Consider the following 69940-nt stretch of genomic DNA (forward strand, 5'->3'; position numbering starts at 1 on the left):
AGCCGAGGCACACCAGGAATCGATGGCAACCCCAGAAGAGTAAGGCTCCCTCCTAGAGCCTTTAGAGAAAACATGGCCCGGGCAACACCTTGATTTCAGACGCTAAGCCTCCAGGACCTCGAGAGAATGAATTTCTGTTGTTTTAAGCCACCTTGTTTGTGGAATTTTGTTATGTGTCCCTAGGAAAGTGATGGAGATAAATGCTAAGCAAAATAAAGTAGGGAGTGTTGAGGGTTGGGTTTGTAGTTTAAACAGAGCCGGCTCGAAGTCCTGAGACCTGAGAGTGAGGAGGGACATCTCAGGGAAGAGCATCCCAGGCAGCTGGCACAGCAAGTACGAAGGCCCTGAGGTAGGGGTGTGCCTGCTGTGCTAGTGACTGGAGCAGGCTAGGTTAGGGGATCAGACCATGTAGGGACTTGCAGGTCATACTAAGGTTGAAAGAGAAAGCAAGCCACCAGAGGGTTTTGAGCAGAAGAGTGGCATGATCTGATTAAAAAAAAAAAAAAAAAAGCTACACTTTCCTTTTTTTTTTGAAGGATCACTCAAGTGGCTGTGGGGAGACAATGTCAAAGGTGGAAAGAATGGAATGTGGGGATCAGCTAGAAGGCACTGTTTAAAATAGGCCAAAAATGTTGGTGGCTTGAAGGGGGCGTCAGTGGGGGGTGTGGTTAACAACGGGGTGGCTATAGGGTTTTGGCTGTTTCTGGCAGGTGGAAGCCAAGAGGATGCATTGGTTATGGAGAGAGAGCAACCTGGGATTACTTCTGGAATTTTGGCCTGAGTCACTGGAAGAAAGGAGGTCTGGAGTAATGACTTTTTGACTTGTTTGTGTGTGATTTTCTGTAGTTTATTTAGCTAGACGTGTTCTAATCCTAGATCAGAATTTCCACATGTGCAACATACAGGTACTGAAAAACGCCTAAATTGAAATATTCACTTTTACCAAGTAACACCATTTAGCCAAAAACCTTAGTATGGAATACACTGACTTCATGTCGGTACCATGTTTGATATGCCAAGCACTTAGCAATGTCTCCTCATCTGTGATACAGATGAGGAAGAGACCATTTAAAACACACCCCTTTACGATGTTTAAATGGAAAGGCGCCCAGGCGCTGTGGGAGCAGGTCCCTGGCTCGGCTTCTTGCCTGGCCCGGGGAAGCATTCCAGGGGCTTGGACCAGGACGGGTGGGGCAGCAGTGTCCGGCACGCAGTCTAGGCTCCCATGGCACAGACAGATTTGCTTTGGACTTCACAGAATGTGTGGTTAACATTGCATTCCAAACAGTGCCACTGACAAACCCTGCTCAGAGCATTCTCTGGACACAGGGACCTCAGAGAGCAGACAGCAGAGCAATTCACTAATGAATCCTGCGGACCCTGTGCCAGCTTGAATAATCCAGGCCACGCGGCCCCACAGCCAAGCACACGGGCTGTTTCTCTGATGGGGAGCACTGCCAAGCGTGCCTGGGGAAATCGCACCAGTAAGCTAAGCTGTAAGCTTCAACTTCATTTTCTGCATAGAAAATCACTTTTTAAAGAACACATAAAAGCCTGTGAGGAGACAGGCAGAAAAGGGTTCTGCCAGGCCAACCCCCCCCCCCCAGGGCCCCAACTCCAGGCGGCCTGCTCCCCCAGGACGCCGGCGAGCACGTGGGCAGGCACGGACACCAGTAGCCACAGCGTGACCCGGCTGCTCGCAGGATCCGGACGGACCAGAGGGAGCTTGGGGCATTTTTGTCCTTTCCCTGGAGCAGCGACGGGGCCGCGGCGGGGCTGGCCCGGCACTGACATAGGGCTGGCCGGTCTGCGGACAGAGGGCGCGCCCCCGCCGACTTTCACGGAAACTTCCATCGGCGGCCCCGGCCTCGCGCCCCTGCGCATGCGCAAGCGCGGCGGGTGTACCTCCCCCCAACCCGGCCCCAGCGCGCATGTCTCCACGCCTCTACTGCGCGCCGCGGTGGGAGGTGTGGCTTGTGGACGCAGCCGGACCCAGGGCGGCGCGGCGTCTTGTGGCTTCTCCCTATCCCACCGCAGCCGGGTCTGGTCAAGAAAGTCCCACGCCGCCACCGGTGTCCCGCTCCAGCCCCTCCCAGTCGCGTATCCTTCCGACGCGGTGTCCCCTCCCTCGCCGAGAACCCCAGTACGCAGCCGCGGTAACCAAGGCGGCGGTGTCTAGTGAGGATTTGAAATCGGCCGCGCGTGCGCACTGGCGTCCCGGCCCCGGCACGGGAGGCCGCACTTCCTCCCCACCCGCCCCCGCCCCCGCCCCGCTCCCTCCCCGCCCCTCATTGGAGCGGAGGCGGCGGCGCCCCCTCCTTCCCCCTCGCCCTGTCGCCGCCGAGAGTGTCTTTTCGCCGCCGCCGCCGCCGCCGCAGGAGCACGGAGCGAGCGGCGCGAGCGTGACTGAGGGCCCGGCGCACGGCGGCGGCCCTCCCGCGGGTCCCGGGCCGCGCGGCGCCTGGGCCCGCCCCCTCGGCCCGGCCGCCCGCCCCCTCCGATGGCCTCTCCCGCCGGCCCGTGTGGAACGCCGCCGCCGCCGCGGCCCCCGCGCCCACCCCGCGCCGCGTGAAGGGAGCCCGACAGGCCCGAGCAGCCCGCCGCGGCCTGCCCGGGCCCCGCCAGGCCGCCGCGACCCGGGACCCCGACGGGAGCCGCCGCTGCGAGCCGGCCCGCGCCGCGGCGCAGGCCCGCCCGCCCTTCCGCCAGCGGCCCGTCCGTCCGTCCGTCCGTGCGCGGCGCGGCCGGGGCTCGGGGCGCGGCGGGGGCGGGGCCGCGGCGGGGCGGGCGGGCGCGCGGGCCCGCGGGGCGGCGCGTGGATGGATCCGCGCGTGGCCTGGATCCAGCCCGAGCAGAAGGGGCCGGCCAATGCCCTGTGGATGCAGATCTGGGAGACCTCGCAGGGCGTGGGCCGCGGTGGCTCGGGCTTCGCGTCCTACTTCTGCCTCAACTCGCCCGCGCTGGACACGGCGGCCGCGGCGGGGGCGGCCGGGCTGGGTGGCGGCGGCCTGGCGGGGCCCGCGCTGCCCGCCGCGTCGCCTCCACCGCCCGCGCCCGGCCCTGCCGCGCTGCCCCCCGCGCTGCTGACGGCGCTCGGGCCCGCGGCCGAGGGCGCCCGGCGCCTGCACAAGTCGCCCTCGCTGTCGTCGTCGTCGTCGTCCTCGTCCAACGCCGAGTCGGGCACCGAGAGCCCGGGCTGCTCCTCGTCGTCCTCGAGCAGCGCCTCGCTGGGCCGGGCGGGCGGCGGCCGCGGCGGCGCCTTCTTCCATTTCGCAGACGGCCCTCCGAGCGCCCCCGGCGCGGTCAACGGGCACCCTGGGCCGCGGGGCCCCGCGCCCGCCGGCTCCCCGCCTCAGCACCAGTTCCACCCCGGCCGCCGGAAACGCGAGAACAAGGCCAGCACCTACGGCCTCAACTACCTGCTGTCCGGCAGCCGCGCGGCCGCGCTGAGCGGAGGGGGTGGCCCCGGGCCCCAGGCGCCGCGGCCCGGCACGCCGTGGAAGAGCCGCGCGTACAGCCCGGGCATCCAGGGGTGAGTGCGCGCGGCCCGGCGCGGGGATCTGGGGAGGGGAGGGGGCGGCCAGGGGCCCCAAGCCCCTCGTGCTGCGTGGGGACCTGGGCCCGGCGGGGCGCGCGATTGGCCGCGGGGCTCCCCGGGCAGCGCCGCTGGGCGCTTGGAGTCCCCATCCGGGCTCCCGTTTTTTTTCGAGTTTGGGTGTTGGAGGCCAAAGTCCGACTCTGCCATGAGGCTTTTAATTTACTTCTATTTATTTGAATTTTAAGCTTCTTTTATAAACGAGTAATGTGTCCAGATTCTAGAACTAACAGTTTGAGAAAGGGGCTGCTGAATCCGACTTGTGCAGATGTTTTTCTTATCTTCCCTTGAAACTGGAAAGGAGATCAGATACTTTCTCTCAATCCTCTCTTCCTCGACAGGTTAGGGGCCTTTTGTTAAAGTTGGGTGGAGGATAGGTGTGGAGTTTTATGTTAAGTTGCCGAGGGTTTATAGTATTGCTAGGAACGTGAATCAAGTTGAAGGTAAAATACTGGTTAAATGTAATTTTTTTCCCTCCCAGGTAATCCGTTTAAAAGATGAGTAGGATTTTGGTAGCGATACAATTTAACCGACAGCTAATTTAGAAGTGACTTTTTCAAGAGAGAGCTTGCTTGTGATTTAATTTTGTGCTGAAATCAACATAGAATGATCTTCAGGCTCCCTTTTTTTTTTTTAAACACTCTAATAGCATTCGAAGAAAATAAAAACGTTTGTAGCACATATTCTCTAGGAAGTGTCTAAAGGTATTTCCATATTAGCCTAGAGGGAGTTAGAAAGTCTGTTTAGGGTTAGTGCAATTACTGGCGGCAAGGACTGGTTTAAAAAAAAAAAAAGATTGATATGTGGGGGTTGGAGCAGCCCCAGGTGAGGCTGCTCTGGTGTAAGTGCTATTTACCCAGCCTTTTTGCTTTCCTGTGCTTTTCTGAGCACCTGGAAACAAGGTATAGGTACCTAGGTTTTATGTTAGTATTTTAGAACTTTAAAGTTTTCTTGCACAATTGCATGCTGACTTAAAGGGCATCTAAGGATTTTCCAGGGTGTTAGGGTTGTAAAACGTTAGAGCCTTATAAATCCTACAGTTGCTAGGTGTTGGGATTATTTCTTAAAGTAACTTTTTCTCTGATGGGTCTGTTTATTCTCATTTGAAATATGCTGTAAAACACTTAAATTGATACTGCTTTAAAATGTATATGATACACAGTAATATTGCGTGTTCTGCAACATGTTTCACCTGGTGTGGGCTGGAAGTGTTACTTTCTTAAATTTTCGGAAGCCTGAGTATGCACTTCAGCCCTAAATAGGAACCCAGCTTCCCCTTCCCTCTCTCCCTTCGGTCTTACGTGTAGAACTTTCCGAGGAGAGATGGTGGGGTGGTGTCTTGATGTTTGGCATCATTCCAGTTACATGACAGCCTGTAGGTTTCCAGGCTGTCATGTAACTGGAATCCACTTTGGGTCTCAGCACCAGGAAACTAGGAGGACACGTGGTCCTCATTTGCAGAGCATCCTGGGGCCTGGACCGTCCGGACTCCCACTTCTTCCTTTTAGGCGCTCATGCCAGTGGTAGCATGGTGCTCTGGTGTGAATTGCGCAGGGTCTGGAAACTTTCCTTGCCCGTAAGTTTCTCGTAGATCTCAGTGCACTCTGTATGTATGTGGCTGTGGCTTTTCTTAATAAACGAGCCCACTACAAGCCAGGTGCTGGGCTGGGATCTGGGGGAGGGGTTGGCATGGGAGACGTGCAGCCTTAGGACCCTGAGTGGGAAACCTGTCCCTGGTCAGGGAATGCCCCGGCCCTGCACACAGGAGCACTGACTGTCCAGGTGTGCGGGTCTCACTCCCCTCACCCTCTTCTGGCTTCTGTGTCCAGTTTTTCATCAGATCCTGTTCAGTCTTTCTGGACCTCATCCTCCTCACCCTCACGGGGACTGTCGGCATCTCTAGTGAGGTTGCTCACATAACCCGAAGATGGTCATCTTTCACATACTCTTGTCCCACTTTGGACCTTTCCCAGCCCTGCCAGTGGGGTGATCACCTGTGCCAGCAGGTTTGGTCAGTTCCCACACCCTTGGGACTCTGGGATGGCATCTCATTCATCCCCCTTAGTTTAGAGGCCAAAGCTTGACACTCAGTGTTTCTCCAGGGCGCTGCCACTTGGGCCCCGTCTGGGGGCCTGCTCTCCCTCTCTGTTGGGGTCTCACTACTCCACTCCCTGCCAGCCTGTTAGAAGTCAGCTCCGAGGCCCTGTGATGTAGGGCCAAGAAGCAGGACTCTGAAGCAGCCAGCAGTTCTGTGTTTCAGCCCACCTAAGTAGGGGCCACTGCAGTAACTAACACTCACGTTACTGCTCTTTTTGTCTCTTTGCGGGCTTGCCTCTGTGGGTGGCGTGTACCGCATCCCCAGTACATCCCTGGGGCTGTCCATTTTCTTCTATCTCTGCCTAGAGAAGGAGTCTGCTGGGATTGGCTGCCATGTGCCTGGAAGGGCAGGTGCCCTCCGCTTGGTTCACTGCTCTGAATCCTAGCAGACTGCCAACTTGGAAGGGCAGAGGGGAGAAACTGAACCCGAGCAGTGGTCAAGCCAGTGAGCTTGTCTACGGTTGGAGGAGGGAGGCGAGCCTAATGATAGTTTAGAGGGGGTCCATCCGCTGGGCTTATGGGAACTAACCTTTTGGTATGGAGAATTGGCTCTGCCTGGAGCTTGCTCCTGGGCGCAGGTTACCCAGAGTGATGAGGAAGGCCACCAGGAAGTCCTCCACATGTGGCTTAGGATGAGGGAACCGAGGTGCGAGAGCCCCTAGTGCAACCTGCGGAAACAGATCTTGTTGATGAGCAGTGGCTCAGCCCATGCAGCCTCAGGACAGGCGTTTCTGGAGAGACAGCGTCTCAGCCCTCAAGGAGGGGTAAGCGGTTGCCAGTGTGACAGGAGTTTGAGTGGCATCAGCTGAACGCAGCTGAGCCTTTGCTTGCTAGCCTGGGTGGCACCTGGCTCTTCTTTCTTGGGGAGGTTTCTGCCTTTGGAAACTTTGCCTGGTGGCTGCCTTGAGAGGTGGCCAACCTGTTTTCATCCTTGAGAAGGATGAAGGAAAAACAGGTGAAAGCGGACTGAGACTAGAGCAAGAACCTTCGGAGTGGAGAAGGTCGCATGCTACTTTGGGAGCTGCCATTGGCTCTAGTTCTTAGTCCACTTTTGGGGTGAACTCTCAGACTTTTATTTTGGGAGCGGTGTGGGCAGTGTGAGATGTCCTCTCTGCCCAGGCTTCTGACCTGGAGATGTGGGGAGGGGGCTGGACAGGCTCTGGGGGCCTGTGCCTCCCAGCCTCTGGCTGCTGCCACTTTGACCTACCCTCACCTCCTGGCCCTTGTCGCCCTGCCCTGGTCAGTCTAACACCTTTGGGACTCTTCTCAGTTTAAAGGCGAAGAACAGTCCTGCGTACGTGAGGGTAGGGGCGTGGGCCTCAGATACTGCGCTGCGTCCTTTCTGGTGCTGTAGTAGATCAGGTAGGTCCCTGGAAGAACGTACTCAAATGAGGAAGAACCCAGTGCCTGGTGGACGCCTGCGAACCAGGCTTGTCCAGGCTTCAGTTTGGGCTTTGTCCTCTCAGGCCTGCCCGCCTGTAGAGAGTGACATGCAGTGTCCTCTCTGCAGATCCCTTGACAACATTCCATTTTTTAACATCTGTTTCTCCAAACAAAATTCACTTGGTCTGAAATCTGTGAGAAATGGACAGATGTCATTTGTAGGAATGGTCAGCCACGCCCACAGGGTTCTTTCTGACTCCACATGTGTTCCGCTTCCCTCCTTTCTCCTGAGAGTCAGTGCCTGGAGAAGATTCAGGCTCCTTCCTCTCCCTCTCAACTCCAAACTGACTTAGCACAAATGACCTCCTGGCATGTCCTTGGGGGCCCAGGTGAAGGCCATGGCTGTCATGACTCTAGTAGCCTTTGTCTTGTTCCAGTCTCGCCCTGTGACATCCTGGGATGTCTGGGAGAGGTTATTGTGAGATCTGTCTCGGAAGGCGCTGGTCTCACACGGGCCTGCTTTCCCGAGTGCGCACCCTCAGAGACCCCGGGGGTGTGGGTTCGTAGAGGGAAACACAGCTGATTGCACTGTGCATGGATGTGCTGCTGCGCTGACCGTGACCAGCTCCCACTCCCACTCCTCCCGCTTAATAGCAGCATCGCAGTTCCCGCCTGTCGCACCACGGCCACTCTCTCTGCAAGGTGAAATTGAAAATCTAGTGCAAGATGCTGGCTGTGACAAAGTTGGGATAAGTGATGCCTGGTCACCAGTAAAAGGAGGACGGGAAACGTTAGGACAACACTTGGGGACGAGGCTGCCGTGGAGGAGGAGGGGGAACAGAGGACAAGACAGACTCTGGAAGTGGAGGGTCAGAGTTTTCAGTAGGCTGGCAGATGCTGGGGGCTTTGAAAGAATGGGCCCCTCAAATGATTTTTGCAAAAAATGGCCTCCTTAATGCTTCTGGTGTGGAGGTCAGGGCTGGGTAAAAGCAACTCACCCTCTGCTGCTGTGAGCTCACGACTGGAAAGCAGTGCCAAGGCCGTGCCGTTTGCTGCTGCTTAGGAGTAACATGGGGTTGTGATTTAATACTTTTAAGAGCAATTTTTAACGGAATGTTTTAAAGTAAAATTTTTCATAATTTTAAGATTTGTTTTTCAAGGTAAAATCTCAGGCCTTCTTTTGGTCACTATTTAATGTGAAATTTTGGTTCCATTTTAAATGCACTCACGTAAACGGAAGGGAGATAACGGTTTTGAAACTGAGACTTTGTGCCTTGGTGAGGTCATCACGGTTTAGGATTTGATTTTTTGATTGTGGAGTAAAAGAGGGTTGTAGAGAACAAACAGAAACCTGTGATCTTGACTTTGATGACACAGCCAGAACGTAGGCTAACGGAAGAGGAGTGACTGGGTCATACTACCTAGGTTCGTGGGAGATTGCCACCTGGAAATTGCCACAGTGTCAGGCAGAAGCGGCCCCTGGCCAGTAGCTGTGGAGAGGCCCGTCTGGAAGACTCTGGTCAGCTTGTCAGGGTCCCTCTTGGAAGGCGGCTGAGTGAGTGCGGCCCCTGAGGACAGGCAGACAGCTGGTTTTGTGCTCGGGGCAGATGTCCGCACCGCGAGTGGGCCTCCCAGCGAGGGGGTCGGGGGCGTCTCCCGGACAGCTTGGGATTCGCACTTCGAGTTAAATGTCTCACTGTAAGGCCTCCCGGCTGCACTGGTTTGCCTGTGCTGTGCCACCAGTGTCTACAGACTCAGTGACTTTAGGACAGCACTGATGGATTGTCTCACAGTTTCTGTGGGTCAGAGGTCGGGGATGGGGGCAGGAGTCTCTGCTCAGGCACCCACCAGGCTAAAGTCAGGCGTTGGCCGCTGTGTTTTCTGCTGGAGCTCAGGGTCCTCTTGTGAGGACGCTCTTGTTACTGGCATAATGCAGCTCCTCGTGGTTTTAGGATTGAGGTCCCTGATTTCTTGTTGGCAGCCGGCTGGGGCCTCTCTCAGCTCCTTAAAGCCACCTGCATCCCTTGGCTCGAGAACCTTCCATCCTCAAAGCGGCAACAGCACTTTGAACCTCTCTGTCTCTGCCAGCTGGAGGAAGCCTGCCTTAAGGGCTCGCATAGTTGGGTCAGGCGCACCTGGTTGGCTGCGTTAAGGGCGTGTAGTGATACAGCACGATCCTCAGGAATGGCAATGATTTCATTGTGGCCACAGATTCTGGGGATCAGGGTATGGAATCTTCTGGAGGCTGCTGGCCGCACATGCAGGTGTCCTCCTGTAGGTAGACTTCTCTGCTGTGGGAAGCAGGTACTGAGGAGGTTGTGGGTTTTCTCCCCCAACACTTCTCTCTTTTGACTGGACTCCAGCCCATCACGATGTCTCTTGCAGATAGCTGGTTCTGTCTGTCCCCCGGCTGGGTCATCGCCATTGAACTCAGGGCGACCAGAGTGATCATGGCCGTGAGTGCCTTTCTGTGCCTCTCTCACGTGAGCTGTTCTTAAAACATGTCATGTGAGAAAAGTTCCCATGAAAGGCACGTGAGCAAGTGTATGAAGATTACGGCGGTCTAATAGTCCTGTTCGTGAGGTGTCTTGCCTTGGCCTGCTTAGGGAAGGTGCCGTTTCTGTGCTGTGGGAGGCTGGTTGGTGACTCACCCAGGTTGCTTCTGGAGTCCAAACATGTGGGCACACGACAGTTCATCCTGGCTTTGCAGAAGGCCCCACCCCACTGTCCTCAGCCCAGGTTGATGGGAGTGGCGTCTTGCTCAGAACCCCCGCTTCAGAGCCCCATCCCTGCCTGTGCAGTTAAACTGCTGCTCTTAAGAACGGATCACTGCTCTCTGGTGTCTGTTCGGGGAAGGCGGGGCCACGTCCTAGCCTGTGTTCCCAGTGCCAAGTCAGGACTGGCGGGCGAGAGTAAGTGTCTGAGAGAGAGAGAGAGAGAGAGGATGGATCTGCCAGCTTTGAGGAGCAGGGGAGGTGTGGCGAGTCTACAGCGTTCAAATAAACCAAATGCTAAAAATACCTTTTGCTGTTTGTCTTAGAATTTCTAAAGATTTGATTGCCAACTCTGAAGTTTTTCAAATGTAGAATAAAGTAAAATCTACTGCAGTGTATCTGCCTGCCTTCCTGAAGAGTGTGGTTAAATCGGTTTTGTATAATACAGAATGTAAAAGCAGAAGACGTTCAGAAAAATTCTAGACAGTGTTTGAAAGGCATCTCCATATAGTTTTAACTGGCCTTTTAAAAAAAAAAAATTAATACCTAACGTGAAAAGTTAGAAAACTTGGTACTTGGTGAGTGTCCTGTGAGCTGGTCACGCCTGTCCTGGCCTTTGGAGGCCTGTGTTCCCTTTGCTGGCCACGAGGAGGGGGCAGAGGCTGGACCCCGCCCTGGCCTGGGCGCCTCCGGGAAGAAGTTTTTCCTTCTCCACATCCTCGCAGCTCTGAGGTTCCCTTTGGCAGGGAGTGGCTTTGATTATCAGCAACATGCCTTTTTATTGTGGGTTTGTACTCTTTTTAATTCCCAGATCAACTGTTTTACACATTTAGCATTTAGGCGCTCTCTGTGGTTTAAGATCAGAATTAATTTCCTAAGTGGATAACAACATGGGGATGTAGGTGGTTTATATCTTTCCATGTCTGAAGAGACTTCAGGTGATCCTCACATTTCCAGAATCCTGGAAAAGTGAAGGAATGGCTGGGATGCAGGAGTTAAAGGGAAATAAAGAGTCAAATTATTTGTGTTTTTTTGCTTTTTACTGCTTGAATCCGCTTCCTGGCATCTAGAGGCATGTGCGTGGCCTTGAGCTTGCTTGGTTAGTTCCCGGCTCTGGATTTGGCTGATTTCATTGTGGATTCTGACTTGTGAGCCTCAGTTTCCCGACCTGTGAAGTGGGCCTGTGTCCACCCCCAGGGGGTACAGAGGAGATGTGGACCCTGTATGAGTTGTCATGTGTGGGGTTAGAAAGGCTGCTCCTTTCCTTTTCTCTCCTCTGACGAAATCGAAACCAAAAATTAAATAGTTCTCATTGCCAACTGGACACAGACGACTTTCTCAGGCCAAAACTTTTCTCTTGGAGAGACTGCTGGAGACTAATTCAGAGAAGCGACGGGCACGGCTGGAAACACACCTGATGCTCTGGAAATTCTTTCTCCCTTTGAGCCAAGACATACTTTTCTACTTTTAAGGCTTAAACAATGCCTGAGTCGTGTGTTCTCTAGGTTTTAAGCAACATTTTTGTCTTCACACAGCTCTCAGGGTTCTCCTGCTGTATTTTATCAGGGGTGCGGGCTCTGCCCTGTGTAACTTGCTTCAAGCTCTTTGAAGGGTTCTGGTTTTGCTCTGTGCACAGGTTCGGGGGAGTGGGTGTCATGTTAACTCTCTGCTCTTTGCAGCTTCTAGCACACGTTCTGTATACAGTGCAGAAAATGGAAGGCCAGGGCCTGGGGACGTCAGGCCTAGAGCAGTGCCGTCTGGTGCACGTGCGTGAGGGTGGAGGGATTCTGGCTCTGTGCTGTCCTGCACAGTAGCCGCCAGCCACGCGTGGCTCCTGAGCACTTACCATGAGACTGATGCGACTGAGGACCTTGATTTCAGTTGTGTTTAATTTTAGTTCAGATTCAAATGTTCTTGTGTTTGGTCAGCTCTGAACAGCAGTAACTTTCGAAACATAGTGTTTGATTCAGTAACTGCTGCCCACATTTATCCAAAATCAAACAACAGCAGAAGCTGTGTTACTCAGCAAGTTACCCCTGGAAAGATCTAGAAATTATGTTTTTGAGTTTCCAGTGTAAACTCCTTTTCCAAGGGCTGCTGTTTCAGGAACACATAAAGTGTGAAATGGGTTCCTAGCAGAGAACACCGTGGAACAGTCTTGATGGCTGGGGCATCGGGTCCAGCAGGCAGTCTGCACATGGGGCTGGTGACATAATCCAGTCTTTTCCCGCTGGCAGTCCCCTTGGTTAGCAGCAGCCATTCGGGCCCACAATGTGGGCCTCGGCTCCCTGCCCGAGTTTCCTTCCCCAGTTCTCAGAGCAGGCCCGTGAAATGGGTAATATTACGCCTGGCCTGCAGACAAAACCAAAGCCTGGACAGGCTAATGTGATCTGGCCAAAGATGCTGCACTTGGAAATGTCAGACTAGCTCTGACATTGGGGAGTTGCAGACAGAGGTAAATGAAGAAGACGTCCCCAGGACACAGGCCTGACCTGGTTTGGTGTCTCTTTGAGGGCTTTTTGCTGTTTTGCTTTCTTGAAGACTGGGGGAGGAGGGGCCTAGGTCCTCCCCTGAGGACTTTGACTTGACAGCCTTGTGACCGATGACATACGAGGTGGGGGAGGGAGCACTGGGGAGGATCGGGACCAAGTTCACACTTTCCCCAGACACTCCAGACGGCCTGGGGGGAGGTCGTGGTGGAGGCAGCAGGACTCCTAGCATCTGGATAATTCTTAGAAATCACAGTTTATGAAAAATGGAGCATTTGATGAACTGTTGACTGAGTTTCTGGAAGACAGTTGAAAGACCAGAAAGCAGGACTAGCAAGTCCACTGGCAGTCTCCTTAGTGGCAGGCGGTGCCTTGGGTGCAGATCTGCATTCTCCCGGTGCTTCTTGACAGTAACTCAGTTTCAGGAGAAGTGAATTCAGTCAGTAGATGAAGCATTTTGCCTCCAGTGCAACTGGAAACTAGAAGGAGTGGAGCCTCAACGCCTGCCTACTTGTCAGAAAGCGTATGTGCTTCCCCAGTGCCTCCCTGGGAAGGGAGTTGGTGCACCTGAATTAAGAGCCAGAAACAAGAACTTGGTGAGCTGGCGGAGATGGAGCCTTAGTGCAGCGCAGTCATGAGTATTTTATTACTGGCATCTTTTCTGAATTTAGGCAAAATTGAAGTGTATCTCTGAAATGATGGCTGAACTAGAAAAGAGGATATGTTGAATGGCTCATGAAGTGCAAAGAAATTCTCAAGTATTGTTGTAAGTTATCTCATGGAAAAAAGCGGGTGATGAATCTGTCTGAGGAGTTTGTGTCCCTCTCGAAGATTCACAGGAGATTAACTGCAAGCCAGGAAGAGGGTCTGGCCGCGACCCAGTCATGCCGGAACCCTGATCTTGGACTTCTAGCACCCAGCAGGCCTGCACGGCCGAGCTGCGCCCGTCTCTCGGCTGCGCGTGCTGAGCGGTCAGGTCCTTAAAGGAGCGCTGGCTGGGGCCGGGTCCCCGAAGCCTGCCTTGCGCCGAACTCGCAGGTGTCTGCTGCAGAGCCTCGGTGTGCTCCCCGTCGTCTGCCTTTGGATGTAGTCAGAAATCTGAGGCCACACTGATCCCCCTTCAGTGAATCTGGTTTATTCAGATGCCTCTCGTCCTCACCAGGTCCTTCCTGCCACTGTCTGTGTCAGCCCTGCGTCGGGTCTTCCTGGACCGCAGCCCCCTTTCGGCCCGCAGACCGGGCTCTGCCTTGTCTTTGGGGCTGGTCTTCTGTCGGTTCTTTGAGTTGTCCCTGATTCATCTTCCTGCTGGTGGGAGTCTTCCACCTTCTCCACTTGGATGGCTTGACTCACTCTCTTTTTCCTCTCTGTCCATCTTCTGTAAAGGGCCTGTCTCAGGCTTCCCTGTCCTCGCCTGCTGCTCCCCACCCTCTCCTAGCCCCGTGTTTACTGGCATGTTCCTTCCCAGGGTTTTCTGTGGCACAGGACACTGTAGTGGGTTTTCCTCATCCCAGCCTGTGTCTCTCCTGTACTGGGGTGGTTGTCTTCATTGTGAACTGGGCTCGCCTCTTTTTTCTGCTGTGACTTGTTCCCAGGGTGGCCGTCCCTGCCCGGCAGACCTCCCGGCCGTCTCTGCTGTCGCTATTGGTGCTCTGACTGAGCCACCTCCTGGGAGCTCTCCCTTTCAGCCCAGGCTGCAGGTTGAGAGGGCAGGTTGTGTCTTTGGCTGACCCTTCTGGGACCTACTGGTCCTCCGGGTGGAGAGACTCTTAGGGTGAGTCAGTGGGCCTTTTGAGGGGGCCTGGAGCTAGTTCAGCCTGCTCAAGGCCCAGCTCTTCTGATCCAGTCCTTTAATGCCATTGGGTTTCCTCAAAAGCCTGGTGGTCATTTGCTCTAAAGTCGGCCCAGCAGAGGACAGACGACCCTCGCTGCTGATGTCGCAGACTCGAGCTCCCCCTGTTCTCCAGGCCATGCTGACTTGCTCTCAGTTCCTCCGGTCTCCAGGGTCGTCTCCCGATCTTTGCACACCTGGTTCCTTCTTGCCCCTCTGTCTTGGCTCTAGTACCAGCTCTTGGGAGGCCATTCCCAACCACCCAACACAAAGTCACCATGAAGATGGTCTTGGCCACCATTTGGAATCTCTGCAGAGTGTGCTCTGCATTGGGTTTAGTCTTGTGTTTCACTTTACTGCCTTCTCCATGCCCCCCAGCCCAACTCAGCCAGCAAGAGGGGCTGACTTACTTCGTCTTGCTCAGTCTAGCCCAGGCCAGAGCCTTACCTGCTGCACCGTTGGTTGGCGGTCAGTCACTGCAGAATGATGACTCGAATCTGCTTTCTCCGCTTCAATATAGACTTAAGTCTTTGGGTCCATTAAATTCTATGCGTTGCCCTTCCTCCTTCCCTCCCTGTGTATTTTTGGTACTTTTCCAGCACTGTTGTATTTTCCATTACCTTAGGTTTTTTTTTTTGGTCACCTTGGTGGGGCCCTGGGAGGTTCCTACCTCCTGGAGCCAGAACCCGGAGCCCCTCTCCCTCCTGAGACTGGAGGAGCTGGACGTGTCTGGTTCATGCCGAGCAACATCCATACAACTGAGTTATTTCTTCCTTTAAGCTGGACAGAGACATTCCTGCTGATTGAATGAGAAGTAAACATTTGATAATTAAAAGTTACATTGGTTTTTATTCTTCAGATGTTACAAATCAAACTTTGCTTTGATAGATGTGTGCATATTGGCTACAAGGAAGTTAAGTGCTTTGGTTACAGTAGACTCCCCACCCACATAGGCTGACGCCCTGGCGTGTGAGGTAGACCTGGCTCTCAGGTGGCCACAGCACACTGGTACCTGGTGGGTGATGAGTACCCGCTGTGGTCACGTGCCCACGGAACTGGACACAGGGTCACTGAGTGCTTTTCCCATTTGGTGACGTGGAAGGTGATTGGCACGTCCTCAGTCAGGTGCATTACGTGGGCTTTCCTGCTCTGAGGGTCTCTAGGACAACTTGTCCCACCAGGACAGCATCTCTGGGGAGAAGCTGTGCGTGTCTAATGTTGCTACTGAGTGGCCAGGGCCAGGCAAGGAGCAGCTAAGGCGGTGGAGGTGGCGCTGAGGTCCCAGAGTTCAGCAGTCAGCAAACGGAGAGGGGCAGGGATGGGAAGTCGAGGCTCCCGGGAGTGCTTTGAGTGTGAGCAGACACTGTAGTGGTCCATGCCAGGAAGTTTCATGCCAGACGGGAGGCTCTAGCTGGCTGTGTAACCTCCCAGGCATCTGTGGAACAGGGAGGTGATGGTGGTTACCAGGATCGTACTCAGGGAAGTGCGTCGTGCAGTGGCTGGGCAGGGCCGGCAGTGGTACACGTCAGCTCCTTACTGTCATAATGAGAATGGTGATATGACAGTGTCAGTAATAAATGTTAACAGTTTCTTTTTAAGTCTGAGTATAATCTCAGACTCCTCAACACAGCCCTCTGGCAGCAGTGGCTTTGGTGGGAGCTGGGACAGTGGAGAAGGCCTGTTAGCTGGACCTAGTGTGGTCCGGCTGGAGAGGGTGGGGGTACTTGAACACCCCGTTCCTCGCAGGTCACCCCTAGGTTCAGTCATCCACATCTGTGGAGGTTCTCCTGGAATTGCGTGGTAGCTTTTTTAGGAGCCCTGTCTTTTGGGGGGGATATATGCTAAGCCAGTGACTTGGGGTGGCAGTAGAACCAGAAATTTGGAGCTGGAGGGGCCTTTAAGCCTTGCTCGACCTTGGAACTGAGCAGAGTCACAGGAGTAGTTCCCTGGACCCCAGGATGCCAGGCACGGGCCAAGCCAGAAGGGAAAGCTCACTTGAGTTTGGCCTGAATGTAAAGACCTAAGGTGACAAGAGTCTTAAAACTTAAGCACAGCGATATCTGCCCTTTGACCTTGGGAGTAAAGTCAGTGCCAGTAAAGCTGAAATGAGGCCACTTTTTTGGGACATGATTATAAGAGCAACAATGTACTTACTGAAAAAACTTGGAAAATAACAGAAAAGAAACTACCCATAATCTTCCTGTTGTTAACACTTAAGCATGTTTCTATCTGTTATTTTTTTTTAAGTGACAGGTGTTTATTTTCTCACGGTTCTGGAGGCTGGAAGCCCACGCGCTTGTCTGCAGGGCTGCTTTCTTCCGAGGCCCCTCCTCAGTGCGCAGACGGCCACCCTCGTGCTGCCCTTCACAGGGTCGTCCCTCTGCTGCGTCCCCGCTGTCTGTGTTTTTAATGCAGCTTTAAAGACGTCACATGTGTCATTTTTATTTGCTTAAATCTAACTCCAGATAAGTGATTCTCCCTGCCTTAAAAAACTCTTTTAAACAGTTTTTAAAGATGGTATTGATGTATTTTATTTCCTGAATAACTAGAGAGAGATTCACAGCTTTTCAGTTTTTATAAAGATTTCTGCACACGTGTTGGGTCACTTCCTGGGTGTGACTTCTCAGTTCTGTGACTGAACGTCAACTCTGAGAGCTGCGGCAGCTCTGGATTGAGCCCCGGTGGCGTAACCTGGGGCCATCTACCGCCTGTCTCGTGAGGAGCTGTCTGTCAAGTGGAGGCAGCGGACTTGCTGCAGAGACTAGTCGGGAGACTGACGAACAGGCTGGAATGTGGGTGTCGTGGAGCTTCCCGGGGCTCGTCGTCCAGACTCTCACCATGACTGCTTCCCGGAAGGTTATCCAGCTCACCTTCACATCGAGTGTAGGGGCCTCTGAAGAGGTAGCGAAGATACAGCTGTTTTCATCTCAAAATGATCCAGCTCCTGGGGCTGGAGAGCAGAGCCTGGGGACCCTGCTTTCAGACTTGGCCACACAGGTCCCTCTGAGCACCCTGGTCTGTGCTGTCGCTGCCCCACGAGGCCGGGTGGCCCGAGGCAGTCCACCTGGCTTGGGCTGGGTGCCTCCGGCCACTCCTTGCCCCAGCAGCCCTCCCGACTGTCAGCTTCTCCAGGGTGTGGGGTCCCACATTGTGTTTTGGGTTCCTTAGGACACCAGTGTTAGAAGACTGAGGCCCACTGGCATTTTTGCCCGGTGATGGGTTGAGACCTTGCTAAGGGAGTGGGGCGCCTCCTGCTAGGTTGCCTTAGCTGGTACATGTGGCATGGGGTGGTTCTCAGGACTGTAATGCAAAATGGCATTGGAATAGTTCTGCGTAGTTCTAACCACCTGAATACCTGTTCAGTCAGTTTGTGAAATGCTGGGGTTGGCTTCATCCTAACCTGCGGGAAGCTCCCAGCTGCTTCACCGGAGTTTTCTCTAGAGAAACCATATCAGCATGCCCTGTCTTCAGCAGTGGATTTAGAAGAAATGCATTAAATTAAATATCTTTGCCATGGCTTAATTGTAAGCTTCTGGTATCTGACCACTTGCTTTCTTTCCTGAAAGAGAAGATTGTTGTGGTTCTCAGGCCTCCATGTGGCCCCAGGGCCTTTGCTTAGCTTTGGTAGTGGGCTTGGGTTTGTTCTGCCAGGGTGGAAGAGTGTCATTTCCCCTGACACACAGGGGCACCTCTGCATGCCATCAGTTTAGGCTCTTGGACATCTGCCTGCACTGTGTGACTGATCCAAGGAAGGGTCTAGGACTGGAGGGGAGAGAAAGCTTGCTTTTGCTGGGAGCTGAATTTGCGTGGGTCAGAGTTACCATGTTGAAGATTCTTCAGCTGCAGAGCCCTCTGTCCTGGCTCTTTTGTTGGTCTGAGTTCTTTTAACCCTGGGCTGGTCTTGGCCTGTCCCCGGAGCAGGGGGGTCTGCCCCAGGATGATCCAAGTCATGTGATCACAAGCCCCCCCCAGCTCCCATGCTTCCTGTCACTCAGCTCTCAGGCTCTTCCCTTTGCAGCAGCTTCTCCCAGGGCCTCATGCTTCCATGAACGTTTCAGAGCCCCATGCAGCTTTCTTCAGAGCCGCTCTAGAGAAAGGACAGGTGCACAGGTAGGTCTGCAGGAAGGGACAGAGGCTGAGGTGCAGGGCCTGAAGGGGGGCAGATGGGAGCATCAGCAACAAGAGGGGACACCTTGGAAACCACAGGCTTTCTACTGTGCAGTTTCAATTAGTTTCCTTATGCTTTTGAACTTAGATTGAAAGCAATTAACCTTTGAAGATTTGATTCAGGGTTTTCTAAAGAGTTGATACAGATATTAATTGGCTTGTAATAAAAATAAATAAAAATGACTTATAATTAGCTCATTAACTGTGTCAGTAAACAGCTGTTTTAAAAACACCCCCAAAACAAGCGATTCAATCGTTTCCTCGGCTTTCTGCATGGGTCAGCACTCAGCAGCCCGTTCTTGTGGCGGTGGGGATGCAGATGCCAACTTGGACCCAGTCTGTGTGGCAGAGTGGGGTCTGAATCCACCGTCTCCACCATCTCGCTGTGGGGCATCAAAGCGTGCATGAAAATCAGCTCTAGGACTCTAGGAGTTAACTCCGAATACTTTCACCAAGCCATTGTTTTTGGCAAAAATGCGGACAGTGAACATTGTGGGCTGAGGGCAGGGAGCTCCAGTTTCTGAGAAATCCACTGACTTTTTTTAAGGCTTTTGAAGGTTTTATGAAGAGTTGGAGGGAGGGGGAGAGGGAGAGAGTAAGAATAAATTAATAGTTGAAGACAGTTTCTGGTGTGTTTGCACAAGCATTTGGAGTTGACCAAGGGCATGCAAGTGTGAAAGGTAAAGGTGGCCCCTGGTCAGCAGAAGGGTAGGACCCTGGGGTCAGGGACCGTGGGGACAGTGGTTGGGAAAGTCGGATGTGTTAACACTGCAGAGCACAGCGCTTATTTATGGGTTTGGGTGCTGATGCTTCTTGTAACCGAATCGGAGGAGGTTGTGCTCATTCATCTGGTTTTTCTTTTCCCTTAAGAAAAAGGAATGAAATCTGCCCTCTGACCATGGCTCCCTCCTTAGAAAAAGCTATGGGGATTTTAAATGTAGGGGAACAGGCATCCCTCTGCTTCCCCCTCGGAGACCAGCATCAATAACTGCTCGGCCTGTTCCCTTTGCCCCTTTTCTGTCCACATGGTTTTATTTTAAATACATCTCATTGTCCTCGCTTCTGGTCCCTTGTTTTTTTTGTGTGTCTATTACCTCCTGCAGCGCATCTGCCTGTCTTCCTCGTTTGAGTACAAAGATGTCACCATTGGACAACTTGGAAATTGTGCTGGGCTGGGAATGGGAGAAGGAGCCGGCTTTGCCTGGGGCTGGACACTGAGGCTCCCAGGTCCAGGAGGCAGGGTAATGGAGGCAGGGCTGCTTCCCCGGGGCACCCCCTTCAGAACCAGCCAGCCCTGCCTGGCTTCGGTTCAGATTCTGACAGAGTTGGGAACCATGCCACCCTGCCAGCTCAGCTTCTAAAGACAAAAGCCATCCTCCTGAAATGGGTCATCTGTTTTCATGAATAGCTTTATTAGCTATGAAGTTGCAGAGTTTGGTTCTCTAATTTAATAATCTGTCTTTCGCTCTTTAAAAAAGCTGAGTTGGATTTCTTAAGTATTTACAGCCACCACATACCAGATACCAAGACAGACACTGAGCATGGCTGATCTTGATACTTGGTACTAAAAGCAGACGCTAACTTGGGAAAAGTGCTGACAATTGAGAAGTCGGTCATTACCTTTTAAGTGGGTTTGGACTCTTAAAAGAGAGCGATCGTAAATGAGAAATGTCTCTTCTCATTTTTCGTGAACTTTATTTTTCATACTTAGATTAAAAGTGCACTACTTAATCATGCTTCAGACGTTTGTTCTCCAGAAGTTTCATGATTAAAACTAAAATTCACTGAAAATTCTAGTCTTACCATTTCTCTCTCTCTTAAAATAACCAAAAGTGCGTCAGTGCAGGGCTCTCTCCATTGTGTTGTGTCAGTTTGAGATTCTTCCAAATTAAATATCCGAGTTGCCCATATGGACCAGCAGCCACGGCTAGTGTCTCAGAATTCCACTCCTCGGAGACAGGCCATCAGGTGTACTTTGTCCTACCTCCCGCTGCCTGCAGGGTTCCTTTTGTACACATGGCAGCAAACCAAACTGGCTTTCCCACCACGCCCCAGTGGGTGACACTCCTTAAGAAGAGGCTAAAGCCGCCACCACACAAAGCCATCCACAAGGCCAGAGCTCTGCTCCCTGCAAACATCATCCCTTGAGGCCCCACCCGGCATGGACACAGGGCCTCAGCTTAGGAGGAGGTCTGTGCTGTTCAGAGGTTTCTGGAGTTCATTTTCGGCCTCATGGCTGCAAAGTGACAGTGCAGGCCTCCCACCCCAGTGGGTGCTCCTTGTCACTCTTGCTCTCCTCAAGGTGCCTTGTGGTCAACTTCTAATTCCCATATTTTTTGAATCTGAGGTGCCATTACGTACAAAAACTCAACCCATCTGAAATTGTCTTTGTTGTGGGTCAGAAATACAAACTTCACATAGACAGGGTCCTATAGATCAGTTGAACTAAGGGGACACACTGTTATGCAATGTACCAGGAAGGAAGAAAAATGTTTAATTTTGAATTGGTTTCGTGCTCAGCCATCGATTGAAAGATGCATCCCAATTTTAGACATGTTGAAACATTAAGGGAAACAGTATATTTTAGTGAAGATGGAAGAATAGTCTTTGCTCAGGTTCCACAGTTACATTCACGTTGCTTTGGAAAATGCTCTAATCAGGCACCATTGTTACTAACATCTTGTTAAGCTATCATATCCTAGTTTTGTAAATGTAGCAGTGAGTCTGTGTTTAAATTATAGTAAGAACTGTAATGCTTAGTTTTGATAGACGTGGCTCTTATTTGTCCACATTTAGCCCTAAGGTTCTAAATGTTTATTTTAGAGAACACTGGAGAGCCCCAGGAGCAAGGAGTGTTTTTATCACTTGGTCTCCTGTTGGAAGGTGTGTGATGGAGAAGGTGTGCCCTCTCTCCAGGCCCCCAGGTGAGGAGGCCTCTGACCTCTGGGGAAGCCGCCCCTCATTTCCTAGACTCTGGTGTCTCCAAGGATGGGAGGAGTGAGGATGCAGGAGAGGAGGCTGCCTGCACCCACTCTGTTGAGTTTAACGTTGCACGGCTGTCTGGGGTGGAGGAAAGGAAGCTGCAGCCGGAACTTTGCTGAGACAGCAGCCACCAGCCTCACGTGGCTGTTTAGATTGAATTAAGTAAAACTACCACTCATCCTTGGTTGCATCAGCCACATTTCAGGTGCTCAGTAGCCACTTCTAGAACCTCCCATCGTCACAGGGGTTCTGTCAGCGGGGCTGTGCTGGGAGCATGGGGGTCCCCTCCCTGCTTCCCCACAGCAGCATCTTAACCTGTGTCCCTACCTGGGTGCGACCTTAGGGCCTGGCACCAGGGAAACTGACTGGACTCGGTGACCTCACTGCTTTTTAGCAGCGGAGTAGAATGTGGTATCAGGGCTTTAGAAGCCTGACTGGCTTGATGTTCTTTTTTTTTTTTTAATTAAAGAATCGATAATTCACTGTTAAAACTAGATAATGAACACAAACAAAAAGAATGTAAAGATCACAAATAATCTTGTTGCCTAGAAATACAGTTGACTTTTTTTGTTTAATGTTTTGTTGTTTCCAGATGTTAAATAGAATCAGTGGTGTAATGAACATTGTCAAGTGTACCTCCTTAACTGTACCACCCTTTCCCCTTTTCACTTTTTAACCTGTACACACGATGAGTACGTTCCTGTAAAACTGCGAATTCCGGCAGCACGCCGGGCTGGAGAGCAGGAGGCGGCGCGTCGCCCACCGCCGCCCCGTGCAGGCGGCCTGCGGGCCCTGGCACGTGGCCTTCAGACCCTCTCGTGAGTTTTGTGCACCTGTGGCTACGTTCGTGCAGAAGTGGGGCGAGGCCATCCCTCGTCCACACCCCCACCACCCTCGGTCTCCTCCGTGGACAGACAGCGTCTCCTTCTGACCTGGCCCTGCAGCGAACCCACCTGGTGGTCCCCAGTGTGTGTCAGTGGCTCAGAGCCCGGCCGTCCGGGTGCGGGGTGCGGGCTCAGGGAGGGACACCTTCCTTCAGCCTTGAGATACGCTGGCAGCTCACCCCAGAGTGTGAGGCCGCGAGAGGCCTGGTCTTTCTGAACAAATTCCGTTGTTTCTGCCTGTGCACTTGACATTTTTATTTGTTTACACTCCGTGTGTTTTTTTGATAGAATTTCTTTGTAATTGTTTGACTCTCAGTCTTTGCGTTGTAATGTTTTTGTGTTGGAGTCTGGAAAGGCTCCCATCGAGTCCGGGATGGCTGATGGTGCCCCTTGCTCTTTTTTTCTTCTTCTGTTTGACTTTTTCATTTAAAGTTTTAGCTCTGCGTCTGTATTATGTCTTCAAATGTAGAACAAGGCAGGAATCTAACCTCATGGTTTTTTGGCTACTGTGTCAGCATTGGGTTTGGCCACAAAGAGGGAAAGTACCGGGGTGATGACGCCCCGACCCCAAGGGGTGCAGCCCCGCTCCCGTGCCACACGGCCTCCTGTCTCGTAGGTCAGCGCTGCAGGGCTGCGGGCGGGAGGGCGGAGGGCCGTGAGAATCCCTCTGAGGAGGCCTCCCCGGGGCTTCCGCCAGGGCTCGCTGGTGCCTGGAGCCGCAGGAGAGGGTGCTCGTTGGCTCCGGGCACCCTGAGTGGGCAGCCAGCAGCCTGCTGCGTGAGGCAGCGGCCTCGGGCCCTCAGAAATTGGCGGGCTGCTAGCTTTGAGAGACCACGTCTCTGATCCATCATAGAGGAGATGTGTCCATGGTGGTCACAGCGTAGACGTTCCCTTGGAGATGTGGAGGCTGAATGCTGGTGGGCTGACACGTGCGCCAAGAGGTGCGGTGATTAACTTGCTGCAGACAAGGAGACTTCAGCGTGGCTTTTATGTGGACGTCTGGTCAGCCGTGGAGCACTTTGTGGTTTTGATATGTGAGAAGAGTAAATGTCTTCATTTCATTTTTGAGTAGAAAAGATCAAAACTTTTCATGGACATAGTTCTTCATGAAGGAAACACTGGAGAACTGAGTGTGTGTATGTCCAGTATTGGAAGTGATCGACTCACAGAACCCCTGCCTGTGTCTGGGGTTGGTGGCTGGAAACAGTGGCTGATGGCACTTAATTGTGAGCGTATCATTCTCACTGTTGTATGTGGGTTCTTAAAGTGATGAAAACTCCTTGTAATGCAGTATCGAATAAAGTAATCCCAGCTCTTTTATTTAGCACTGTTTACATTTTAAAAAAGGATAGTTGGTCATTTAAATGACTTCTGCTGACAAATCAAGTTATCCAGTACAAGGGTAAAATATTTCTTGAAATGCCAATTTTTGATGACATTGTGTAGGGAATACAGATCTTAAATGACGAGGTGGTAAGCAAAGATAATGTAATTTATCAAAACCTGATTCATTCCACGCATATTGATCGAATGCTCACAGTGAACGAGCCTGTTCCGGTGCCGGAGGTCAGGCTGTGAGCAGGTGAGCCCCTTTCCTCCTGGAGGTCACCTTCCTGGGGCGGAGACAGGCTCCAGGCCATCACCACACGCCTGAAGGATGAGGGGGTAGGGAGGGAGGGCGCTGGTTCTCCATCCTGTGGGCTCTGTGGATTTGCTCTGATCCACACTTCCACTGCCTGACCTCCGCCCCACCCCATCCCAGCCCTCGGTGTTTCCTCCCTCCTCACAGGGTTCCCCGGACACCCGGGCCAGGGAGGCGCTGCAGGGCCTTTAGAATCTACCCCAACGTCATGATGGTTGTTAGACCCTTCTGAGTCTTTCTGGCCCGACGGTGCTGTCACACTGCAGAGCCGCCAGTCCCTGCATGCCTCGGAGACCAGCAGGGGCTGGGCCGCAGCCGGCCACCAGCAGTATCCCTTCTGTTCCCAGAAAGCAAAGCAAAAATACTCTTCTAGTATTTGTTACAGCAGTTGCTAACTTTCAATACGTATGTCAGATAGGCATGTCGTTAGCGTCTTCTTGGTGGGGCACCACGCTGATGTCAGGAGGCGTGCGTCCTGCTTGGTACTGCTTGGCTTTGGGACTATGGGCACACCTCCTCCTCACCATTAATCTCTTCTGAGACACGGAGGGCGGTGTGCCGAGCCGCCTCCTCCCTGCCAGGCGAGGGCAGCAGGCCTCTGACAAACTGGCAGGGTCTGTGCGCTGCTCTCTCCTTTCCTGGTGCATCCCGGGCCCTGGGGGCAGGGGTCCTGGGAAGCCTTGGAGCCACTTTTCGTATTCTTCCATACGTGACAGTTTATTCCACTCTGCAAGTGCAGACTGGCTGTGACATTTTGGCAAATTGGAATGTCCTGTGTCCTCGATGCTTTAATGTGTTACAATTTGTGGGATGAGGATAGACTCTTAGCACACTGGCTTTGGTATTCTTCCATGGCGCTGGGCCAGTTGCTTATTCTGGGCCCATATCCCTGTTTTTGTGTCTCTCTATGTGTACATGCCTGTTACCGGCACTGTTCTGAGTTGGAGGAGAGCGTGTGCTCTTAGTGCTTCCGGTGGACTATGTTCTCCCCCAAGCTGGGGCTGGCCCCACGCACGAGCTCTTCTCCTGAGGAGCCCAGTGCCGCCTTCCTGACAGTTCTGCGCAGTGACAGTGACTGACACAGGAGACCTGCCAGATGCCCTTGTAACTGGGGAAGGGTCCCCTGGCTCTTCCCCAGTGCGGGCGTTCACCTGCTGGCAGCATTGCCGAGTGGTGGGAATTGTAGGGGACACCTCTGTCCTGACGCGCCTGCAGAGCTGCTGGAAGAGGTGTGTCAGATGCTTAGGATGTAGTTGGTGCTCGGTGGTTGTTGAGATGATAGAAGCTTTAGCCCCTAAATTGATAGATATTTTGGAAAAATGACTGCATTTTAATGTTGCATGACTTCTTACGTTTTTAGATTTACTAAAAACTGGACTCATGGCTGAATCAGCAGCATATTTGGGGTGAAGATTTGTTTGATTTTTTAAAAAAAACTTAAACAGGGATAAGTCAGGTTCCCACTCGGTGGTGGCGCAACTGGTACTGTGGCTGCACCTTGAACAAGGGTGTTGAGTATTTATTTCCTGCTGGAGTCCCCTGTGTGCTTTCAGTGACTTCGAGTAGCTGTTAGCGTTAGGAGTGGTCGCTGCAAATGAATTGTGGGGTTGGGGGAGGCGATCCCGCAGGTGAGAGTTGAGACTGGCCTTAAGCCAGAGTCGGTGAAGATAAGATACTAGATGTTGGGGCCTTACCTTGTAGCTTGACACTAATGGGTCCTGTTGAGAAGCATTGCCTGCTGTCAGGTGGACTGTTTTGCTTGCTATTGAGCTGACATGATATCATTATTGAACTAATTTTATTTTATCTTCTCTTCCTTACTGATAATCAAACTTAGATTGGAGGCAGGTGGATTTGACTTGATGTAATTCCTAGGGTTGGATTATTTGCTTCCCCATCTTTAATCCCTAAAAGTAACTGAGGATGACCTGTCTTTCCTTCCTGTAAAAGGAGTCTGTGGCCCAGATCCTTGGCTGAAACTTGACTCCTTATTGCCATGGCCAGGGGGCTGGCTTGTCATCCACGGGGCTGACAGAGGAGTGGCTTTTGAGCAGGGGTGTGAGGTGGCTTTCAGAGCTCCTTCTTCTCCCCTGAAAACACTGCTTTTCAGCTCTTTGTAGTAAAGGGGGGGGGGCCATACTTAGTCCCACCCCCGTGCGCTGGTGGTGCCCTCCCGTCGGAGTCTGGAGGGGGGCACACTTGAGTGCTGGATGGAATGTCTCTCTGATGCGTCACGAGGCGCTCGGTGCTGGATTCAAGGCCTGTCAGCGAGTGGGTTGGGCAGACCCTGGTGCTGAGACTCAGGGCTGCCAGCCGGGATCCAGGACACGTGTCTTCCTGCTTCACCTGTCTCAGACCCACCTGCACCCTTTAGCGAGAGGCGCCAAAAGGTGCCCTTGGGGCCCGAGCACAGTGGCACGGGGTGACTGGTTTTCCCGCGCTGTGGCGGCTGGAATCACCCTTCATTTTTCATGGGCGGAGCTCTCAGTTTCTCTTCTGTAAAGTCACTGAAATGTTTCTTTTGAAATGCCAGTGGAAAGTTTTGATATTTATATCAACAAAATTCACTCGTGTTAATCTGTGATGCTAAACCATACTGTGTAATTAGTTTTCATTTCATTACATACTTTCAGAGGAAAAAAGAAACTGTATTTTAAATGGTCAGAAATATATTTCAGTGTCATGTTGATCTAATAACAGAATGAGAAAGTGTGGTCAGGTTTAATTGTAACTCCAATGTGTTTCTCTTTTGTCCGCTAGACTTCATGAGGAAATAATTGACTTTTATAACTTCATGTCCCCTTGTCCTGAAGAAGCAGCCATGAGAAGAGAAGTGGTGAAAAGGATCGAAACCGTGGTTAAAGATCTCTGGCCGACGGCTGATGTGGGTACCATTTTCTTGCTTTTGTGTCCTTGTGAGTCAGTCTTTGGGAGCCCCGACCCGCTGTCCTTGGCCCGAGGCAGTGGTCTGCCGCTGTGGTCCTGGGATGGGCAGCGCCCTCCCCCGGGAGCCTGTTAGAGATGCCCCACCCCGTCCCTGCTGGACCCCAGGCCCTGGGTGGGGGCGGGACCACGACGGGGAGGCTCTGACGCCTTCAAGTGTGAGGATGTTGGCCTAAAGGAATTTTTTTCCTGGAATAATGTGATTATTTTTCTTGTTTTAAGTTTACCTTAAGATGAGAAGTTTTACCTCTTCCCTGAATCACACATGATAGCATGCGTTCAGGGCTGTAAACCTGAAAGTATTTTGTCACTTTCCAGGGGGTGAACGCGTGTTTGTTGAGAGGCTGCCCAGGGCACTTGGAGTGCGTGTGAGGGCCACAGGAGACGGTCCTCTGGCGCAGGCTGGTGATGGGCAGTGGGTGAGGCGGCAGCGCAGCTCCCCTCCTCCTTTAAAATGACACACGACAGTTTTGCTTTGCACTTCGGTGCCCTGGGACAGAGCCCTGCCCTCCACCTCCTGTGGGCTTGAAACCGTTCTAACCATCCCCGGCTTTGAGCAGTTGTGGTGAGACCAGTAACTGTTATGTCTCTTAATTTTGAGTTTTTAAAAATTCCTTTTGGGGCAGGTCTTTAACTTAAAAGATTGAGAGGATTTTGTGTGATTGGCTTTGGGCCCCCTCCCCCGAGAATCGGGTGAGAAGTGGTGGAGGGAAGGCTGAAGACGGATCTGAAGATGCTCACTCTTTCTTTCAGGTGCAGATATTTGGCAGCTTTAGTACAGGCCTCTATCTTCCAACCAGGTGAGCACCAGATGGCCCTGCACAGGTGTGTGTGTGTGTTACTTAGCTGGGGTGGTGGGGTCTGTACATGTGTTAAAGGCTGAGAGTAGGTTACTTGTATTCAAATCTAAGGCTAAAAATGTGAGCTAGAGGAAAGCGCATGGAGCGCAGAGGGAGAATCACAGGAAATAAAAGTTTAACTTACTGTTGTGATAATTGATTGCTTTGCATTTTTCCTCTTGCACTTAATTTGACGGGGTGCAAGGATGCTGGCTACCAGGAGCGCAGAGAAGATGAGTGAGCAGGCCGTGGGAGGCAGATGCAATAGAAAACATTCTGAGGTTCTTGGATATATTTTTGAAAAATTGATTTTATGTTTTAATGAAGATTCAAGAAAATTCTGTTTAGTATTTTGTGAGGATTTTTACTGGATAGGAAACCATCAAACTAGTGTGCATACGAAAGCCGTTCTCCAGGGTTTCTCCATCAAGAACTCTCTAATCTCTAGTTAATTTTACATGCACTGTTTATTAAAAGCTTATTTTTCTCTACCCCACTGTTAACACTTGGAGACTACCGAGACCATAATCTCAGGATTTGGGTTGGCATTGGCTGGGCAAGTGGCAAATTGAGCAGATTCTACATGTCTGGGATCTGGGGTCAACAAGAGTGACCAAGTGGTTACAGCACAGACATGAGGACCAGGCGACCTCAGAGGGCAGGTGCCTTCACCCCAGTCCCCCATTACTGTGTGATATGGGAGACTCAGCTGTTCCCTTTCCATCTTTGTTGCAATAGTGCAGGACCCACGTGTTCTCTTGCTGAGAGGAGATGCTGGATGGGATAAGATACGCCATCGGAGGAGCTGCAGGCCTGTGCGTGATGCTGGTCACCCCAGACATGCGTGTTTCCATGTGGGGAGGCGAGCAGGGGGTCACACTCGCTTTTTTGCCTTTCAGCGACATCGACTTGGTGGTCTTTGGAAAGTGGGAGCGCCCGCCTCTGCAGCTGTTGGAGCAGGCCCTGCGGAAGCACAATGTGGCTGAGCCGTGCTCCATCAAGGTCCTGGACAAGGCCACGGTACGTGCGTGCGGGCCCCGCCCGGCCGCGCGGCCCTCTCCTCACCCGCGGTGGCCCGTGGCCCTGTGGGGTTGGCTGGTAGTTTTTAACGGAAGTTACTGGTCATGTTTCTGAAGACTTCCCTACTTCTAGTGTAAGTGTGCTTGTATTTTTTATAGTAGGATCACCACCTGAGGATGTGTTAAGAGTGTGCAGTACGAGTTGTGAGAGCACTGACCTATGTGATCGGGTCACCTTCTGTGAGGGTGTGTCGGGAGGGGATGTTAATATTAGAAACGAGGCACGTTCAGACGCTGCCCTTTCAGCACGTGGCTGAATGATGTGAGCTGTGGCACTTACTATACAGATGGAGATTACCGTTTGCTACTTCAGAAAGAAAAACCTGTTCCCTTTCACTGTTAAAAAATGTACACGTGTGAAAACCGTACTTCTCTTGGGGAGAAATTGGAGGATGAAGCCGCTTTTGATGTGTGTGTCGAGTGTATCCAAGTCTGGGTGACAGACAGCTCAGACTGTGCCCCTGGCCTGCTGTGTGATGGTGATCAGACCTCAGCCGTGCCGTCTGTGGCTCTGCCGTTCGCTCCAGCGTGTTGGCCTCTCGGGGACAGTACAGTGGGTGGTGGTCTCTGACCAGGTACCCTTGTAGAGGAGCTGAGGAGGCCCAGCTGGATCGCCCAGGGGCCCAGAGCTTTCTGGAGGCCGGACTGTGCAGAGTGGGTGTTACAGGAGCTGCGTGGTCACGTGGCTTCACTGCTGGCACACCCCTGCTGCTGCCGTAGGTCCCGTGTGGTTGGGGAGCAGTGTCCACCACTGCTCCTGCCCATGGCGCAAGCTGTCGCCGGGCAGCCCTCCGCTGGTCATGGGTCATGGGCTCTGAACCCAGCATGAGGGCTGTGTTTGAGGAGAAAGCTTGTCTATTTTGAACCACCACCAAAAAATCAGTGTTGTAGTATTACTTCTGATCTCCAGAATGTGGGAGTTCAGCCTGTGAGTGTGTGTGTGTGTGTTTTGGGGGGAAAGCCCACCACTACAGAGAAGGCGGGGTGTCGTGGCTGGGATGGTGGCAGTGGGGTTCCTCCGTGCGGAACCGGCCACATCCTGGAGGGTGGGCGCTTGAGCTGTGTTCTGTGGGAAAGAAACTTGGTTTCTCTGCCCAAGTCTTGGTCCACGCTGGCCATAGCGCCCCCTGCCTGCTGGTCTGGGCGTGTCCTTGGCAGCACGCCCCTGGTGTAAGTTTAGAGCCCAGATGGGGTGTGCACTGAAGAGCGTGTTCCCGCGTTGACTTCACATTTTAAACCTTTCATTAGACCTGATTGTTTGGTGAAGGGAATGTCCCTTTTTATTCCTTGGAGGCAGCTTTTCTTCTGAAAGAACACATCTCTGTGTGGGGGAGTGGTCTGAATGGGCAGCTTTTATGAGGCTGGTTTTGAGTGCCTTTTGGTGATAATTCTTGTCAATGAGAGTATTTCCAAAATAGCCTTTCATTCTGATTTTCAGGGAAAATTTTTTTAAGTTAAATTGTCTTTAAGAGTGAAAACCCAAAGTAGAGTTGTTCTCAGAGAAACATCAGTACAAAAAATTTTTAAAAATGGCTTTGAAGTTACTTTGAATGGCTTTCAGAAATCCTAGCAAAGGTGGTTGCTAGACAAGCTCTTCCCATCACTGGGCACTCGCGGTGGGACGGGGCCTTAGCCAGCTTCCTCTCGTGGCGGGCAGGCTGTGAGCCCAGGGCTTGTGCAGAGCGGGTGTTTGATGCTTGGTCCCCAGTGAGGCGCTGGTCGGGCCAGCAGGGCTGGGCAGAGGTGAGCACGAGCTGTTGTCAGGACTGGGAGGGGGCCTTGGGGACTCATGGGGTTAATGCTGGCCAAGTCCCTTGTCTCCTCATCCTTACCGTCTGGAGTTCATGATCTCTAAGCTTCTTGGGGGAATAAGGGGAAGAACCCTCTGTACAACCTGGGAACATTCTGATGCCTGACCATGGAAAATATTACCTATTAAAGCATGATTTTCTAAATTAAATCTTTGCAGGTACCAATAATAAAACTTACAGACCAGGAGACGGAAGTTAAAGTCGACATCAGCTTTAACATGGAGACTGGGGTCCGGGCAGCAGAGTTCATCAAGAATTATATGAAGGTGCTGTCATCTGCAAGTTAACACAGTAAACATAAGGGGCTTGTTATGTGGGTATCATTTTTCTTTTAGATGTTAAAAAATTTAAAGTACTGATAGTCTTTAGTGAGAGCGACTGTAACAGTTGAATTTATTATAGGATGTTAGTTCTAGTGATGCTTTGAAATTACATAGCTGTCTTGCAGATTTGCTTTCCTTGGCTAATCGTTTCATACACTTGAGCGTTATTTTAGAGAGCTTTGTTGAAATAGTCTTTTTAGTTGTTACGCAGTGGCCATCCCTGTAGCTCAGTGTGCCGATTTACAAGTTTAGTTCACTGCAAGTTGAATGCATCATAGCGGCGTTAGATTTGCTTAACTGTGGATGGTCTCGGTGTCTGAGGACAGGATAATGGACTTGTTTGTTGATGGATTTCGGACTCTGACCAGGTGCGTCCAGTTAAACAGAGAGTCCTTCCCTCCTGTTACGATGGAAGTGATGGGACAACCCTGCACCGTCACTGTATCCGGCCCCTTCCCACAGTTTCAGGGCCTTGCTCTCCAGTTTTCTCCTTTCCTCTGCACCATCAGGCTTGTCTGAAGGATCATCTCTGCCCCAGCAGAACAGGAGAAACACTTGAAGCTTCCACGCCCCACCACCCCCTTCTCCGGCCCCTTGGCGTTTCCTTGTTCCCACCCCGCCGCCTCCACCTTGTCCTGCATTTGGTGATGCCATGTTCTGCTGCCTTCCCGTCTCACGGGCTGTCCCCCCTCCACCTGTCTGCTCCTCTCCCGGGTGCCTCTGAGCAGTAGCTGTTTGCACACTGGTTCTAGGACCTTCCCTTGCCCACTGCGCCCCCGCCCACAAAGCTTACGCGTGGCTGTAGCGAGCAGGGAGCTCCCTGAGGAGGGCCCTCGTTCAGGCCCAGCCCCTGTTGGCCTGGGGTCTCCATGTGGCTTCCCCTCCTCATCCCTGCTGAACTGTAACCTGGAGAGGGGCTCCCCAACCAGACCTTAATGAGCCCCTCAAGTAATTCATTCTCAGGCTCCTACAGTTTGAGGATGATTGGCCTAGAAGCCTTGGGAGGGGCGCAAAGTCCGTTTCCTGTCTGCACGTGCAGTCTGCTGTGTCAGAAGTCTTCAGAGCTGCGTCAACTAACCGGATGATGTTTTTCTTTTGCAATTTACAGAAATACTCGTTGCTGCCTTACTTGATTTTAGTGTTGAAACAGTTCCTCCTGCAGAGGGACCTGAATGAAGTTTTTACAGGTGGAATTAGCTCGTACAGCCTCATTTTAATGGCCATTAGCTTCCTGCAGGTGAGTGTGCTTCCTCTTGAGAACCATTGATAATGAGACTCGTGCAGGAGTATTTCTTCCTGAGGTTCTGATCAGTCTCTTCATGAATTCAGTTCCTTGCTGTCTCTACACGGTTCTGTTTTGGTGTAGTAGAAATTGACTTTTAATTTTCATGGTAAAACTCTGTTTTGAGCAATATTTTTTTCCTTTTGCTCATTTATAGCTTTTTTTTGTATCTGATTTAACTGGTTCTATCATTTAATAGAATATTGATCTAATCTTAAAGAAACTCTTTACGTGTAGAAAAATTTCATGTCTTGATAGACACTGAAAAACTTTTTATTGGTTCTTGACTGTGATTTATATTGAAAAATTTGTCTCAGAAAAAAAATTGGGTGCCATATATGGTAAAAAAAAAAAAAAAAGTACTGAAGAGACCCTTTTTTCTCAGTGATTAAAAAAACCAGTATTTTGTCTATAATTATATTGCCCTTACTTTGTTGAGTGCCACGGAAAAACTGTCAGTAGAAAACCTACCTGAGTATTAAATGCTGTATTAAGCTATACTTACACTATTTTCACTTATAAAATAATCTCTAAGTTAATTGCAACGTTAATTATCCCGTTTATATTTACCTGTATGAAGGAGTCTCTGTTCTTTACAGAATCTGGCCTGTGTTTTAGCTGCACAGCTCTGTTCCTCAGTGTTTATCATTAGTTTTGTCTTTGTGGTTGTGCTTAGGGTTTTATGTCCAGAATTGGGTCGTTTTTCTCAGCATCACCAATACCTCTGACGGCCAGTGGAACTCTGGCCAACCCCTCCCTGCCTGATTCCCCGGCACATCCTTGCACAGCGGCTCTGAGCACGGGCAGCAGAGCTCCTCGTCTGCTTCCTCACAGCCTCAGTCCCGCTGCCTCGTCCTCTCTTCTCACCTCCAAGACGCTGCCCTCCTGGTCTTCCCCAGTGTTTGGACGTTATTTTGAACTAAACACAACCTTATGTTTTTTAAATTTATTTCCTCCCATTGTCCTGATTTGAACTATCCCAGTAGCCTTGTAATCGTGCCTCCTTTCACGTGCACTTTGCTGAGCTCTGGGCCAAGCGACCTGCGGAGGCCACACCAGGCTGGGTGGGTCACCACTGGCACCTCATGTCCCTTGGTGCCTCGTCCTCTGCCTCACAGCTGTGACCATGTGGCGTCTGCGTTCCTTTCATGGCTGATTAGGGTCAGAAGGCCCACGCTTGTGCTGGGTGGGCTCTCAGGCAGTTGATTTTGACTAGAAGGCAGGGAAGGGGTCAGGAAAAAGTAGGAATGCTACCCTGAGCCTTGGGAACGTCTTCTGAACCCTGAAAATACCTGCAGGCTTCAGAGGCCATACCTCCTCACGGAGCTCTGCGTTAGGAGTGCTTCCAGACACGGTCCTTCTGCTGGGCTTGCTGTTCGCATGGACCTGACCGCCTTGCCCAGGGCGGCGCCGTGCAGTGTACCTTCCTGTGCGGCTGCCAGGGCTCCCGGTCCACTCCGTCCAGCAGGACCGCCGCAAGCCACGTGCACCTGCTGAGCGCTGGCCACGTGGCTGCCAAGGCCAGCGAAGTGAACGTTTAATGTGCTTTCATTCATTTAAGTGTAAATAGCCACACATGGCTCGTGGCCATCACAGTGGGCAGTGCAGGTCTGCGCTGCTCAAAGTCGTGGGCCTCTCGGATCCATGACACTTGGAGAGGTCAGTAGATGGGGGCTTCAGAAAAGCGCAGTGTGGAACCGAGGTCAATGCTAATCTGCATGCAAGGCAGGGATGTAAGTTTTGCTGTAAATATTATGACACAGCGCTGATTACCTTGCATGGTTAAAATTAATCCTTTCATGTTGTGGTTTTATTCACAGTGTGATACTGGTCAGTCTCATACTGCCCCCTGTTGGTTGTATGTCAGAGTAATGGAATTAAGATCTGAATTTTTAAAATTACCTCCACCATCTAGGTGACTAAATTGGGCAGAATATCATCCACTTATTTATGGTATTTGGGAATTTATGATGAACCAGATGTCTGTGTTTGTAGACAGTTGCTCTGTGGATTAAGAACGTCAAGGAATTGAAGTATAATTTATAAATCCAGAAAGGTTCGTTCCTTTTGAATGCTCTTGATTGACACAGGATATGTCAATCAAGAGCTCTGTTAGCGCCTGTTAGCACCTGGCTCTGTTAGCACCTCCTGGCAGCGCCAGAGCTACTGAGCACCAGAGGGCCACCCTGGCCGCCCTTGCAGAGGCCACGAGGTAGTGGGCTCCGCCGCACGCGGGCATCTGCAGGAAGTGACTGGGATCCATACAAACTGCAGGTGTGTTGTTTTCACAGTTGCATCCAAGAATTGATGCCCGGAGAGCTGATGAAAACCTTGGAATGCTTCTTGTAGAATTTTTTGAACTCTACGGAAGAAATTTTAATTACTTGAAAACTGGTATTAGAATAAAAGAAGGAGGTGCCTATATTGCCAAAGAGGAGATCATGAAAGCCATGACCAGCGGGTACAGACCGTCGATGCTGTGCATCGAGGACCCCCTGCTGCCTGGTAAGGACGCCCCGCCACCCCGGCCCCAGCCCTGGGCACCGCGCGCACCTGCCGGCCCGAGAGCCCAGGGCGTCATTTGGTCTGTTCTGATGCAGGTTCCCGTACTAACAGGTACTAACAGGCTTAATGGCTGTGCATTCAGAATTCCCTGTTGATGCTTCTTATTAACTTACTGTGGAAGTAAATGTAGAAAGTGAGAATTAAGAAAAAAAGAATTTTTTCTGACTAGAAAAGTATTCCATACCCATCATAAGCCATCTGCTTCCCAGCGGTTTGTCACGTGGAAAAGCCAAGCATGCCTTACTTAGTCCCTTCTGATGTGGTTTTCTCCAGTGTTTCCTCCATGGGTAGTTGACAGTTCTCACTGCCTCCTCATTATCTAGGTAGCGTCACGTAATACAGGCAGATTTGCAGCTTGTGATTTTACCGGACAGTATCCCTGAACCCAGTGTCCTGCATGTCCGGGGCACGTTCCGTTGCAGGGGCTGCCGCCTTGAGCCCGGGGCCGTGTTCCTGGTTTTATTCCTTTCAGCATATTTACCCCCACAAGTTTGGTGACAGCCTTTTAAATCTTTGCCTGTCTGATGAGACCACGCAGTGTACATTTTCATTCAGTTTACATTTCTTTACTGACAAGTGAGGTTGAACGCAGGGCTCCTTATCAGTCCCACAAATGGTTGCTGAGTGTCACTGAGGTGACACTATTCGTCCTGTTGGTGGTAAAGTCAGTGACACTGTGACAGGGACAGAAAGCTGGTGGGGAATGTTGGCTGCAGGTGCACTGCTGGCTGTGTTTCCTTCTGTGTGAGTTCATGTGCTTTGTCCGTCCGTCTGTGCAGCTCTCACTGACCTCAGGAGGCCCCTGTGTGTCCGGGAAGCCTTTCTTTGTCATCATGCTGCACTTTTGTCTTGCATCTGTATTTGTTTTTTTTCCCTATTGTTTAGCTCATACATATATATATTTTCAATATCCTCAAATTTAATGATTTTTTTGTTTTATGGCTTCTGGGGTATGAAATTTATTTCTTAAAAATATTTTGAAAGAAAACATACTGACTGTTGTCTTCTGTTTGTAAACGACATGGTCCAAGCAGTGCTTTCTCAGCAGTGCTTTCCCGGCGGCCCAGCAGGACAGCTTCTCATCGCCGACTTGTCTGTGTTGGATCAGTTAAACGGCCGTCAAGTCCTTCAGTGTTTGCTGAAACACACTTGAAAATGAAAACCCACATAGTCACTGGGTTTATAGCATTAAATCTGGAAAAGAGAGAAGTTCTTAGAATGTCTCCTTAAAAAAGCCCTCACCTACCTGAACTGTGAGGCACGAGTTATGTGTAAATTACAATTGGAAACTGCTGTTCTTAACAGAAGTCAGCTCCTGGACTGTGGCCCGCTTGGTGACTTCAGTGACAGCTTCGTTTTATTTGCTGTCCACCTGGTCCTCAGCACCCTGAAGTTCAGCCTGGCACGTTCTGTCCTAGAGGCGTTGCCCTCCCGGGTCTGCCCAGTGCTGAGCGAAGTCAGGGGCCCCAGGCTAACTGGCCCCTTAGGCAGGCTGTGACTGTCTGATTTAGATTGTACTTTGGCTTCACTGAGATTTTTGCCACCTGGAGGAGGGGTGACCTGACTGTTTCGTGAACCGTCACTTTGTCTCTGTGAATGACATCTCTGTTAGTGGAGGGGGACACTGACTGGTCTGATGACGGTGAGATAGGCTCTCAGCCCGGAAACGCCGTGGGCTGCCCACGGGCTGTGGGCAGCGTGTTTGCTGGTGCTGATCTGGCCGGCTGTGCTGCTGGGGTGAGGGCTTCCCTGTGGCCCAGGAGAGAGGCTTGCCCACATCTGGGAATGGCTCAGGCTCAGATGTGAGGCGTTTTACAGCTGCCTTTCTGTTCCAGGAAACGACGTTGGCCGCAGCTCCTACGGGGCCATGCAGGTGAAGCAGGTGTTTGACTACGCCTACATCGTCCTCAGCCACGCCGTGTCACCCCTCGCTAGGTCCTACCCCAACAGGGACTCCGAGAGGTAACCGCGCCCCGGCCCCGCGGCACTGGCTCCCTTACCTCTGCCCTTTGCTTCTGTGAGGCTTGGTGAGGGACGTGTTGTCATGTTTTAGTAGAACTTGAAGTTACTGGTAAAGGAAGACCTTTCTGGAGTTCAGGATGGTCATCCACGGTCAGGAGCTGAAAATTTCTTATTTGGGGAGTTGACTTTTCTTTAGGGTGTTTGCTTCGGGGAGGTTGAAGCAGGGGGGTAGTGGCGCTTCTGGTAGGCCGTGCAGGCAGTGGGTTCTGAGCCTGGCACCCGTGAGGGACACGGGGCTCCCAGGGCCTCCAGCCACGCACCGTGTTTCCAGCAGAGCTTGGGGCCCGGGGTGGGTGCTTGGTGTCTCCGCTTTTGCCCATGCAGTGAGAAGTGGGCACAGGGGACCTCTGGGATCACTGAAGACTTAAACAGTGTTCTGTAGACGTAGGTTCATGGGCTTCTGCGTCAGGGCCCAACTTTGTGCTGTGATCTCAAGGTGTATTTGCACTCAGACGTCAGCAGTCGTACGGCTTTTGTAAAGTTGTCTTAGCTTCTTCGCCATCGTTCACTAGCACAGTGCTGTGCTGTGTGAAGTGGCCCCTGGTGACCCCCCGTGTCCTCTTGCAGCACGCTGGGGAGAATCATCAAGGTGACCCAGGAGGTGATCGACTACCGGAGGTGGATCAAGGAGAAGTGGGGCGGCAGGGTCCACGCCGCGCCGGGCCTGGGTGAGAGGCGTCTGCGCGGGAGGTGCCCTTGCCCTGTCCCTCAGTGGGAAACCAGTCACACTAAGAAAACAGCCCGTTTTCTGTCAGTTTACTTGAAAACTGTAAGGTGTAGGCTAGTGCTGTCCAGTAGGAATACACGTATGCTGCACATGGAATTTCAAAGTTTCTCGTAGCGGCATTGCAAGGGTGAAAAGAAACAGGTGAAATTAATTTTAATAATACATGTTACTCAACTTAATTCAAAATACTAACATTTGAACAAGTAATTGGTATAAAAAGTTACTGAGATTTTTTGGTACTGCACCTTTGAAATCCAGTGTGTATTTATCATGATCAGGGTCCTAATTTTTAACAGAAACACTTGATCTGTATTTAGATTTCATAAAATTTACAGTTGAAAACTATATCTGTGCTGTTCCAAGCATGTTTAAGTGTTTTCCAGTAACTGGAATGTAATTTTAAAAGTTAACGGAAAAGAAAAGTGAAGTGAGAAGTTCAGTTTGTCGGCCTCAAGGGCAGGTTTAGGGCTCGGCGGGGCCTGCAGGGGTGACTGAGGCTGCGCTCCCTCCGCAGACGACAGGATGAAGACAAAAGAGCGCGAGGGCGACGCAGAGCAGCCCCAGCGCCGGGACCCCGCGTCGCCCTACGGCCCGCGCCTGACCCTGTCTCTGCCCAGCCCCCAGCTTCTGTCCTCGGGCTCGTCCGCCTCCTCCGTGTCTTCGCTTTCTGGAAGTGACATCGTGAGTGTGTCCGCTGGGGGTGGTGGGTGTGGAAACCTCCCGTAGCAGTGAGTTTAAGCGGCTCCCCTCCGTTCTCACTTTCCTGTGTGCCTACGGCCACCCCCAGGCTGTACCCAGCCGTCCCCACTCTGCCGTGAGCCTCCGGTGACAGTGGGCGCCAGTCTCACGGGCGTGGGCCCCTCGAGCAGCGGCGCCATGCACGGGGGCTGCCGTGGACTTCCCTGAATCGTTTTTTTTGAAAACTTCTTTGGAGATGAAAGCTGTGGTCTGGGTGTCTCTTCTGCGTTTCCTCTATGATGTTCTTCAGTCTTGATGTGACGCGAAGGAGACTTGTGTGGGTTGGGGCTGCCTGTATCCTTGTAACCTGCAGGTCACTGGCTGTGTGCACCGCTGCCTATGGCTCTGTGGGGCCCTGGCCTCAGTGCAGCCCTCCTCCTGCCCCTCAGCAGGATTCAGACACGCCACCCTGCACGACGCCCAGCGTGTACCAGTTCAGCCTCCAGGCGCCGACCCCTCTGCTGGCCAGCCTGCCCGCCGCCTTGCCTGTGCCGGGCAGCAAACCTCAGCCCGCTACATCCAGAACGCTGGTCGTGACAACTAACACTCAGGTACGCAGCTGGCCTGTGCCCTCCCAGGTGACGGCCCCGGGACCCCGTCCAAGCTCCTGCATGTACTGTAGGACGGGCTGATCCTTTTGAGTTAGAAAAAGAACTTCAAAACTCTTTGGAGGGTGCGTTTCTTTCTGTGGGAAGGGCTCTTGTGTGGTGGTTTATTGGAATGTGATACCTCTCGTTCTATGAAAATCCGTGTTGTGGAGGTTCATCATGTTGGTTCCTGGGCACCGAAATGGCTTTTGACAAGGTCCAAATTGTCTTTCTGGAAATTACATGTTGCCCAGCGTGAGACCTCTTTCCTGGGATTGTGTGGGAGAGAGGGGCTCCGATGCTGTCCCTGGGCAGAAACGGACACCTGTCCTTGCTTCCCGCTGAGAATCTGTTTGCACTCTTCCTCAGTTTTGATACAAACTTTGACTTTTCCATGTTATTCGTTAGGCGGTATTTATAGGGCTCTTTCTATTAGAATATGTCCTCTTTTTAAAAATATAGACAAAATTTGAGTCTAAAATGTAATTCTAAACATTTAAAATTTTGTATCTACGTCCCAAATGTGTATCACTTGCAAATACATAAAGCCATCGTATTAATTTGCTTTTAAGGTGGAGCCAGTCTCTGCAGCGTGAGTTATAACGTGGGCTTAGTAATGAAAATCCGTGTGCAACATCAGCCCTCTGTCCTGGGAGGCCAGTCTCGGGACACACCCCAGGTTGTGGCGGGCCCGAGTGTAGCTGCCGGGGACACGTAGTGGCGGCTAGCACAGCCCCACCAGACACTGCATGAGCGTGGAAGGTGGAGGCGGCTGCCCGTGCTGTGAGCTGAGTTTTGCCGCAGGGAGGCCCTGGCTCTGGGCTTCCTCAGGCTCAACTTGTTGGAGCACCGCGTGCGGCTGCTCCCGCGCGGGTGTCGGGCACAGTCCGGGGCCACGTGCTGGGCTGTGGTCCCATCAGTCAGCTGCGCTAACAGCCAGTGAGGCGAAAGCTAAGATCATCCAAGCTCTAAAACAAGGCTCAAAGCCCACTTTCTCATTCTATTTCCAAACTTCAAACATTACTTCTAGTCAAGTGAGTGTGTGAAATCCCACCCGAAAACCGTAGGGGCGCAGTGCCCCATGGGGCTCGCGAAGCAGTGAGGTCACCTGCTCAGGATGAAAGAGGGGGCTTAGAGCTGGGGGGCACGAAGCTGTCAGAGAGCCCGGGAGTGGCTGGGGGGTCCTGGGGCCCCGGGGATGTGGGGAAGGGTGAGGACAGGGTGCCAAGTGTGCCCCGAGGCCCAGCTCCTGCTGCGCCCGTGGCCCTGGGAGGCACAGCCGCTCTGCAGAGGTTTTTGGGGTAAAGGCATATGTCTGAGACGTGAGCAGTGAGGTTCTCGAAGGTCTGAGGAGAGGGCTCGCGCCCGCACCTCCGCGCGTGACGGAGCTGCGATGCAGGAGGGGAGTTGGGAGCTGGAGGCAGTCATCCTGGCCGCAGGCCTGGGCTCGGGGCTCTGGCCCTGCGTGGGCGGTGGTGGCTCTTCCTGGAGATCTGAGGCCCAGTGGTTACTCTGGCGACTGTCATTTTTTTTAATTGTTTGGTCTTCAGAGACTGTTAAGCCTTATGACCTGGGTGACTGGACACCCTTGGCACTGTCCCTGCTGTTGTGAGTATAGCATGTTTCTAAGTCAGAACACAGGTTGTGAGGTGAGAGTGGGCCCACGCTAACGAGCCTGTTTGCTCGTGGCGAGGACGGGGTGGTGTGCTGTGTCGGGTGGTGCCTCATGGATGCCACGGTCCTTCTGCTCCCAGACCAGGTTCACTATACCTCCACCAACGCTTGGGGTGGCCGCCGTCCCCTGTAGACAAGCTGGCATCGAAGGGACTCCGGCGCTGAAAGCCGTCCACCACGTGTCTTCCCCGGCCATCCCGTCTGCATCTCCCAACCCGCTCTCCAGCCCCCACCTGTATCATAAGGTACGTCTGGTCCACCCAGGCCCTGCGCTCCGACCAGGCGGGCTCGTGGTAGGCCGGTGCTTAACGCTTCTCCACCAGAGAGGGAATTCCACAGAGAGATTTTTCAAAGGGAATTTGTTTTCTGGTCATTCAACTTCCTGTTTGCTTTCCCTTGTAAGAAACAAAACTTTACAAGTGTTAGGAAATTATTTTAAAATTTAGTGTTGTTCAATTCATTTCTGTAAACATCTCTCTTAATTCTTCTGTTGCACTCATTAGCATAGAAGTTAAATTGGAAGTGAAGAATATTTTCACTTCCCACTTAACTGTTAATTTACACGCTAAAAACTTTGGTTTTCAAGAAGCAACCAGTGAAACCAGAATGGTGGCCGTGTGGAGTGCTGTCCCCCCAGCGCCACTCCCTCCTGTCCCCCTGGCATCACTCCCTCCTGTCCCCCCGAGTCACTCCCTCTTGTCCCCACAGCGTCACTCCCTCCATACGGCCGGGGGGGCCCCCAGGCAGATTTGAGGCCCAGAGGTCTCTGTGAACACGTTTATCCATCACCCTGTGGCTTCTCTAAGTCCAGATCCCACATGTTAGAAACTTGTGTATCAGGTAAATGGGTCATTATCAAGGCACTGGGCTCTCCAAGCGCCAGGGTATTTGGAAGAACTGTGAGTGGCGTCCTGGCGTGTGGGAGTCCAGGTGTGCTGTCTGAAGGCCCAGTGCCTTCCCCGGGCTCTGATGGCGCTAGGCCACCTTGTGACTCCGGCTGGTGCCCCCGTTGCTTGTCTGATTATACGTTGCCAGTAAGTTTTCGGTCCCTGAGGGTTGGCTCCTTGGACTTAGGACATTAAGTCCTGATAACTTTCTTACTTGGGGTTTCATAATAGAACGTTCCTTCTTGGCTTTGTCCATCCCGTCACAGCCTAAGTGTGAGGCTGACCTTTCGAAGTGCTCAGGATGAGAGTAAGACTTCGCAGAGAGCGAAAGCGCTCTCCCTGACGGTGCTCTGGTTTTGCTCTGAAGCCTTCCCCAAACCAGCTGCGTCTTCCCATCTGCTCTGCGTGGGGCTTGGCAGGATGTGGAGAACGGGGTCCCGCTGACATGGGACCCCTCTTGTGTTTCTAGAATGTCACAGTCAAAGTCGGGAGAAGATTAGGAGAGGGGCCCTTTTATTTCTGTGGACAAGGAGAACCAGGCGGAAGTGAGGTTCTAGGTGCATTTGGACGTGAATGCGTGGAGTTTGAAAGGGGCCCACAGTCCTCACGTTGACGGAGTCACTGAGATGTCAGAGGTCGGCTTTCTGTCGGCGTCTCCGTGTTGCCTGGCGTGTGCGCATGTGTAACACGGTGCTGACGAGACCGCGTGGCCCGTGTGCTGCGCTGAACGCACTCCCCCCGAGGTTTCCACCTCCTGCACCATGGACGCGGCACCTGCTCTGAGCCCGGCAGGAGCCGGTGGGGCGGGTTTCCACCAGGGTTGGGGGGTGTCTGTCCAGTCCGGCCACCAACCCTGCTGTCCGTCTGTGTCTTTGCAGCAGCACAGTGGCATGAAGCTGTCCATGAAGGGCTCCCACAACCACAGCCAAGGTGGCAGCTACAGCTCTGTGGGCAGTGGAGGTGTGCGGCCTCCCGTGGGCAACCGGGGACACCACCAGTATAACCGCACTGGCTGGAGGAGGAAAAAACACACACACACGAGGGACAGCCTGCCCTGTCAGTCTCAGCAGATAATAGCTCCGGGCACCGCCGCCTGGCCCCACCCTCCGCAGACCGCAGCCGGGTGGCCTCGCGCCCGGCTGGGACCTGAGACCAGCATCCAGCCCGCCAGCCCGGGCCCTCACGCCCGCTGCTGATCACTCTGCATGTTCCTTGTGTGGTGGTCACGTCCATCTTAAAAGAACAGCTCCTTGTGCTCATCTGTGAAGCCTTATTAGACGTGGACGCTGTTTTCTGCCTTCCCAGGATTCTCCCTTCAGTGCCGGAGCGGGGCTGGGCCAGGAACTGCGGGGACGGGCTGTGGGCCTTGGCACTTCTCGGTACTGTGTCTTGTCCTTTGCATCGGGTACTTTGATTTCACATCAGAGCAACGGAGATCAGACCCCATCCCCCTTGGGAGGTCCTCATTGTTTTACTGCCCGCACATTTTGTTTCAGATTTCAGGACTGTTTTTCTATGTAAATATTGAAAACTTATGATTTGTGCAATAACTCAGATATTTTTTATTTAATTTCATATTTTCACATAAGTTATATTTAAGGGAGGAGGGAATTTTTTTAAACATGCTGAGATCCTTTCCCGAGTTGCATTTTCTAAGTTGGGTTCATCATGTCGGCTGGTTGTCTGATGAGCATCGTTGCTAACACCACGAGTGAGGGGCTTGGGGCTTATTTTCTGTTCCTTCTTTTGGTCAGACGTGAGGCCTCTCAGCTTGTGGTGAAGGAGCCGTGTCTCCCCGCGGGTGTCCAGAGGGTTGCGGCTCCAGCGCCTCTGACCAGCTGCCCGCCGGCTCTGCCGTCCGGCCTGTGTCTCGCTGTGACCACGGGGTTTTAACGTTTTGGATTTTGTTTCTTTTAAACTAGACAACAGATCCAGCATTTAAAGTGCCAGAGTATAACTTTCTAAGGAGAGGAAAGATTGTCACATTATAAAATCTTAAAAAAAAAAATGTGAACTTTGTCAGTTTTAGTAACAGAGCCTGTAATGTTGGGTCTGGTGAGTATCAGTATGGACAGTGGTACCCAGTTTTAGGAATGTGGAGAAAGGAATTATGTTGATTCCATTGTGGAATCTGTAGCAGTAGCATTCGTTCTGTTAAGAGCAAATACATGAGAAGAGCTTGAGCTGCTCAGTGCGCTGTGGGGGTTAACGTGTCGCAGGAGAGCCCAGCCCGGGTCGGGCCGGAGCGGCCGCGCCCGACGTGAGCCGCACACGGGTGTGCTGTGCAAGTGTATTCTGCCACGACAGCCACTGTCTGTTCCCACTTCTGAACATACATCTGTCCATCCCGCCTCACCCTGAGTTTTCTGAGCACTACAGTTGTCCTGGGAGTTAGGTGACCTGCCTCCTAGGCTTGACACCGGGGTTCTGGCCCTGCTGAGCACTGCAGGTGGGCTGGTCTTTGAAGTCCACCAGTGGAGGCGGCTGGGATGGGAAGCTTGCTACACGAGCCCTGATTGACGAGCGGAGTGGGGAGTGCTGGGGGTCCAAGCGCGACGGACACCCAGCGAGGACCAGCGCTTGCCCTGCCGGCGGGCTGCCCGAGGGAAGCAGGCCCGGCCCACACGCTCTGAGAGATGCCGCCGCGCCTGCCGGTTCTAGGAGGCGCCCGGAGCAGAGTGGCACACTCCGTCTGCGGTTCTTGATGATCGAAGGTTATCAAAAATATTTAAAGATATTTAAATTGTGAACCTATTGATAAATATTTATAAAAACTGATACGTAGGCCTGTACTAATCTCTACACATTAGCAATATTGACTGTAGCCCTCCATTAAGGAAACGCTGCGGGGACGGAGGCGAGTGCCTGTGGGGGCCCTCCGCGATTCCCGGTCTCAGATGCGGGCGCCAAGCTCCAGTCCCGCCTCGGTGAACGGATGAATTGGCCCGGCCGCCCTGTGGCCACACGCTGCAGGCTGAACAAGATACCATGTTTCGATTTTTTTTGTGTGTGGACAACAATGTGGAAGCTAAAATTGACATATTTTTATGTAAAGTTTTTCTATTCTTTGATTTTTAATAAACTTTGGAAACCAGGTGGTGCTTGTGCTTGAGTGGGTCGTTTCTTTCAAGGGGAAGGGAGGTTCCTGCGGTTTTCATTCTTGACTTCTCTAAGTTAGGGCAGCTCTACCTTTGGTTCAGTGAATTCAGAACCTGGTTGAGGCTGCAGGCTGGGTACGGGGGAGTCAGAGCCGAAGCAGGGTGCGTGCTGTCGCAGCTTTGCTGGCGGGGCATCAGTCACTTCACTGACACTCCTTCCTTGCAGCTTCTGACACACCCATGTGACCTCCCAACACAGCGTTCATTTCTTCTGCATCTCTTAGGGCAGCATTATTATGTCACTTCAAAATAACACATTTTAAACCACCAAACAGCCATGATGTGGCTTAAAATGTGACTCTTGATCAGAATTTGTAAGAAGCTTGTAAACAGCCTGACACCAGTGAGGGGGCTACTTGTCTGGAGGCTGAGCTCTGCCTTCAGTGACGCCACGTGGCCGAGGTGCGGGGTGACCAAGCTCTCCCCAATGCTGCATTCCTTCCAGAACCTCAGAACCCGAGTGCTGGAGGCACTGACGGTCCTGAAGTTCCCAGAATGGTATGTCGTGGCCACTTTTGGTGAGACGTCTGTGACTCGAGGCAGGCGCTGGTTCTTGAGCCCGTGTTGGCGGAGTCCTGAGCGCATGTCCATGGTGAAGGGGTGTCGGCAGCGGGGGCCCAGTCCACATCTGCTCAGAGAGCAGCTGGAGCAGTGTGGTTCAGACGGGGACACTCAAGGCCAGGGATGGTGGTCACGGCCCAGCTCGGTGACACGATCATGTGCACTGGCCACGGGCTGCTTTGCACACAGCCCAGAGCCCCGCTAGGTCTCCGACATCCCCAGAGAAAACGCTGAGCTCAGGCTGAACCTGAGTGTTGAGGGTGCACCCGGGGCCACCCTGGTAGATGTGTTTAAACAGTTACAATAAAAACAGCTGAACTTGTTTTTTGTGGCCAATGTTTGTATCATAAGATGCTGGCCTTCATAAAGACAGACCCTGGAAAAGTGTGTGGTGACGGCTTAAGCAGTCGCTCTGGTCCCAGCTTCTGGTCTTTTTAGCTCTCTCCACTTACCCTGCTGAACAGTGGGGCCTCTCCTGTCCCGTCTTCTTCCTCTGCCCCGTGCCTCCTTGCCCATCCAGCTACGTGGCCCTTGTCCAGTCCCTCTCCACTGTCTCTCAATTGCGTTCTTGCAAGACCCCCACCCGGGATTCATGCCCCTGCTGACCCCCTGACACGTGCAGGGTCAGGGATATTGTGGGGTCAGCCAATACCAGGCAGGGCCCCGTACAGGTGAGGCTGACGTTCTGAGCACTTAGTGGCCTGGGTTATTCCTGTGAACTCAGGGGCCTGGCGGGCCACCAGCGCTGTGGTCCCATCCCCAAGTGAGTAAGCGGAGGCACCGAGGTTAAGAAGCTCAGCCAAGGTCATTCAGCAGGGTGGCACACAGCTCCCCGTGCCCTCTGCGCTCAGGTGCTCCTTCCCCCTTTCCAGCCACTCAAACCCCCTCTAGTTTAAGTTCACAGCCTCGCCTCCCTGCTCCCTCACTTCCCTCTCAGATATGGCCTTGCCTCCCAGTGTCAGAAAGAAAGCCCCACCCCAGGGCACTGCCCGACACTGTGAATAAACACCTAGGGAGCGCTGCCCAACCTGGCCAGAGACCGCCTTGCAGGGGCCCGCTTATCCTTGTCCTCCGAGCCCTCCGTCCGGTCCCCCCAGCCTCCAAACCTTCCAGGTCTCCTCGTCTCCCTCTGGCAGCCTACTTGCCTCCTCTTCATTGAACCAGCTGCCGCAGGGGCTGTCTCCACCCTCCCACCTCCTACTGAGCCACATCCAAGTGGTCTTTCTGTGTGCCCCTCGAGGCCAGGCCCCTCAAGGCAGGACCCCCACGATGCCATGAAACCTCGGGGTCAACCTCAGCCCTGCTTCTCTTGGGTAGGGCACAGGACACCCGCCGTCCACAGCCTCCACACAATTTTCTCTGCATTTCCCAGCTCTACCTGTGCCCACTGGATTTCCCACAAGCATCTGCCAGGCCCCGGAGTGCACTGGCCCCTCCCCTCCACCTGGGTCCTCACCTGCTCCTGGGGCAGCCCTGTCAGCCTTCCTCCACCATCCTGCCTTGGCCAATGGACCTCCATCGGCCCCTAAATCTGCTACATGCACCTCCTCAGGAAGTAGACCCATCTGTTCCCCCTCACCCTGGCCACCTGGGCTCGCTGTCAGCCTGGTCCTCACCCCTCCCTCCACGGAGCTGCTTCACTGGTTTTCAAAAACACAACCTGGGTGGTGATGGGGGAGGCTACAGCTCAGTGGCAGCCTGCTCAGCCTGCATAAGGCCCTGGGCTCAGTCCCCAGCACAGTCAATCAGTCAATCTAATTACCTCCCCTAAGAAAAAAGAGAAAAAATAGAATTAAAAAAAAAAACACCCTCAACCCCATCTCTGCTCCCAAAATCCCAGGGTGTCTCTCTGGGGGCCTCAGAGTGGCCTTCCCCAACGTCAGGCACTGTATTATTATCCCCGACCCCGAGTTTTCTCTCCTTACTGCCTGAATTATTACCTACCTCGATTTATTTTACCCAGCTGTTGTTTAGGAAGGAAAAGATAACCCTTCTTCAGTGGCCTGGGGCTGACCCCTCCGCAGAGCGTACAAATGCTGCCGAGCTGACCGAAGCACCGGGTCCTGGGCCGGCCTCGGGAGCGGCCCTGGGGGGCCCTGCCCCCGGTGCAGAGAGAAGCTGTCCTTCCTCCCGGTTAGGGGACGCTGGCCAGCCTGGGCGCAGACCCTGTGGGGTTAGCTTGGTGCCGGCCCGAGCCTTGGGGCCCTGGCCAGGTGCAGCTGCGTGGCGGGACTGGCCCCGCTCCCCTGCAGGCGGGCGGGCCATTCCTTCCTAAGAGGGCGGACGTGCCGATGCTCCCTGGTGGCGAACCTCGCCGACGGTCTGTGCTGAGGGACTTGTGCGTGTTCGTTTGTTAATTTCCCATTGGTCATGTACCAGTCGTCATGTAAAATACAATAAAGGTGAATTACGAGGAAAATGAAAGGGAAAAAGCAAAAACCCTGGGAATAAACCCACAAATTAAAAGCTCAGGTGGTTAGTTATTGGATCTGACAGACAGAAGCTATGCTGTTGGGTGTTCAGGGGTCTCTAAATGCTCCCGTCAGTATTTGCACCCCCCCACCAGGTGGCTGCGGCTGGGGTTTGAGGACCCCATCTGGTCCCTCACTGAGGGCCAGAGCTGCCCTGGACAAGGAGGGTGACAAGCCGGCCAGAGTGCAGCTCCTTCCTGGGGTCCCCGAGCCAGGCCAGCATCCTTGGTGCTGCTTTCAAAGAAACTGGCTGGGTGGGGCCCGAGGGGCTGGGCTCTTTGAGAAGCATCTCACTGGCCGGAGGTGACACTGCGGGGTCACAGCCTGAATGCTGCTGAATTCTGCTCTGGGTGCGGAACAGAGGGAGCTGGGAGGTTTCTGGGCCTACCTCCCTCCTCGTGTCCCGAATTCCCAGCTCGCTGCCAAGCTGTAGAAGCCCTGGTGCTGGGAGGGGTCCTGCCTGGGTCCCGAGACCTGGGGCCTCCACCTGTGCATCTGGAGTACCTCTCAGGGCACAGGGGGAGCGTTGGCTGTTGCTGGGGGCGACCCGGTCCTCCTTTACTCCGTCTGCCCATTCCGGGGCCGGCTTCTTCACCCGCGTCCAGTGGGTCCCTCCTCCTCTCGGAGCCTCCTGGAGGGTCAGAAGGCTTGTGTGAGTCCTGGAATCATCATCGGTCAGCCACCTTTTTGACACCCAACTTTATCATGGTAAGAAAATGGTATTTCCTTTGTGTTATTTAACTTTTTTTCAAATTTATTTTATTTATTCAGTAGATTGTGAGCTTTCTAAGGTATATGGGGTGTGTGTGTGTATGTGTGTGTGTTGTGTTCATGCACCCCTCTTCCTACAGGCTCAACGCCACACAGGACACCCTGAAACTGCTTGCTGAAATCTCACCAGTTTCTGGGTAGGTGCACCTGCTTCCTGCTTCTGTCATCACCCACCGAAGAAAGTGCAGGAAATAGTAAGACTCCAGGTTCGTGTTATAGGAAAACTGGAATCTAGAGAGACACTTGAATTTAAAAGAATGTCAAGTTCTTCTTTCAGCTGTAATGCATCTCACTGCAGTGTTGTCCGTCCTGGAGGGTCTTGTTTGGTTCTTTTTTGTTTCTAGCTCACAGCACAGGAGGAGGAGAGGCTGGAGCCACAGTGAAGCCAGATAACTGCCAAGCTTTTGTTTTGTTGCTTTGCTTCATTTTTGTTTTATCCCTTCCCACCCCGATCCCAGCCCATCTCCAAGTTCCTGGGTGCTGTGTCTCCTGGGAATCTGTCTCCCCAGCAGGTGCTCCAGGCCTTCCTGCCATCCCGCTGCCGCTTGCCCAGTGAGGGGACCTTGGCACAATGACCCGGGGCCTGGGATGGGCATCGCAGTCCATCCCACCTGGATTCTCTCCTCTGAGGGCCCCTCCCCGCTGCCCGCTGGCCCTTCTTTGCCCGCCCTTTGCAAGTGCGGGCTGCGGGCGCCTCGCCCCCCGGAGACGAGAGGGGGCGCTGTTGCCTCACAGCAGACGTCCCAGCCCTGCACTCCGGCTGGTCCCTCCCTCCCACCTGCACTGCGCGCCCCCGCCCAGCAGGAGGGTCCGTTTATCGGGGAGGGTGGCCCCATGAGGTGGGCTGTGAATTCAATGTTTGAAAAGAAACCATGTGCCCAGATTTTGAAAAAGGACAAGGAAATAAGGCTGCAGTGTTTTTCTTCTACTGAAAAAAAAAGAAAGATCTGTAACATCCTGGCCGTGACAGTGAGGGTGAAGCTAGGGGTCTGCATGGCGGGTCTGGGGCCACTCCTGCCGCCCCAGGGGGTGCCCATCAGACCTGACAGGGAGGCCCTCCTGAACTGTTGAAACCAGACTTCCATCCTCTGTGCAGACCTGTGGTCCTGTCTGATCTGGGCAGGGGGTTGGTGGCCCTACTGTCATTAGGTACCCCAGTGTGCTGGGGGGGATGGGGGGCGGGGGTGGGAGCTGCAGAACAGCAGCTGGGGGTGGTGTGGGCCTCAGGGAAGGGTCTGTCGTGGAAACAAGACTCAACCCACAGGAGTCGGGGAGCTAGCATCTCCTTGAGGGAGAAACGTCTTCCCCGGGGGACAGGGCGGGGGTGGGAGTCGGGGGACAGGGGACAGGACTTGAGCCCGTGCGGGGTGGTAAGTCCCCAGGGAGCTGGCAGGCAGAGCAGGTGCATGAGGTCACCACCTCCATTGGAGGGGCTGGTTGTGGCCCCCACGCTGCCAGACAAGGATGCTGGGGGCTGGTGAGTGGGTTGGTTTTTACGTTCTGACCCCCCCTTTACCACCACAGCTGAGAACAGCAACTTTGGTGAGAACACCCTACAAACAGAGTCTCAGAGCCTGAGCTGGTGGAAGAAATATTTTATTCTCTTTTCCTTCCAGGAGCGTGGCCTTCCTCTGCCTGTTGAGGTCCTGAGAGCCCTCTTCCCACAGGCTTGGCACCTCCACTGGGTTGAAGCCTCGCAGCTGCCCTCCTCTCAGTGATGAGGACGGGCGTCCCCTCCCTGGCAGACACGGCCCCCCCAAGTCCACCAGAGGGATTCTGGAAAGCCCTGCTTTTATCCTCAGAAGCCCAGCTCATCCCAGAATCCAGCTTTTTGTGTATCTGACAGTTTGAACCAAGCAACCATACAAGCTCTTCCACATCCCAGACGTCCAGCTTCTCCTTGCTCATGGTGACGTTATCAAAGCCACACATCAGGGGGACACCCTGTACCCCGACACCGTGCCGGCCTCATTCCTCCCTCCCCACTGCAGGACCAGGTTGGGGGCAGCGCCCAAGCCCCCGCGGGCACATGGTAGTTGGGAGGCTGAGCTGGGAGGGTGACCCAGGTGGAAGCAGGGAGGGGACAAGCAGGAGGGCCCAGGTCGGCACAAGGAGGTTCTGTTTGGACAGAGGAGTGGGCTTTCCTGAATACTGGGTTTCAGAGAAACTCGAAATTCTAAGTCATTGAGCCCAGAAGTCAGGGGAGTGAGTGTGGTCTGACCCCTCGCCTGTGAGTTTGATGGGCCCCTCGGGGCATTCTGGGCTGCACAGAATGTTCTCTGCTGAGGAGCCCGGCCAAGGGGCACCTGCAGGGGCTGTGTCTGCCTGGAGGAAGCGGCACAGACTCCTAATTCTCACAGAGGCCCGGTGCGGACTCGCAGGGCTGCGGTGGGGGGAGCCGGGCACGGCCAGGGCGGTGTGTGTAAACGGTGGCCTGGTTCCTGGGCTGGTGCAGTCACAGCACTGGGGGTGCAAAGGGGAGGGGCTCACGGAGCTCTCCCTCAGCCCTGCCAGCCCCAGGGAGGCGGGCCTCTGGCTCCGATGCTGCCGACCGTGGTGACGGGAGGGACTCCCAGAGGTGAGAGATCGAGCCTGGGCTGCTGGCCGCGGCCCTGCGAACTGAGGATGAGACTGACTGGCGCACGCGCTGGCCCGGGCTGGGCTGCGGGAGAGCTCCTGTGGGCCCCGCCGCCAGGCCCACAGTCTTCCTCTGGGACTGGAGATTTTCTTGTCTGTCTGCAAAGCGCTGCTGAATCTCCAAGACCCACCCGACATCACCTCCTCCGTGAAGGGACCCGGCCCCAGCGTGACTCTCGCAGGCGGAATGAATGACTTAGAGAAGACACGCCCACCCCTTTCCCCTTCTTGGGGCAGCGTGCGCTGTGGTGACTCCACCTGGGAGAGGCACGACTGATGGAATTCATGGAGGCGTGTGTGTGTGTGTACGTGTGTATGTTTGTACGTGTATACGTGTGTATGTGTGGGTGCCTGTGTGCACGCCCGTGTGTGTTCACCTGCACACAGCCAGGAAAAGACATGCTTAGACATAATGCAGAAGCTGCCCATCCCCCCGGGGGCCTGTGCTGGGCTCTGCTGGTTTCATCTTATAATTACATCCCCGCCCCCCGGAAACAATTTCCAGTTACGTTTCTGTTTGACAAGGTAGCAAGTGAAACGCACCTGACCTAGAAAATGACAGGAGCAGTTTTAATCTCTCCAACTTAACCTTTTCATCCTGACTTGACCTTTCCCTTCTTGACATTAATGTAGAAATTAGGGCTCTCGACCTAATAGATTTAAGGCGACCCCAGAGGCACCACCGGGGAGCAGGAGCAGGATGTGACACTCCCCTCGGAAGCCGAGAGAAGGTGCTCTGCATCTGGGGTCTCAGCCTTCCAAAAAGAGGCAGTTCAGCCAAAAGCACAGCCCTGCTCTCGGCCCGTGAAGCAGGTGGACCAGTCTCTTCTGGGGCCCCTCCGCCTCCGGGTACCGCTCCACGCACTGGGGACTGTTGATCTATCGAACGCTCAGCCCGATCCTAGGAGATGGCACTGGTGTCGCCAGCAGTTTGTTGGGGACGAGAGGAGACAGGACGTGTGCATGAGCCCCCCACGGCCCCCGCTGGCAGTGGGCCGGCCTGGGCTCCGGCTCTGTGGCCCCTGCAGCCCAGCAGCTCCAGGGTGACGGATGCTGCGGCCAGCCTGGTGCTCTGTCAGGTGGGAGGCGTGTGAACGGCTCGGGGAGACAGGGCTGTCAGGGGCCAGTAACCCACCAGGGGCCGTGCTGCGGTCCGAGGGCTGCCCTGGCAGAGCACCACCAGCTGGGAAGCTAAGACACAGAAATGAATTCGTCACATTCTGGACTCCAGAAGCCGGACCTCAAGCTGTGGGTCTGCCCTCGCTCTCCCTCCAGGTTCCGGCCTCTTCCGGCTCCTCATGGTGGCTGGCAATTCCCTGGCTTGTGGAAGCGTCACGTCGGCTCCACATGGCCATCTTCCCTCTGAATCTGTGTCCAAGTTTCTCTCCTCTCATGAGGACACCCGTTTTGGAGTAGTTCAATTTACCTAATTACATCTGCAAAGACCCTATTTCCAATGAACGGCCTATTCTGGGGTTTCTGGCGGACAGTGGACTTTTGGAGGACACTGTTGAGCCCAGTGCGCCAGCCAGTTCCTCCCTCACTCCTGCCCTCGTCAGCCTGGCTGCCCTCACAGAACACGTCAGCTTCCTCTCCGGGGCTTGCACAGCACACGTTTATTCCTCACAGTCCTGGAGGCCAGACGCCCAAGTTCAGGATGCCAGCAGATGTGGTTCCTGGTGAGGCCTCTGCTCCTGCCCTGTCACCGTGTCCTCATGTGGCCTTTTCTTGGTGCCTGCACATTGAGAGAGATAGATCTTGGTCTTCCTCTTCTTGTCAGAGCACCGACCCCATCACGAGGGCTCCACTATCCTCCAGCCCTAACCGTGTCCCAGAGGCCCTGCCTCCCAACGCCATTGCTCTAGGGGTTGGGGCTTCCACATCTGAACTGCGGGGTCCCAGACACGCAGCTCATAATGCTCACTCCCTCATCAGTCCTTCAGAGGAGGTCAGCGAGGTTCGTTAGCAGGTGTGGCCGTGGTGCCAGCTTCTGCAGACATTGCCTTCTCCCGATGGGGAAGGAGGGATGGGTCAGTGATGGGGGCTGATGGAGGGGAGGACAGGAGGCCTGCCGTGTAGCCAGGGGTAGGAGGGGCCACCGCCTCAGTTCCCCTGAGCATCTGTGATCTGTGATGCCAGGTGTGTGGTGTGTGGCCAGCCTCATCGGGCACTGGGCCATGGGTCTAAGTCTTTGGGGCATGAATCAAGCTCAGGGACTGACCCCGCTCCCGTGGGCTTCCAGCCTTCCCGTCCTCTGAGAGAGAGCTCACGGCGGGTGTAGGATGCAGCCCCCGCGGTGGCCTCCGTGGAGACTGGGGGGCGAGCGCAGACATTCGGGGCTAGTGTGAGTGGGTCCCCTTCACCCTCCCCTGGGGCATGTGGACGGGGGTGTGTTTGGGGAAGGCTGGAGTTCTGGACCTGGCCAGCCTGGTAGGGGTCACCCCATCATCTCCTCGAGGTGGGGTCCTGGCCTGGGGCCTTACCTTTTGCATCTGTACAACGGGGGTAAATGGTCTCCACCTCACAGAGTTGTGGGAGGACGAAGGGGCAATTCCCGTTCAGAGGAAGTTGTCAGTGCAGCTGTTTTGGTTGGTGTTACTTCCCCGTTATTCTCGCACGCTCTCCACCTGCTAATGTGCTGGTCGTGGGGTGCAGTCTCGTGGCCCGTCACCTCTGCACTGGCTGACCTCACCGGGCACACGGGGTCAGTGCCGCAAGCCTTCATGGCCAAACAACACTGGGCTGTACACACATTTCATTTATCCCTTCATCGGCTGATGGATTTGGGGTTTGTTTCTACTTTTTAGTCATTTTGAATAATGGTGCTGTGAATATTCATGTGTAAGTGTTCATGTTGACATGTTTCCATCTCTCTTGAGTCTACACCTAGGAGTGGAATCTCTGGGTCGGGTGGTAATTCCATGTACAACTTTTTGAGAAACTGCCAAGCTGTTTTCCCAAGTGGCCTCACCATTTCACACCCCCGCCGGCCACGTGAGTGGTCTGATTTCCCCGCATCCTCACAACACTGGTTATTATTGGACTTTTTGATACTAGCCATCGTAGAGGGTGTGAAGTGGTAACTTATGGTTTTGATTTGCGCTTTTCTAACAGGCAAATCCATGGGGATGTAAAGCAGATTAGCGGTGGGGAGGGGAGAGGGGAAGAGGGGATCGTTCTGGAATTAGCGGTGGTGGTGGAACATCGCAAGGATACTGAAAACCACTGAATTGTGCACTTTAAGACAGAAAAGTTCATCTCTGCGAAAAAGCATCCTGTTTCTCCTTTGGGACCCAGCTCCCATACCACATCATCGCAGAGCCCTGGAAGCTCTCTCTGCACCTTTTGTTTACTCATTCCTGCGGCCTCCCCTCACCAGGTCGTGATGTGGACGGCGGGTCCTTCTCACCTGCAGATGTAACCCCCGTGACAGCGACGGGGAGGTTTCTTGAAGTGAGACTCTCTTGCATATTTTGGGCTCAGGAGGGCAGGAGGAATTGGCTGGTGTAAGAGGCTGGCCCCTGCCCACATCGCCTCCACCCAGCGGGTCCTTTCTGCAAGTCCCACAAAAGGATCAAGACCTGGAAGCCACGGGAATTGGGTTTCTTTGCGAGAAAGAGCTGCTGACAGAAAGCCAGTAGCAGTGCTAGACCTAGGAAAGTGGTGGTGGTTGGCCAGGAATGAGGACTTTTGGGAAAAGGAGGCTGACATGTCACTTTGACAGGCGGCTTCGATCAGGCCCCTGTACTGGGTCTGTAAAGGCAACGTGCTTTGCGAAACGGTTTCAGGAGAGCTCCTTTATGACTTGAGAGGTAAAGCTTTTCACAGACTAGAGTGGTGAGTGGAGGACACGCATAGGAAACACTGGCTCTTGGTGGGGTGGGACCAGGGACCAGGGGAAGGCTGGCACAAACACCTCCCTGAAGCTGTCGGCGACAGAGACCCCAGGGCAGGGTGCAGCGTGAGCTGGCCTCGACTTGGGTTGGGACCGGAAGCCTTTCTCTGTATGTGATCTCGCAGGCGGACTGTGCTCAGGAGGCCCAGTGCCTCCATTGAAAACATAAATAAATAAACCTAATTACCCCCTCCAATCTGCCCACAAATAAAGGGGCAAAAAGAAATTCTCAGGCGTCCAGAAGGGGCAGCTGCAAAGGCACTGTGACCTCTAGACCCGTGGCCCTCAGTTGGGTCAGTTTCAGGGGTTAGTTGGCAGTGACAGGAGAGAGTTTTTTTGCTTGTCAAGAACAGGGCAACCCCACTGCTGCCATCTCAACTGGAGGATGGAGACCAGGGATGCAGCCAATGTCTTGCAGTGCACAGGACAGCCCCCCAACACAGAACCCTCGGCCCCAAACCACAGTAGTGCGGCCGCTGAGAAGCGTGGCTTGCTCTTGAGTTCTTTCCTGCTGGAAGCCAGGGGCCCTCACGTGGTGGATCCCAGGGATTCGACCGAGACCTGGGGCACAGCCGTCCTCTCGCCCCACGTTCCTGTAACACGGGGGCCTGTGGATCATGTTAACAATGTCAGCCAGGCTTGTCTAGAGACACTCGGTGGCTGTTCTCACCTTGGCTACATGCCAGTTGCTTCCGGTCTTAAAAAAATCAAAGAGAGTTACAAAAACATTCCATGTGCAGCATAAATTATGGATGATTATTCAAATTTCTGCTTCTGAATGGAAAATAGCGCCTATAAAACTCTGAAAAGGAGAGGCTGAGTAATGAGACAGATGCTTTGGAACAATCTGGAAAGTAAGTAATCGTGGCAGCCGCCGGCTGCCCTGGAGTGATAAGTAGTGGCGAGGGCGAAGGTCCCCTCTGGGTCAAACAGTCCTGCCTCCCTCCGCCCCCCACAGCCCCGGGTGCGTCCCATCCCGTGTGCTCACCTGGGCTGGAGACGGGACACCTGCTGCTGAAGGTGTCTCTTCCTTCTGCCCGGGGCCCCACCTGCTACAATCTCCTGCTGCAATCAGACCCCCGACCCAACACCCCAACCCTTACTCAACCGAAGATGCAGGGCTTAGTTTTCAAAAGGGCTGTGACTGAGTGGCTGTGTTGGTGGTCTGAGGGTGATGGGGACCAGGCATCCTGGGTGGAGATTTTGACAGTTGCCGCCACTGAGTGGGCGGTACCCCACAGCCTCCACGTCCCAAGAGCATCACCTCAGAGGAACATCCCTTTGGAGACGTCTCGGAGGATGGGAGGTCCTTACAATGTATTTTCTCAGAGTGTTTGGGGTAAGGCTGAGTTTAAACATGTAACTTTTCAGTAACCATTATTTGCTACAATAGATTATGATTATGATTAAAATGTGATTAACTTAGTTTCCCAGTAGAAACCATTTTTGAAAGCCTTTTTATTTTGAAATAATTATAAGGTCACAGGAAGTTGCAGAAATAATACAGAAGAGTCCCCTACACTTTTACTCTGTTTCCCCAATGGTCACGTTTTCTTTTTTGCTTTTTTTTTTGTAACGGAGGTACCAGGGATTGAACCCAGGACCTCGTGTTTGCTAAGCATGCCCTCCCCACCCACCAAGGTCACATTTTACATAGTCGTAGTTCAGTGTCAAAATCAGGAAACTGACATTGGTAAAAAATACATAAAACTTTATATATACAGAACTTCATACTGTTTCATGACTTGTAAATTTGTACACATTTTTATGTGACTAGGGGTCTGCTGAGTATGGCCTGAGGGTTAGACCCAGACAGCTTCTGATTTTTGTAAATAAGGTCTAACTAGAGCACAACCACGTTTTTTTGTTTGTGTGTTGTCCTTGGATGCTTTTGCGTATGATGGCAGAATTGAGCAGTTGTGACAGAGGCCACAGGGCTTGCAAAGCCTCAAATGTTTATTATCTGACTCTTTATAGAAAAAGTTTGCTAACTCCTGATTTAGAGAGTCACTGGATTTTTTGAAAATCTAAAAACAAACATGGAGCTCCTATTTTCCAGCCCTTCCTTTTATAGAGAAGGAAACTAAGGCTCCTGATGAAATACCTGCCTGGGGGCACACCTCTGGCCGCCCTGCTCTCCTGTCCCCAGTGGGCCCATCAGCGGGCTCTGGACCAGCACCCTGGATTTTACTGGTTGGGCTACTTAAGAGTAAGACAGTTGGGTAAAGTAATTTTACATTCTCATCACAAATTCTTTTTTTCCCCTAAATTTCTTTTGCTACTTGAATTTCATTGGACAAAGTTTACTTATTTCCTTTTTTTAAAAAAATTTTTGATTTATAATGCTGTATTAGTTTCTGGTGCACAGCATAGTGATTCAGTTATATATTATATCTATACATAGATATATATTGTTTTTCCTATTCTTTTTCATTATAGGTTACTACAAGTCATTGAATATATTTCCCTGTGTATGCAGTAAACTTGTTGTTTATTTATTCTGTACATAGTAGTTTGTATCAGCCAATCCCAAAGTTCCAGTTTAGCCCTCCCTCTCCTGACCCCCGTAGCCATAAGCGTGTTTTCTATGTCTCTGAGGCTCTTTCTGTTTTGTGAATAAGTTGAGTTGCATCATTCTTTTAGATTCCACATGTAAGTGACATCATATGATATTTGTCTTTCTCTGACTTACTTCACTTGGTGTGATCGTCTCCAGGTCCACCCATGTTGCTGCAAATGGCATTATTTTGTTCCTTTTTAGAGCTGAGTAGTGTTCCTTTATATATATACACTTATTTCTTCATTTTACTGAAAGAAATGGTGTCACAATGTAAAAAATCGTGAAATGAATCCCCAGACAAGAGCGCAGACTCAATGCCCTCAGGCTGCTAATGCACATAGGGAAGCAGGCACCTTGCTGGGAGGCTACAGGGAAGAGTAGGGACTGTGACCAAGGGGGAGTGGGATGCATGCTGGGGTCCAGGGGCAGCGGCCACCCATCTCTACCTCATGGTTGAATGCAAGGCAAGAATGACCAGACTTTCCATTTTTTAAGGACAGCCTGAAATCTGGAACTTAATGTGACATTTTCTGATGTTTACATACTAGCAACTAGAGGCATACTTCGATTCACTTTATGTGTAGAAACTTTATGGATTTTTTTATGAACTGAAGGTTTGTGGCAACCCTGCATTGAGCAAGCCTATTGGTGCCATTTTTCCAATGGCACTTTTTAAAAGTTTTTTTCAGCTTCACTGAGGTATAATTGACAAATAAAAATTGTATGTATTTAAGATTTACAACTTGATCTTTGGATATGTGCACACATGGCGAAATGATCACCACAATCAAGCTAATTAACACATCTATCACCTCGGTTATCATGTTAATAGCATTATTTTCAGGTAAGGTATGTACTTTTTTAAAGACGTAGTACTATTGCACAATTAGTAGACTACAGTATGGTATAACCGTAACTTATATATTCACTGGGAAACAAAAAAAATCCTGCGACTCACCTTATTGCCAAATTCACTTTATCTCAGGGGTCTGGAATGGAGCATGCAATGTCTCTGAGGTCTGCCTGTAATTAAAACATTTGTGGCCCCTTGGCCAGCCAAACAAAGCAGGTTAGCAGATGAGAGTTGGCCCCAGGCTTACAACTGACCATGTTTGTTCTGGGGTTATCATGAGGAATCTTAGAAAAGCCGGTGACTCAGTGGGTTGCAGGTGAGAAAATGAGATGGTTAAGATAGTCCATCACCAGCCCTGGCGATGTGAGTTCAGTCCCTGGTGGACGGATGGCAAGTCCGTGCATCACCCTCACAGGTGAATCTTGAACCACCGTCACAACGTGACACGCAGCCATTTACCAGCGGAGGCTCTCCCAAGGAAGCCCATGAGTCAGGCTCTCCCGGCCTCTCCCGGAGGGACCCCTGCTGGTGGTGGAACAGGCATTGCCTAAAGAAAGGTGATTGCCTGAATACGAGCCAGCCCTCACTAGACACGAGCGCTTTCGTCTCCTCCCAGTGGGTCTGATCAACACGCACCAGTCGCTTTCACCGGGGATGACTTTCCCTCCCAGGGACGTTTGGCGATGTCTGGAGATGTTTTTGGTTGTCACCACAGGGGGGCTGCTCCCGGCATCTCGTGGGTGGAAGCCGGCGATGCTGTGCACACCCCACAGTGTGCGGGACAGACCTTCACACAGAGAGTCCCAGCGGTGCCCAGGATGAGGAGCCCTGATCCAGGGCGATGACCGAGACACCCTCAGTCACAGAGCCGGGCGTGGAAGTGACACGTTGGTCAGCATTCAATTCGGAAAGCGCAGGGACACTGAGAGTGGTTGACGGGCTCCAGAGCGTCAGCCCAACTCACTAGTTCTCAGCCTCCTTTGAGACACAGTGTTGGCCCTGATGTGTTCCCAGTCTATCAGGCAAGTTGGGACAGCTGATCACCCTGGTGCCCAGGGGCTCGCACCCCTGGGCGGTGGGAGGCGGCCACACAGAGGAGGGAGAACCACACTGCTGGGGTCGCGGGCATTGGCTTCGTGAGCAGTTTTGGAATTTTAATTCATTAATTTAATTTAGTAAAGATGTCCACTATTTTAAACGATTTGCTTAAGCTTTATATAGTGAAAACAATTACCTGGCAGGGAGCAATGGCTTCAGAGAAGAGACTTGTGTGGAAGCAGGGCCACCTGCCAGGAGCTGCTGGAGGGGATGCTCTTAGGACCCCAGGAGCAGGGAGGCTCTGCAGGGTTCCCACGAGATCTCCAGACCAGCCCAGAGACCAGACTCCGCAGGGGTCTCACGGCAGAGTCCCTGACACCATCCCGGGTGAGGACCCTGAGCCAGGAGAGACGACCTGGTCCAGCCCCCTGGCCCTTCCCAGGGAAGCCGCCCCGGCCGGGAACCGCTGCAGGCGGAGGAAACCCCGAGATGGTGCGCAGTGACGCCACCAGCCGGTCCCTCCCAGGAGCGGTGGAAGTGGCCCAGAGGCTGCCTGACTGCTGGATTTTGGCTGAAGCGGGATATTTGGGTGGGAGTCTCCTGCACGGGAATTCTGCGTGCTGAGATGCACAGCCCAGAGGAGACGGAGCCGTGTCTCTGCGGTGACAGCTGCAATCATGACTAAATTTACCCTGAATTTCCTGCAGTGCCAGATCCATTTCGACTCTGAACTTTAAGAAAACAGCTCCTTGGGTTACGCAACCAGCATCACACTGGATGTGAGACGGGAGGAAGTGACACGCTCCCGCACACGGAACAGAGGCTCTCCTCCTGCTCGGGGGCAGCCGGCGAGGCGCGGCAGGCGCAGGAGGCAGGGGCCCAGCTGGGGCTCTTCCTCCCCACAGCGCTGACCCCACAGCGCTGACGCGTGCCCCTCCCGGGCCCAGGGCCTGGGGCTCTGCGAGGGGCCGGCGGATGGATCTGGAAGGAGCCCAGGTTCAGGCGTGAGCCCGGGAAGAAGCCATGCATTACTTTCCAACCCAGGCTGCTCATTATACTCACCTGGGGAGCTTGTGACAATCCCGCTGGGCGGCCTCATTCCCAGAGATCAGGACTGCACTCTGCTGGGGTTGAGCCTGGATGTCAATGTTTCAAAGCACCTTTGCCGTGCAGCCAGGGCTGAGGCCACGCGCCGAAGGTGTTCCCGTCAACCAGATACCCTTTGTCCACCCGCAGACGCCTCGGAGCCTCAGCCTCCGAACCTGCAAACCGAGGAGCGTGGCTCATGTGACCTCCCGGATCTGCTCGTCCCAATGGTTTAGGATCCTGGTGTTCGGATGCTGTGGGAATCCTAACAAAATCGTCCCTATGTGGCATTATCATTTTGCCTGTTTCACCTGCATCCAACCAGTATGCCTACGGGGGTTTCCCGGTGAGCTCACTTATGTGTTGTTCCTTATTTCCATCAGTCCCCCACAAACGACGTCTGTCCCGACTGTGGTCACGCAGGCCGGCTCTGCCTGCTCTTGACCTTGACTTAGGCCGCACTGCAGTAACATCTCTTTTCTGTTGGGCTTCGTTCACTTAACATGTCTTCAAAATTCATCCACGCTGCTGCATCGATCAGTCGTCATTCTCTTTCATCACTGTGTGCTACCGGCTGATTGAGTACCCTCCCCCCCCCGCCCCCCAGTACGAGGCCCCAAACTCACACTGAAGCCTAAATTCCCAGCGTGAGGTATGAGGAGGTGGTGGCCTCTGGGAGGTAGTTAGGTCATAAGGGTGGTGCCCTCATGAATGGGGTTAGTGCTCTCATAAGGAGATGAAGAGACCAGAGCTCACTTAGGACACAGTGAGAAGTCCAGTCACCTGCAAAACGGGGGGGGGGGGGGGGGGGGCCCAGACACTGGACCTGCTGGCATCTTGATCTTGGACTTGCAGCCTCCGGAAAGGGGAGAAACAAATGTTTGTTTTTTAAGCCCATCGTTTTGTGGTGTCCTGTTATCAGCCTGAATGACAAAGATATTATGTCATACTTTGTGGTCTGAATATCCCAGACTAGATTTAGCCTTTCTCTTGATTTGGGTAGTTTCCATATTGGGGCTATTTTAAACTGCTGGGAACATTCTTGTATTTGTCTCTAATTTTTAGCAAATAGCATTAACTTGGATTTGTTTTCTCAGGCCTTGAAAAGCTGGTCTGGACATTTTGAGGGGAGACTGCACAGGAAATGAGCCCACAAGAAATCTGTTTGTTTTTGATGCAAAGTGCAGAATGAAGCACAGTCATTGCACTCGGATTTAACTGAGCTGCTTGGTTTTAAAGACACACTTGGCCACTGTTGTATTACCTACAAAGTGGACACCTGGAGTTTGCAGTGAGCAGGGAGTAACTGTGGTGTTGCCATGGCTCGTTTGCAGTCCTCCTGTCCTGGGAGATGAATGAGATGGAGCCGGAAGTGACATGTAAGATGGGGCGGAAGCGGGAGGTAGATTTCAGTGCTGCAGCTCATGTGGATTAGGGATGCGTGTCCCCCAGTGCTCAAGGGCAACCCCACACACTCTGACTGTATTTCCCACCCACGAAATCTTGCCTTTTGAAAAAATAACATGAGTGTTTACAGATGATTTTTTGAGAGCCATAGAGTTAAAGCTAATGACTGTATTTTCTAGAATTTTCCTGAGCTTATGGCTGCACTGGGAAAAGTGGAGAGACCTTGAATCCTCAGCCACTTACTCAACACAGGAGTGTGTGGAAACCTCATTAGATGCAGAGCGGACACACATTCCTCTCATAGGGATGCAGTAATCAACCATCCTTCCCTTTCATTGAGATTTAGATCTTCAGATTGTGTTGATTTAAGTTCTGTTGGACTCCCTCAGGTCGAGTTCCCTGAGAGCCCCAGGGAGCAGCCCCCAGTGGCCCCACGTGGCCTCCCAGGGAGCGTGGTTCTGCTGACCCTGAGCTGCCGTATTTATAATGAGATTCCTCTGTGTTTAGTTTTCTCTTTCAGAACCTGCTTTATCAGGTTTCATGTCATGTTGGTCTCATAAAATGAATTGAGGAGTTTTCCACAGATTTTTTTCTGTGTTCTGGGGCAGTTTGGTAACATTGGAGTCCTTTGATGTCTTTAGAGAACATTGAAATCCCTCCTCAGTTGTGCACAGCGCTCCCTCTCTTTCTTCACCTAGTGAGTGGATGGGTCTAATGTGCAGACGGTCCCTGGGAAGCTGGTGTGAACAGCATTTCCTCCAGATATTTTTATTTATTTACTGTAATGGAGGTGCTGGGGTTTGAACTCAGGACCTTGTGCCTGCTGGGCACGTGCTCTGCCACTGAGCTATGCCCTCTCTTCCCTGCATTTTCTAACTCTTCGCCATTTCTGTCTTCCTCCTGGAATTGGTGTCACAGGCGGCTGTGACATTCCTCAGCTGCATATTTATCGTGTCTATTATTTATCTGTTATTATCTGTTTATGATATCTATTATTTATCCTATTCATTCCGTTGTCTATTTCCACTATCATATTTTTCACACCAAACATTTCTGTTTGTTTTCTATAATTTTCTCTTCTTATATCACACGGCTAATACATCTTTTCAAATATTTGTTAGTCTAATAATTTGAGCAGACAATAGGAGATGTTTTACAATATTCTACATCTTTGAATGCTTGTTTTTAACAAAAACTAAATGGCATGTTGGCTATGGTTATTCTCAAGGTGATTTATATGGAATAGAGTGAAATAGGTCTTCATTTCAGATAAAGTTAATGGGAAAATGTCTCTCACTAGAACTTAAACAGTTAAGCTTATGGAACTTTGAAATGAAATTAGATAACTTGGGTGTGACTTTAGTTCCTGGTTGCCATTAGTTAAAGCTTAATTTTGGTCTCAAGCAAATACTTTTGAATCTATGAAAGAACTACCCAAACGTGAACTTTTCAGGGCAGGAAGCAAGATTGCATTTCTGGTTCTAAACTTAAGCCTGGAGATGATTAATTCAAGGAGATGAAGAAGAATACATATGACTTCAGAGACTTTATTTATTTATTTATTTATTTATTTTTACTTTCTTTAAAAAAAATTTACATTTTTTTATTGAGTAATAGTCATTCTACAATGTAGTGTCGAATTCTAGTGTAGAGCACAATTTTTCAATCATACATGAAGATATATATATTCATTGTCACATCTTTTTTTTCTGTGAGCTACCACAAGATCTTGTATATATTTCTCTGTGCTGTACAGTATAACCTTGTTTATCTATTCTGCATTTTAAATCCCAGTCTGTCCCTTCCCACCCACCCCCGCCCCCTTGGCAACCACAAGTTTGTATTCTATGTCTATGAGTCTGTTTCTGTTTTGTATTTATGTTTTGTTTGTTTTGTTTTAGATTCCTCATATAAGCGATCTCATATGGTATTTTTCTTTCTCTTTTCGGCTTACTTCACTTAGAATGACATTCTCTAGGAACATCCATGTTGCTGCAAATGGCGTTATGTTGTCAGTTTTTGTGGCTGAATAATATTCCATCGTATAAATATACCGTATCTTCTTTATTCAGTCGTCTGTTGATGGACATCTAGGCTGCTTCCATGTCTTGGCTATTGTAAATAGTGCTGCTATGAACACTGGGGTGCAGGTGTCATCCTGAAGTAGGGTTCCTGCTGGATATATGCCCAGGAGCGGGATTCCTGGATCATATGGTAAGTCTATTCCTGGTCTTTTGAGGAATCTCCATACTGTTTTCCACAGTGGCTTTCCTTGCTTCCCTCTCCCACTCTTAATTATTTAGATGTCTTCTTTTACAATTTCGTGTTTATTCTTTTTGTAATTCATGGTAGTTATCTCCTTTCCAGTTATGAGTTTCTCATTTTTGTAGCATCCTGCTTCTTTTCTATTCAGAGTAGATCTGTCAATATTTCTTTTAGCATGGGTTTGGTGTTGCTAAACTCCTTTAGTTTTTGCTTGTCTGTGAAGTTCTTTATCTCTCCTTCTATTCTAAAGGATAGCCTTGCTGGATAGAGTATCTTAGGCTGCATCTTTTTTTTCATTCAGGACTTTGAATATATCTTGCCACTCCCTTCTGGCCTATAGTGTTTATGCAGAGAAATCAGCTGAGAGCCTTATGGGGGTTCCCTTGTAACTCACTCTTTGTTTTTCTCTTGCTGCCTTTAGGATCATTTCTGTATCCTTGACTCTGGCCATCTTGATTATGATATGTCTTGGTGTGGGTCTGTTTGGGTTCTTCCTGTTTGGGACCCTCTGAGCCTCCTGTACTTGGATATCTGATTCCTTTAGGTTTGGGAAGTTTTCAGTCATGATTTCTTCCAATACCTTTTCAATCCCCTTTGTTCTTTCTTCCCCTTCTGGAACCCCTATTATGCGTAGATTGGCACGCTTTTATTATCCCATAGGTTCCTTATATTGCTTTCATTGTTTTTTATTTGTTTTTCTCTCAGCTGTTCTGACTGGGTGCTTTCTGTTGTCCTGTCTTCTAGGTCACTCATTCGTTCCTCTGTATTATCTAGCCTGTTTTGTACAGCCTTTAGGTCAGCTCTCATCTCAGCAAATGAGTTTACTAATTCTATTTGGTTCTTCTTTATAGCTTCTATTTCATTTTTGACGTATTTTATATCTCTAAACACTATTTCTTTTAGTTCGTTCAGTAATTTGATCACTCCTTTTTTGAAATCTTAATCTAGCAGGCCATCAATGTCTATTTCCTTGATCGTGCTTTCAGGGGATTTCTCTTGATCTTTTAATTGGGAGTGGTTCCTCTGCTTCTTCATATTGCCCATATCTCTCTGGCACTGTGGCTTAAGGAGTATCAGTTACCTAGTTCTCCTGGAGACAGTGTGCTCTTAATGATTTTATGGAGATGTCTTTGTGTCTTCGTCCCGTTTCATGAACTCAGCTTACTGTTTCCAGAGGCCCTCTGTTGGTGCCCTCGACTGTGCTGCTCCCAGTGGCTGTCAGTTAGCAGATCGCGCCCCCTCTCAACACTGGGTCAGGAGCTGAGCTCTTACCCGGTGGGTGGGCAGGTCACTCCCCATCCCGATGCCGCAGCATCAGCCCAGCACTGTGGTCAGGTGCTGCGTTCCTGCCAGGAAGGGGGCGGGCTGCCTGCCCTTTCCCGGTGCTGGTCGCTCTGCTGCTCTGTGCAGCTGCCCACTCTGCCTCGGGTCGGCGCTCCTCTCCGTAGGCGGGCTCGGGGAGGACCACAGAACGGCCCTGCCCCTGCTCCGTGCCAAATCTCAGCTCCTTGTTTGTCTTGACGGCGTGAGTTCTCTGACGTGCCAGAAAGATCCTATCTGCCTCGGGCTGTGAACAAGTCTCAGTCCTGCCCAAGAGGTTGTGGAGCCCCCGGGTGCGGGTTCAGGGCTCAGCCCCGCCCCCGCCCGGGCCCTCACACAGGAGGAGATGGCGGCTGTGTCTGTGCCCCGCCTCTCTTCTCGCTAGAAGTGCCAGTAATGGCGGCGCAGGTCTGAGGAGACAAAGGCTATGGAGCCCCTCCCCCCAGGGCACACCAGCCTTGTTGCTTTGCTTTTTTCGCAATTTATGTGGGACCGAGGTTGTTCTGCTCTATATCCCCTCCCAGCCACGGTGCGCAGCCCCCTGCAGTCCCCCGCGGCTGCCTCAGTGCAGCCGCCCCCGTCCTTCGCCCGGCTTGGTCGGCCTGGCCCGGCCCCAGCTGTTGCCCCGCGTCTCCGGCTGGGTGTCGCAGGGACCCTTTGTGCCCATGTAACTCAGTTCTGTTGGTCAAGGGGTGTTCGGGGCAGATCTGAGCCTCAGAAACTCCCCCTCTGTCCCGCTGGCCTCTCCATTGGAGAGGGGAGACCCAGCGAACGAGCACCAGTCCTCCTTTGCTGCTCCCTCCCCACGGGATCGGTCCCGCACTGTTTTGCTTTTTCTTCTTGCTTTTTTCCTTTTCTCCCACCAGATTTTTGGCATCTTTGTGTTTCGAAGAGAGCGATGTTCTGTCGGAGTTCAGCAGGTGCTCTGGTTGGCTGAGTAAGTCTGTAGATGTGAGTTTTGGTGTATTTGTGGGAGAGGGTGCACTACAAGCATCCTTCTACTCCACCATCTTGCTTCCTCTCCGTATGACTTCAGAGACTTTGGTGAGATGGCCGTTCAAAACATTTGTCACTTACTTAAGATCATAATTTTTACCTTTGAAGATTTAAAAACAGAAATTATGATGACACAGACATCCATGATTTAACAGTTGTCCACACCGGGGCACTTTTATATTATATATAAAATATGCATACTAATGCATTAAAAAATGGTCACATAGAAAATTTCACAGGTAACCATGATCATGATTTGGTGGATAGTCTTCAGCCCTGCAAAGACAGACAAGTAATAGGAGGATGAGGAGGCAAAGATCTGGGGGTCTGTCCCTTTGTGGATGGATGTGTAGAGACTGGACTTTGCATAATCACCTAAGAACATGTGAATGAAAGGTATTGCCAGCCGTATCAGTAAACAAAGGATGCTGTGGCCCTCAAGTCATCAGCCACTACTGCTACCCCCGACAGTGAGCAGAGGGGACTCGGGATGGAGACCAGCAGGCAGCCAGGCCTCTGCTGCACCCCCAACTGTGCCCCCTGAGGGGACTCAGGATGGAAAAGCACAGGACACTGGCCCTAGACAGCTGGGTGCTCATCAAAGGAGTGATTCCTATAAGACCAGGCCTTTACACCTTCCCATACATAGAAAAGCTCTGCTTTTTTTTTAACTTTGAGATATCTGGCTTTCTTTAATTAACAGTAATATTTTAATGTTCTGACTACCTGGTCTTTGTTGCAAAAACTCCTATATATCCTGGCTCCTCCCTTGCCTGGGCAAAACGGTTTTTTAGAATGATCTGGGAGGCTGCCTCCTGGGTTTGAATTCTTAGAAAGTCCATCGAATAAAACATAACTCTCAACTTTTAGGTTGTGCATGTATTTTTCTTTCACTTGACAAATACAGATCAGGTACCTTCGGAAGACCTTGACATGAAGTGGTGTAATCGTAGTGTCTGAAGGGCTTTTGGGTCACTTAGTCTCACACTGTGGTTTCCCAGTGAGGAAACTGAGCCTCGGAAATAAAATGATGCTGTGAAGGGTGTATTATTCCAGGAACACAAATCTGTTCCCTGAAAGCCACCTACTGAATAAATTGAAATTTACAAACTTGGGTCAGGAAAATGTTCTGAGGCATGAGCACGCCTTGGGAATGTGCTCTGAATGGGACATCTGAAATAATTGATTTTCTAAATAACGATGTTGAAAGTGCTCCATTGCTGCTTCACAAATGTACAGGCCTGAGTCTAAAATCAGCTTTGGCTGGAGCCAGTCAGCATTCTTTCCAGGGAACTCTTGGGAACTTAGGGACCTGACTATCAGCAGGTGACAACATCACCTCCTGCAAGAAGGGGGCGGTAGTCAATTTTTGTGCGTGTTTGGTTGTAAAAGTTAATTTAAAAAAGCTGTGGGACTTGCAGATTCCTTAGACTGCCAGTGTGCAGTGATCCCCAAACTCACTGAATCTGAGTTCCTTTTCTTGGAGTACATCACAGGGTGGTCCCTCATGGAATCTAGGCTAAGAAATGTCCTGAGGGGAAGAAGGTGTCAGGAGGGGGACAGTTCAGGCTTTAGATGAAACTTACCAAGCAGAATATAACATGCTTCATATGTTACAGAGCGCTGAGTGTTCACAACAACTTTGTAAGGTCGACACAAGGTCACAAGTGAAGAAATGGAGGCACGGAGGTCCCCTGGGACGTGTCAGTGGCAGCTGCCCCAACAGGCTATTGGGCTCAGCTCCAGGGCCCAAGCGGCTGAGCCCAGGCTCTGGGGGCCTCCTGGGCTCCCCAGCCTACCTCCAGTGAATCATCCAGCCTCCACCTCAGGGCCTTTGAACTTGCTGTTCCCTCTTCTCTTTGTTCCTGGTTCACACTACATACCCTTGAGGTTTCAGCTCAATGTCACTTTCTTTGGATGCCTCTTCTGACCCATCAGACTAAGTTTGTTCCTCTGTTGCCCACCACCACGTCACTTATCACAGGTCTGGTAAAGATGTGAATAGGGTCGTTGATCGATGCCCTTTCCTCCACTGCAGGCAGGGAGCAGAGCTGGCTTGCCACCTAGGTATGTGCATGGTGCCAAACAGGGTCTCAGTTAATACGGCAAAGATGAGTCTCCCTTCCTGCAGGGTAGCCTCTCCAGTTTACATTAGTGCAAAAGACGAGAAAATTCATCTGCTGGTTGATCATGCACTTCCTCTGGATCTTGGAATGGTTAAAGCATATTTAGTGTTTACTATGGTTTATGGTCTTAAAGTCTGTCTCTTCAACATGGACACGTGACTTTGTATTTCTCTGTTTTTAAACAAATGAAAACAATGTCCCAAAGTGCTAATTAGGGCAGTAGCTCTTTTGACCTTCAAAAGAGCTTGGTATTTTTAGATGTGAATTTTGATGATCTGGCTCTTATTTGGTACGAAGAAAAACACCATCACCCTCCTGTTAACACAGCTGACAGAGTATACTTCCATTAGCAACTTTCAAAAGTGGCATTCGGAATAGAAGGAAAGAGTTGTCACTTATTTCTAGCTTCATTTGCTGTTACATGATCTTTCTCTAAGGATCGTCAAGTTACTGTTTTGCATGTTGCTCTGAGAAAATAGGAAAGATCCTTGCTGACCCGGGGCTGCAGTGACTGTGAGCAGTCACAAGGAATGCCCATTGGGAAGCACTTTGCAGATACCAGATGTTACATAAGTGCTAAATTATTAATCGCCACTGTCCACCCCCCATGGTGAACTCTCTCCGGCAATGGTAGTTTAAAGATGGGAGCTTTTCTTCATATGATTTAGGGAAAGCCCAAAATAAAAAAATCTAGCTTCCAAATGTCTTTTGCATTTGAAGAATGTTGTTACAGGATAATATGGCTATTTTTTTTCCTCCCACATCTAAGCCAAAGCTACAAGATTATCAGATGTCCCCATTCTCTGTAATTTGAAGCTTTTGTCTGTCTGTCATTTCTGCAATGATGGTCTCTCCCATTGCGTGCCATGGACCAATCCTCAGAACCTAATGGCAAGCATACTGATGGTGCACACCTGTCTGATGCCTGGACCTACCATCACTTGTGTGCGTAGGCTCAACAGATTCCCAGGTGGGAGCCCCAAGGTGAGTGGGAGCCAGCACTGACCTGGGGAAGTGGAGATGAGCATCTTGCATGACTCAGCCCTGTGGAAGGCACTGTCTCGACTTCTGGACTTGCCAGTCTTCTCCATGTCTTGGAGAACAGAAGCCTTCCCTCACCAAGAAGCAGGTTTGTGGCATGTGAATCGCTGACTCCACGTTATAGCAACGTCTATATTTAATCCCACCCTGTTTACTCCTGCTCTTGGCTGCAGGCCAAGCCCTTCCCATGTGTCTGTAGCTCAAGGAGATGAGAAGTCCTTCTGAGCCATCTTCAGCTGGTCCCTCTCGAGGACCTGGAACTCGGCACCACCTTTGGAAAACCGATGACTGACTCCTTGGCTAGTGGGTCGATTATAACTGAGTGTGAACCTTAATGACAGAGTTTCTGTCTAATAGAAACGCCAACTGAAGAACCTTGGACTGACAGGAACCAGGACCTGCAAGAACCTTTGGTTAGGCCTCAGGAATTTGAGACAAGCACTGGGCTCATTCAGGTGTACAGGTGTGGATACAGGTACACACTACATACGTATATA

The 69940-nt window shown here is 52.0% G+C and overlaps 1 protein-coding gene across 2 annotated transcripts; it reads left to right on the top strand.

Moving 5' to 3' along the window:
• Window positions 1-1731: 1731 nt before the first annotated feature.
• On the top strand, window positions 1732-44354 carry TENT4A (terminal nucleotidyltransferase 4A). 2 transcript variants are annotated; one of them, XM_032469824.1, is made up of 13 exons: window positions 1959-3532; window positions 26542-26665; window positions 27478-27524; window positions 28463-28583; window positions 30612-30719; window positions 31885-32013; window positions 34350-34563; window positions 36459-36585; window positions 37213-37313; window positions 37887-38053; window positions 38503-38661; window positions 40452-40616; window positions 42137-44354. In XM_032469824.1, the coding sequence occupies exons 1-13, from the start codon at window positions 2820-2822 to the stop codon at window positions 42452-42454; spliced, it is 2493 nt and encodes an 830-aa protein (XP_032325715.1). In that variant the 5' UTR covers window positions 1959-2819; the 3' UTR covers window positions 42455-44354. The 2 variants fall into 2 exon arrangements, with proteins under 2 accessions (XP_032325725.1, XP_032325715.1); XM_032469834.1 differs by lacking the exons at window positions 34350-34563; window positions 36459-36585; window positions 37213-37313; ... (2 more) ...; window positions 40452-40616; window positions 42137-44354 and having other exon boundaries at window positions 1732-3532; window positions 30612-30766; window positions 31885-32010.
• Window positions 44355-69940: the final 25586 nt, after the last annotated feature.

This window comes from Camelus ferus, chromosome 3, assembly GCF_009834535.1.
Source record: "Camelus ferus isolate YT-003-E chromosome 3, BCGSAC_Cfer_1.0, whole genome shotgun sequence".
NCBI lineage: Eukaryota > Metazoa > Chordata > Mammalia > Artiodactyla > Camelidae > Camelus > Camelus ferus.

What these genes read in the sequence shown, in the direction of transcription:
- TENT4A (XM_032469824.1), top strand. Translation starts at nt 2,820, where the DNA reads ATGGATCCGCGCGTGGCCTGGATCCAGCCCGAGCAGAAGGGGCCGGCC. An exon ending in TACAGCCCGGGCATCCAGGG is followed by an intron (nt 3,533 to 26,541) that starts GTGAGTGCGCGC and finishes TTTGTCCGCTAG; the next exon opens with ACTTCATGAGGAAATAATTG. An exon ending in TCGTGACAACTAACACTCAG is followed by an intron (nt 38,662 to 40,451) that starts GTACGCAGCTGG and finishes TTCTGCTCCCAG; the next exon opens with ACCAGGTTCACTATACCTCC.